The sequence below is a fragment of the Triticum urartu genome, chromosome 7A, assembly GCF_056163025.1.
Source record: "Triticum urartu cultivar PI428250 chromosome 7A, HENAU_Tu73, whole genome shotgun sequence".
Classification (NCBI taxonomy): domain Eukaryota; kingdom Viridiplantae; phylum Streptophyta; class Magnoliopsida; order Poales; family Poaceae; genus Triticum; species Triticum urartu.
The window spans coordinates 448431058-448503146 of record NC_141879.1 but is presented as its reverse complement, the minus strand read 5'-3'; positions in this window follow the sequence as shown (position 1 = coordinate 448503146).

Here is a 72089-nt window from a genome sequence, read left to right as displayed (position 1 = left end):
GCCCGAAATGAACCCCAACCCATGATTGTGCGAATCAAATCACGGGCTTTTAACAGGCCAAAATTGGCTCGGTCCTTGTTTGGCCCAATCAGATATTGGCTCCGAGCAGGCCAGATACAAACCGGGCCATAGTTAGGCCCAACTATATGATGGGATTTTAACAGGCCGAAATTAATATAGGGCCGAAATGTTAAACGGGCCCTTAACAGGCCAAAACTAATATCAGGCCAAATTACTAAGTGGGCCTTTAGCAAGTGGGCCCAAACGCATAGTGTCCAGTTGATGGGCCGAATCTGATACGGGCCATAATTGAGCCCAAAGCCTCTTAAAGGGCCGGACCTGATCTGGGCCGTAATTTGGCCCAAAACGTGGTAGGATTTTAATGGGCCGGATCTCATATGGGCCACTATTAGGCCCGGAGCGTGGCAGGCCATTAATGGACCGGATCAAATATGGGTCGGCATTTGGCCCAAAACATGGAAGCCAGTTAATGGGCCGGCCTACTAGGGTCCTCAAAATCTTGTGGGCCTACAGCTGGGCCGACCCATTAATGTCGACGAAATCTCGTGAGCCTTTAGCTGGGCCGGTCCATTATGATCCACAAGAATCTTGTGGGCCTTTACCTGGGCCGGCCCATTATGGCACACAAAAATCTTGTGGGCCATTACCTGGGCCGGCCCATTATGGCCCGCAAAATCTTGTGGGCCTTTAGCTGGGCCAGCCCATTATGGTCCGCAAAATCTCGTGGGCCTTTAGCTAGGCCGGCCCATTATGGTCCGCAAAATCTTGTGGGCCTTTAGTTGGGTCGTCCCATTTAAACTTGATGGGCCGGTCCACGTGTCAACATATCATAGGCGCGTCTCGCCCATTGGATGAGTGACACCTGTGCCAACGCAGACCTGACACGTGTCTCCTCCGGCCAATGACGATTTTACACGTGGAAAATCCCCATTGGTCGGGGCTGTTAAATGGTTATCGGATCCAAAACCCGACCCGATGGCTTAACGGCGTTCCGTTACGATGGATGCCACGTGTCATTCACCCTTGACGAAAGCACTTCTATGACGTGCGATTTATCATCATGGAAGTGGACACTTCCGTGATGATAATTTTGGTAATGTCATGGAACACTTCTACAATAGCATATGTATGACTATCTTGATTCTATCATAAATTTGTCATGGATGTACATGCATGACAAAAAACGTGACTTACTGTGACAAACACGTATCATCACGGAAGTGTATTTTTTGTAGTGGTGGGAGGGGGGCTCCTTAAACACACATCAAGTCTTCTCTTAGCCGTGTGCGGTGCCCCCCTCCACAGTTACACACCTCGGTCATATCATCGTAGTGCTTAGGCGAAGCCCTGTGCCGGTAACTTCATCATCACCGTTGCCACGCCGTCGTGCTAACAGAACTCTCCCTCGGCCTCAACTGGATCAAGAGTTCGAGGGATGTTATCGAGCTGAACGTGTGTTGATCGCGGAGGTGTTGTACGTTCGGTGCTTGGATCGGTTGGATCGCGAAGACGTTCGACTACATCAACCGCGTTACAAAATGCTTCCGCTTTTGGTCTACGAGGGTACGTGGACACACTCTTCCCGCTCATTGCTATGCATCTCCTAGATAGGTCTTGCATGATTGTAGGTAAATTTTTCGAAATACTGCATTCCCCAATAGGCGTTTGAAAGTGCGTTATATCGACTAGAGGGGGGGGGGTGAATAGGCGATTTTTATGAAAGTCTTCAAAACGTGAGAGTTATGAAGACAAACAGTGAAGATTATGCCTATTACTATGCAGCGGAAGTTAGATTACACTAGGCCAGCCATGGTCATGTATTCAATAGAGTGAAAGCGCAATGACAAACAGCTTCAGTGTAATAAGGACAAGGTAGGAAGAAGTTATGAAGCCGAACAGATCATACATTCATGTTGTGAAGACAGAAGATAAAGCAGGCATGCAATGGCTTCACAATGAATAACTGTAAGTGAAGGGAAGTGAAGATGAAACCAGTGACACGTTGAAGACAATGATTTGTTGGACCAGTTCCAGTTGCTGTGACAACTGTACGTCTGGTTGGAGCGGCTAGGTATTTAAACCAAAGGACACACAGTCCCGGACACCCAGTCAAGGACACTTAGTCCAAGACACCCAGTCCTCACTGTTTTCTCCTTGAGCTAAGGTCACACAGACCTCGCCCAATCACTCTGGTAAGTCTTCAAGGTAGACTCCCAAACCTTCACAGACTTCGTTCACTGGCAATCCACAATTTCTCTTGGATGCTCAGAACGCGACGCCTAACCGTCTGGAGGATGCACAGTCCTCAAGTGTAATAAGTCTTCAGATCACACGACGCCTAACCGTCTGGAGGATGCACAGTCCTCAAGTGTAATAAGTCTTCAGATCACACAGACACGAAGACTTAAGTGATGCCCAATTTACTCTGGCTCTGGGTGGTTAGGGCTTTTCTCCTCACTGGGAATTTTTCTTTCAAAGGCTTCGAGGTGGGTTGCTCTCAAACGACAAAGCCGTGCACTGAAATCTGAGCAACCAACCATTTAAGGTTGTGGGGGGTGGGCTATTTATAGCCACTAGGCAACCCGACCTGATTTGTCCGAAATGACCCTAGGTCACTAAGGAACTGACATGTGTTCCAACGGTCAGATTTCAAACTCACACGACAACTTTACTTGGGCTACAAGCAAAGCTGACTTGTCCGACTCTGGACAAGATTCACTCTCATAGTCTTCACTCGAAGACATAGGTTTTGGTTAGGCATCACTTCAGTCATTCTGACTAGTTCTCTTGGACCCCACTTAACAGTACGGTGGTTTCTATGACTCAACACAGAAGAAAAAGAACTACGAAAGATCTAAGTCTTCGAGCTCCATAGGCTTCATGCGATGTCCTCTATTGTCATAGTCTTCAATGTGAATATCTTCATATACCACCTTTGACATCAATGTCTTCATACATTTTTAGGGGTCATCTCTGGTAGGAAAACCGAATCAATGAGGGACTTCTACCTGTGTTATGCTGCAATTCTCACAAACACATTAGTCCCTCAACTAGGTTTGTCGTCAATACTCCAAAACCAACTAGGGGTGGCACTAGATGCACTTACAATCTCCCCCTTTTTGGTGATTGATGACAAACTAGTTGAAGTTTTCAACGGGAAACATAATTTGCGAAATTGTAAAAGAATTGTCTTCATAAGTTGCAAGGGCTCCCCCTGAAGATGTGCATATAAGTAATTTGCTTCTTGAATGCAAATGCACATGGCAGGTTGTACTTGTGGAGATCCACTTCAACTTATGACAATTCACTATGCATGTGAAAGTATATGAAGATAATGACATGCATAATGGAAAATGGACGTCTGCAGAATGAGATGAGTGCGGAATTTATCGTCGCACATGTGGAATTTATCTTCGCAACACGGAGTGACAAATAGGTAGCAGACGGCCATCAAGGCTAAGTGTTACAACTCAAAGAAGCAAATGTAGCAAAAACGGGAGTTGTAAGCACGAAGGAAAATGTAGCAAGATATGAAGGCACCCGCCCATAGTGACCCGCTTGAAGACTATTACCGTCATATGCTTCTCCCCCTTTTGTCAGTGATGACCAAAAAGGTTTGAAGACATAGAGGTTTCTACGCGTTCCCAGGCGCAGCAGGGTTGGTGGAGTTGTTTGGCGGCGGTGCAGACGAGCTTGGTGCAGATTCGACGCGCGTTGAAGCAGGTGGAGATGATGTCGCGTCGTCTTCTTCTTCAATAATCCGGGCAAACATGGTGGCAACAGAAGAAGAGAACTCTGACTCTTCAAGTGATGGTGTGCTGCGCATCACCGCTCTTCCTGGAGGCGTGGAGTCAAATTTGAAATGCTCTGTGAAGCCATCCTCATGCAGTTCAGCTTCAGGGCACATCATGGTGAGGCCCTTCCAAGTGCGGCGACAGGTCTCGTGTGTGACAAATGCATTCTTTGTTGCCATATTTCTGATGCGATTGACGTCTTGCATGATGCTTCTCATCTGCCGCTTGAGCCAGTCGTGATGCCTATCTTGCTTTTGGTGAAGAGCCACAAGAAGCTCTCTGTTAGTGAGTGCACGAGCGCGCTTCTTGGGTCTCTTTGCAGCTGTGTTGTTGGTGGCTTCAGTTGATGCAGGGGCATGTGTGGTGCCAGCCATTGGATACACTCGGGAGAGAGCTTCAACACCTTCAATATTTTGAGTGAAGCTCTGGTGTTCTGCATTCTGAAGACTTAGTGGTTGCTTGGCCGGCTCTGGATATATTGCTTCAGCAGATGTGTCCACATCTGGCAAAAATATCCTATGATTGCGGGCTGAGGGTTGATAGGAGATTGCAGAGTGAAGCTTGATCAGCCTCATAACCCAAGGAGCATAAAACTTTAATCCAAACAGTTCTGAAGCAGATGCTGCAAATTGACGGATGAAGAGATCCTGTGCATTGAAGCATTTGCCGTGAAGAATGCAGAAGATGAGAGTCTTCATTGCACCATCAATCGTTGCATATCGAGAGTGTCCCTTGACTGGCCAGAGAGTCCGCCTTATGATGTGATATATTGTTCTGGGCAGGTACTCTAAGTCTTCAACGAAGAACCTAGTTGGATAGGGTGCATTGGGAGGAAATGGCTTCATCATTGAGAGCATCTGACTCATATCTGGCTCAGGACGCTGAAATATGCTCTCAATTGCTTCAGCATGGAGTTGGCACCCTTCTTCAAAGAATTCGCCAGGAGTGGGAAGGCCAGTAAGCTCAATTAGGTCGAAAGCATTGGCTTCATGATGGATATTGCCTGTCATCCACTCCAGGATCCATGTCTTCGGATCTCTGTTATAGCCTTTGATATGCAAAGTGGCATAGAACTGGAGCAGAAGCTCTTCGTTCCAGTGCTCTTCGTCAGTGATAAATGGCAGCAAACCCGCTTGCTTGAAGCAATCCAGTGCTTCTTCCAGACCAGGCAGACCAGCAACAGCTTCAACCTCAAGGCGCTTGTGAGGAAAGATGCGGCCTTGGTTGTAAAGGATGCATGAGTAATAGCTGCGCTGTTGATGGCTCCAGAACCTATCTGATACAATCCGTTCCCTTGAATAAGGGTTCTTGGAGCGGTCGAAAAACGTGTTATCTGCCCCGAAGCCATTGATGTTGAAGGAACCAGGAGCTGATGCAGGACCTGGGAACCTTGGTAGTCGTGGGATCGGCTTCTGGACCTGGGGCCTGTGCGCAATATGATAGTTGAATTGTGGTCCGACAGCAGACTCAGGCACAGAGTGTTCAGGAGCAGTAGCTTCGGTGTCTTCTGAAGCTGTTGTTGGGGAGGGCTCCACATTTGCTTCGGCGTTGTTTGTGGCAGCCTCAACATTTTCAGCTTCAGGCACGTTCTCCTTGAGAACGGCTTCTTGTTGGTGCGGGGGAGTTGCAGCTTGTGGTATTTCTGCTTGCTCTTCGGCTGATGCAGCCGGAATGTCTTCAGCAGCTTGAGCCCTTGGCCCTTTGCGAAGCCTATGAAGTGTAGGCGCTGGTGGAGTTGCAGTGGGATGGGGCTCATCTTCCTCCTGTGGGCTATCTGCCCACGACGCATTTTGTGTGATTGGCGTCAATGGACGACCAATACTGATCTGTTCGCTTGTCTCAAGCTGAGGAAGGGCTGCATCACCTTGCACATTGTCTTGGGGATCAATGTCTTCAGCACCATTTTGGTTGGCTGCTGGAATGTCTTCAGCGTGCAGAGCCTCTATGTAAGCAGGCTCATGCACTGTCAACTGACGATCTGCGTCAGGATAGCGGACACAGAGTGGTTCAACTATCAGGGGCTCTGTGGGAGCAGCCCGAGATTTCTTTGTCTTGCGCTTCTTGATGATGGGTTCAGAAGGAGAGGCTTCAGAATGTTTTCTCTTCTTAGCTTTAGCCTCTGCAGTCCGTGTCTTCTTGTGCTGTGAGGCGGTTGATCGACTCTTTGGCTTCGAGCCAGTCGTTGCAGAGGGGAAGACAATCGGAGCATCAGGTTCTGACCTTGGCGCTTCAGGTTCGGTCACAGCCACCTTCTTTTTCTTCTTCGCGGCCATCCTGGGGTCAATGCCGGGACGCCCAAGCGCCTTGCGCTTTTCTGCCTCATTGTAGGCCTGCACGCAGTGATCAGCCAAAGTCTTCATGCGTTCTCGCGAGCCTTGAGCTTCAGCACGCGTCTTCAGGAAGCTCTCTTTCAGCTCATGCAACATGGTTTTGAAGTTTTTCACTTCTTGCACACTGAGCTTGGCCACGTGCTTCTTGAACTGAGCTTTTTCATAATCAATTTTCTGCTTCAGTTCTACAATGCGCTGGGCTATTGCAAGTTCTGAAGCAATTGCACCTTGAAAGGCAACGCTGAGGCTTATGGGTAGCTGCAGATCATTGAAGCTTATGTCTGGTGTGTCAAACCATTCATCGATGAAGTTGTGGATGATGGCGACATCAAACAGAGGCAGATTGTTGAAGATTTCAGCCTCCTCCTTGCTCTTGATGAGCTGCTCAAGAGCATCATCTCCAAGATCTTCATCGCTTGAGAGATCAATGGCTTCGCAGCGCAGAATGTCAGCAGCTGTGAGCTCTTTGCCTGTGTGTGGCTGAGGCTTCTTGGCTTCTTGGGGCTTGGACACTCGTGATAAGCCTTCTGACTGCACACTGGCTTCAGGAGGTGCAGTTGCTAAAGGCTTCACTCTTGCGATCTTGGGAGAAATGGCTGGCTTTGAAGCTTTTGGAGCTTTTGGCTTCTTCTGCTTTGGCTTCGGAGCAGCAGGGGCATCATCTGACTCAGTATCTGCTGGAGGGTCATTCACAGCAGTCCCTTGGACTAGGATGCGAGTGATGAGGCCTGCAAGATTGGCATACGGCCCGATGATATTGGGATCGGCGTTGCGTGTGCCATCTGCCCTTGGTGAGGAGGGACCAGGGTTGAAGTCAAGCCCAAATTTCTTCTTGTTTATCTTTGCTGACTGTTGTGCAAACTGAAAGTTGCGCTTGAAGAGATTATCATCGCGACACCAGAGAAGTGATGATGGATGTGCCTCAGCTGGCTGTGGTCCTCTCACATGCATGGATAGAAGCCTTGAGCAATGGCTTCGTCTCTGGACCTGGGTACGAGATTTTTGTATAATACATCTCCCCAAGGTCTCTTGATGGCGCACTTCTCCGCATATTCCTGAGTGACGAAGCGGTAGTGGAACCATTGCTCTGCCCAATATCTTCGAATCCATTGGATTCGTGTCTTGCGCTGACCATAGCTTTCTTCAGGATCAGTTTTGTACATCTCTGCCAATTCATTAGGCAGATCTTTGGACGTTTCACCACGTCGCTGTCTGCCTCCCTTCCATGCTACTGTTTCTGAAGCCATGAATAACTTGGAAGGCTTCAAGATGTTCAAAGGCTTCAAAGGGTTCCTTTTGCAAGAACTGGCTTCAGGCGAGTTGATGTGATGCTGCAAGTACTCTGCAAATGAATGCAGACTATGAGAACCAAAGGATTCTCCCACGGACATGTACCTGTGACAGCATTAAGGTGCGAGGGAAGGGGAAGAGGTCATATGCATTCTCAGAAGATTTTGAAGATAAATCGGTTTAGAAGACATTGACCTCATTATGCGAAGACATTCACTTATAGATAAGAAGTTGGTTCCAGATTTGTACGAACCCATAGATCAGTACAAGTGAGGAATCTAACTACTTTATGAAGCACAAGTGAATATACTAGGCATGTTATGAGATGCAACGAGAGATTTAACTGGTTTGAAGAGAAACTTCTTATGGTAGAAAGTGACTGAACTGTAGGATCAAAAGAAGCTGTAAAAAGAGGTTTTATTTACCACACTTGGAACTGCTAGACGAAGTGAGAGTTGAGGCCGAGCAGTTCGATCCTCCGTGCCCTAACTTGGCGACGGAAGACACCTACGGCGACGGCGGAGAAAGTGATGTCCGCTGTCGGCGTGAAAACGGCGTCGGAGAGGTTGCGGCAGTGAAGCGCTTCATCGCCGGTGTCGTCGAGTGCTAGCGGTGGCGCTAGGGTTCGTGCGAGGGTGGAAGAAGGAGATAATGACCGCAGTGAATCGTATATTTATAGGGATAGAGGCGGCGCTGCGCTATTACGCAGGTACCCCTGGCGGTTCGCATTTGAGGCACGCGTGGCCAGTTAGAGGACGATTGGGATTTGTTCCACGTCCCATGCACGCCTAAATTATCGGGCGGTCGTTCCTGCTTCTCCGGATCTTATGTGGAGGAATGAGCATTAAAACTGACTTTTATGGTTGTCTCAATGTCTTCGGCTGACAAGGACACAGTGAAGACATTCGACAGTTTCAACAGAATGCATATGACTTGGAGAGATAGAGTTTGAGATAGAAAGCATAGAGAGGTTAGGGTCCGATCACATTCACTTAGTTCAAAAGATTCAACCAAGAAGACATAGCTATAAGTGAATGCTGTAGAGGACAGAACATCAGTACATATATATCCATATAATCAACACAGTGAAGATAATCATGAAGACATACAGAGGATGAAGCCAAACCAATTGTGAAGACATTGAGAGGTGACGCCATGAGAGAAACACTTCAAAATGGAACGTTTGGTGGTGGCGTTACCCACCGTATAGGAAGTATTAGACCCAGACACGGCGCACAATTATCGTGGCGCTCCGAAGTCAAATTCCACATTAATGTATTCACACTTAGAATGTATGTCTTCATTGATTGAAGATATACGCTACTTCGTGTGTTGCACATCTAAGTCATCAATATGCATAAGTGTTAGGATGTGTGCCTGATCACAGGACATTTGAGGATTCCAAGATATTTAGCTCACACCGTAACTTGCAAAATCTCTTCTCATCCAAGGGCTTTGTGAAGATATCTGCCAATTGCTCTTCAGTGTTGACGTGTATGATATCAATGTCTTCCTTCACAACATGATCTCTGAGAAAGTGATGACGAATTTCAATGTGCTTTGTCTTCAAGTGCTGAACTGGGTTGTTGGCAATCTTGATGGCGCTTTCGTTGTCGCAGTAAAGTGGCACTTGCTTCAGATGAATGCCATAATCCTTGAGTGTTTGCTTCATCCACAGAAGCTGAGCGCAGCAAGATCCAGCAGCAATGTATTCAGATTCAGCAGTGGAGAGAGATACACAGTTCTGCTTCTTTGAAGACCAACATACAAGTGATCGTCCCAGAAAATGACACGTGCCTGATGTAGATTTGCGATCAACTTTGTCACCAGCATAATCAGCATCCGAAAATCCAACCAGATCAAACTCTGAGCCCTTTGGATACCATAATCCTAGAGTTGGGGTGTGAGCCAAATATCGAAGAATTCGCTTCACAGCTAAGTGATGCGACTCCTTTGGTGTTGCTTGAAATCGAGCACACATGCAAACACTAAGCATGATATCTGGCCTAGATGCACATAAATAAAGCAAAGACCCAATCATGGAGCGGTATACCTTTTGATCGAACTCTTTACCATTGTCGTCGGGACCCAGATGATGCTTGGTTGGCATTGGTGTTGTGAAGCCTTTGCAGTCTTGCATACCGAACTTCTTCAGGCACTCTTTAAGATATTTCTCTTGAGATATGAAGATGCCGTTGCGTTGTTGCCGTATTTGAAGGCCGAGGAAGAACTTCAGCTCCCCCATCATGGACATCTGATATTGCTCTTGCATCATATATCCAAACTCTTCACTATACTTCTGATTGGTGCAGCCGAAGATAATGTCATCCACATATATTTGGCACACAAACAGTTCACCATCACATGTCTTCGTGAAAAGAGTGGGATCCAGGGAACCAGGTATGAAGCCTTTGCTCTTCAGAAAGTACTTGAGTGTATCATACCAGGCCCTAGGGGCTTGTTTGAGGCCATACAGTGCCTTGTTGAGCTTGTATACCAAATCAGGATGTTTTGGATTTTCAAAGCCAGGTGGTTGTGCAACATACACTTCTTCTTCAATCTTGCCATTGAGAAAGGCACTTTTCACATCCATTTGATATAGAAGTATGTTATGATGATTTGCATAGGCCAGCAGTATGCGTATGGCTTCAAGCCTAGCCACAGGAGCAAATGTTTCATCGAAGTCAATGCCCTCCACTTGAGTATATCCTTGAGCAACTAGACGAGCTTTGTTTCTGACAACTTGACCATGCTCATCTTGCTTGTTGCGGTATATCCATTTGGTGCCTATTATGTTGTGCTTCTGTGGATCAGGACGCTTAACCAGCTCCCATACATTATTCAGCTCAAACTTTTGAAGCTCTTCTTGCATAGCTTGAATCCATTCAGGTTCCATGAAGGCTTCTTCAACTTTCTTGGGTTCTGATATTGAGACAAATGCGAAATGCCCACAGAAGTTTGTTAGCTGAGTTGCCCTTGAACGAGTGAGTGGACCAGGTGCATTGATGCTGTCCAGTATTTTGTCAATTTGTACTTCATTTGCAACACGAGGGTGTGTGGGGCGAGGACTTTGCTCTTGCTGATCATTGTCTTCATGTGGATCAGGTGCTGAGATGATAAGTTCTTCTTCAGGTTGAGCTTCAGAAGGTACAATTTCTCCAGTTCCCATAAGCTTGATTGATTCATTTGCTGGAACTTCATCTAGCACATTTGGCAATTGCTCTCTTTGTGATCCATTGGTTTCATCAAATCGCACATCCACTGTTTCAACCACTTTGTAGTGGAAGAGATTGAAGACTCTGTAGGAGTGCGAATCCTTTCCATATCCAAGCATGAAGCCTTCATGTGCTTTTGGTGCAAACTTTGAGGTGTGGTGCGGGTCCTTGATCCAGCATTTTGCGCCAAATACTCTGAAATAACTGACATTTGGCTTCTTGCTAGTTAGGAGTTCATAGGATGTCTTGTTCAGGAGCTTGTGAAGATAAACACGATTGATTGTATGGCATGCAGTATCAATGGCTTCAGTCCAGAATTTTCTTGGAGTCTTGTATTCATCTAGCATTGTTCTGGCCATCTCAATGAGTGTTCTGTTCTTGCGTTCGATGACGCCATTCTGCTGTGGCGTGTATGGAGCTGAGAATTCATGTGTGATGCCCAAGGTGTCTAGATATGTATCAAGACCAGTGTTTTTGAATTCAGTGCCATTGTCACTTCTGATGTGCTTTATCTTGGCACCAAAATTGTTCATAGCTCGATTTGCGAAGCGTCTGAAGACATCCTGTACTTCAGTCTTGTAAAGGATTATGTGCACCCAAGTATATCTAGAATAATCATCAACAATTACGAAGCCATAGAGGCATGCAGACGTAGTAAAAGTTGAGTAGTGAGTGGGACCGAAAAGATCCATGTGAAGCAGTTCGAAGGGTTGTGTAGTAGTCATGATTGTCTTCGAAGGATGTTTTGCCCTTGTCATCTTCCCTGCTTCACAAGCACCGCATAAGTGATCTTTCTTAAACTTGATGCCCTCGATGCCTATGACGTGCTTTTTCTTCGCAAGGGTGTGGAGGTTCCTCATGCCAGCATGCCCAAGCCTTCGATGCCAAAGCCAGCATTCTGAAGCTTTTGCAAGAAGACATACTGCAAGTTGTGGTCCTGCTGAGAAATCTACCACATACAAATCACCTTTCCTATACCCTTCAAACACTAGAGATTTGTCAGATTCCATTAGCACCAGGCAGCGATATTTGCCAAACATTACAATCATATTCAAATCGCAAAGCATTGAGACAGACATTAAGTTGAAGCCAACGGATTCAACAAGCATGACTTTATCCATGTGTTGATCCTTTGAGATTGCAACTCTACCTAGACCCAATACCTTACTTTTACCAGTGTTAGCGAATGTAATGTGGCTCTTGTTGGATGGACGTAAAGTTGAGTCCATAAGAAGGCTTCTTCTGCCAGTCATGTGATTTGTACACCCACTGTCAATAATCCATTCTGAAGACTTTGAAGTCGCTGGTATCGTACCCTACAGTGCAGTTAGGGGGATAGGCTTCACAAAGAGTGTTGTGAAGCATAAACATTTGACGAACCAGTGGGTTATGAAAACTTAGATCCAGATTAGGACTAATGGGGAGAGTAGCATGCGATTCAGGAACGAAGTACATAATGATGCCATTTGGGCATTTTATCTTGCGCCCCACAAGATTTTTATGGTCCCCAGCAATAGCATCAGAAGGTTTTGTTTTTGTGCTGGAGACCTTTCCCTGCAAAGGAGAGTTAAGCTTTCTTAACCACCCACATCAAGGGTGGCTTAGAAGCTATAAGTCTAAGTGCAGCATCTGAGAATTTTGGCTTTGAAACCTTAGCAAACAGTCTAGCAGGTGGACAATAATACTCATAGGAATAAGCAGAATAATTTTTGGTCATATGAACATGACGGTTCGATGAACCACTCTCATATTCATATGCCTGAGTATGGTTCCCCTGCAAAACATTTGCGTTAGTGCGACTCAGGTGAGTCCCCTGTTTGTATGAAGCATTTGGACCATATGAAGCCTTTGGTCTGAGGTTTGTCTTCTTCAAGTGAGGTGTCATGAAGACATTCACAGGAAGATTTTCCAGACATGTTTTCGGAACCCAGATCTTCTTCATAGGCGGTCCATTCCTGCAGTTAGTACCAATGTACCTGGCAAACACTTCATCATTCTGATTCTTAAACAGTTTATAGTTTGCATCAAAGGATTCATCAATGATAATTGGGTTAGCACAAGTGAAGCCAGACAGATTGGATGGATCTGCTGAGGATTCCTTTGCAGCAACACATGTGGTTTTGGGGTACTGCTCAGGTTTCCAGTAAGACCCATCTGCATTAATTTTCCTCACGAACCCAACACCCTCTTTCCTAGGGTTTCGGTTCAGAATCTGCTTCTTAAGGACATCACATAATGTCTGATGCCCTTTCAGACTTTTGTACATCCCTGTTTCAAGCAATGTCTTCAACCTAGCATTCTCATCAGCAATAGCAGTGGTATCCTCAGCAGAGGGGTTAGTTACCACGTCAACAGTTGAAGATATTGAAACAGTAGTAGCAGTGGAACATTCAGCAACAGAAGCAGCATTATCACGCTCAATGCATTTAAGACATGGTGGTTAAATCCTTCCTGAGCGGGACTGATCTGTTCAGCGCGAAGTGACTCGTTTTCCTTTTGAAGATCTTCATGAGCCACCCTCAATTTCTCAAGTTCTTGCTTCCTTTGAAGATAATCATAGGAAAGCTTTTCATGAGTTGTTGAGAGAGTATCATGACGATCTTCAAGTTCCTGATACTTAACGTGAAGGTTTTTTATGTCTTCAATTAAGGATTCAGAACGAGTCATTTCAGCACCCAACAGATCATCGCTTCTGTCTAACAATTTTTGAATATGTTCCATAGCTTTCTGTTGTTCAGTTGCAATTTTAGCAAGTGTTTTGTAGCTAGGTTTTGAATCACATTCAGAGTCATCGTCACTAGATGTTTCATAGCGAGTAGTGCGTGTGTTTACCTTGGCACCGCGTGCCATGAAGCAGTAGGTAGGAGTGGAGTCGTTCTTGTCATTTGCGTCGGTGTCGGTGATGCAGTCATTGTCTTCAGTATTGAAGATGGACTTGGCGACGTATGCTGTAGCCAGACTCGCAATGCCAGAATCAGACTCCTCCTCAGACTCCACCTCTGCCTCCTCAGATGCGGACTCCTCCTCTGAATCCATCTCCTTTCCAACAAACGCACGTGCCTTGCCAAATGAGCTCTTCTTGTGTGATGAAGACTTTGATGAAGTTTTGGAAGAAGACTTTGAGTATTTCTTCTTCTTCTTGTCGTCAGAATCATATTCCTTGCTCTTCTTCTTCCTTCTGTTCTCATTTTCCCACTGTGGACACTCAGAGATGAAGTGTCCAGTTTTCTTGCACTTGTGACATGTTTTCTTCTTGTAGTCATGAGCAGAAGCTTCATCATTCCTTGAGCTTGATCGTGAAGATTTCCTGAAGCCTTTCTTCTTAGTGAATTTTTGGAACTTCTTTACTAGCATTGCAAGTTCTCTTCCAATGTCTTCAGGATCATCAGAACTACAGTCAGATTCTTCTTCAGATGAGGAGACAACTTTTGCCTTCAAAGCACGAGTTCGCCCATAGTTTGGGCCGTAGATATCTCTTTTCTCAGAAAGTTGAATCTCATGTGTGTTGAGCCTCTCAAGTATGTCAGATGGATCGAGTGTCTTGAAATCAGGACGTTCTTGAATCATCAGGGCCAGGATGTCAAACGAACTATCAAGTAATCTCAGTGGCGCCGAGGGCTTGAAGCTCATTTGTGATGTCAGTGAGCCGGTCAAATGTGTGCTGGACATTCTCATTGTCATTTCGCTTGAAGCGGTTGAAGAGGTTGCGAAGAACACTGATTCTTTGATCTCTCTGGGTTGAGATGCCTTCGTTGACTTTTGAGAGCCAGTCCCAGACTAGCTTGGATGTCTTCAAAGCACTCACACGGCCATACTGTCCTTTGGTCAGATGACCACATATGATATTCTTGGCAGTGGAGTCCAGTTGAGTGAACTTCTTGACATCAGCAGCAGTGACACCTTCTCCAGATTTGGGAACGCCGTTCTCGACGACATACCATAGGTCGATGTCAATGGCTTCAAGATGCATGCGCATCTTATTCTTCCAGTAGGGATATTCAGTTCCATCGAAGACGGGGCAAGCAGCGGAGACTTTGATTATCCCTGCAGTCGACATAGCTAAAACTCCAGGTGGTTAAACCGAATCACACAGAACAAGGGAGCACCTTGCTCTGATACCAATTGAAAGTGCGTTATATCGACTAGAGGGGGGGTGAATAGGCGATTTTTATGAAAGTCTTCAAAACGTGAGAGTTATGAAGACAAACAGTGAAGATTATGCCTATTACTATGCAGCGGAAGTTAGATTACACTAGGCCAGCCATGGTCATGTATTCAATAGAGTGAAAGCGCAATGACAAACAGCTTTAGTGTAATAAGGATCAGGTAGGAAGAAGTTAAGAAGCCGAACAGATCATACATTCATGTTGTGAAGACAGAAGATAAAGCAGGCATGCAATGGCTTCACAATGAATAACTGTAAGTGAAGGGAAGTGAAGATGAAACCAGTGACACGTTGAAGACAATGATTTGTTGGACCAGTTCCAGTTGCTGTGACAACTGTACGTCTGGTTGGAGCGGCTAGGTATTTAAACCAAAGGACACACAGTCCCGGACACCCAGTCAAGGACACTTAGTCCAAGACACCCAGTCCTCACCGTTTTCTCCTTGAGCTAAGGTCACACAGACCTCGCCCAATCACTCTGGTAAGTCTTCAAGGTAGACTCCCAAACCTTCACAGACTTCGTTCATTGGCAATCCACAATTTCTCTTGGATGCTCAGAACGCGACGCCTAACCGTCTGGAGGATGCACAGTCCTCAAGTGTAATAAGTCTTCAGATCACACGACGCCTAACCGTCTGGAGGATGCACAGTCCTCAAGTGTAATAAGTCTTCAGATCACACAGACACGAAGACTTAAGTGATGCCCAATTTACTCTGGCTCTGGGTGGTTAGGGCTTTTCTCCTCACTGGGAATTTTTCTTTCAAAGGCTTCGAGGTGGGTTGCTCTCAAACGACAAAAGCCGTGCACTGAAATCTGAGCAGCCAACCATTTAAGGTTGTGGGGGGTGGACTATTTATAGCCACTTGGCAACCCGACCTGATCTGTCCGAAATGACCCTGGGTCACTAAGGAACTGACACGTGTACCAACGGTCGGATTTCGAACTCACACGGCAACTTTACTTGGGCTACAAGTAAAGCTGACTTGTCTGACTCTGGACAAGATTTTCTCTCATAGTCTTCGCTCGAAGACATAGGATTTGAATTTGGCATCACTTCAGTCATTCTGACTGGTTCTCTTCGACCCCACTTAACAGTACGGTGGTTCCTATGACACAACATGAATGAAATAAAACTACGAAGGATCTAGGTCTTCGAGTTCCAAAAGCTTCATAGGGAGTCTTCTCATGTCATTGTCTTCAATATGAATATCTTCATAAACCACCATTGTCTTCGTACATTTTTAGGGGTCATCTCTGATAGTGAAACCGAATCAATGAGGGACTTCTACCTGTGTTTTCCTGCAATTCTCACAAACACATTAGTCCCTCAACTAGGTTTGTCGTCAATACTCCAAAACCAACTAGGGGTGGCACTAGATGCACTTACAGCGTTGTTTCCTCTTTGGGAAGACATAGCACTGTTTGTGTGTGATGTACATGCATATGAGCAGATCTAGCTCTATTTTTGTGATTGTGTAATGTGTTAGTTGTTGTGTTTCGTTGATTTAGTCAACTTTGTTTGCATCAGTTTATTTTTTCATAACTTAGTATGCATCAGTTTAAGAGATATGTCTCCAAGTGTACAACAATTACCGCTTATTGCTTTTATGTGAAGCACTCAAGCTCTATTTTCTTTGCTACTCGTGCTATGCAGTATTCAATATTTCAACATGAAGGTATTGTCACTGCTAGTGTTTAATATACGTGCTAGTGTGGTTGTTTTGCTAGTATGGAAACTCGTTGAGGAAAGTGCGCGTAGTCCTTTTGTGTGGAGAGGGCCAAGACTTGGGCGTCATTCACGACTTTGTCTCGCTTCGCATGTAGCTGCTGCTGCTTCACATGTAATCTCTGTGCAGTAGATACTACTCTCAACATACAACTGATGGAAACAAATGAGAAGTCCAACTATTGAAAAGAACACATTTCAGATATAGTAAAATGAGTAAAATTGGTGTAAACTAAAAAAGGAGAAAATTGTGGTGAATCAAAAATAAAATTTAAGTTCATGGTCAAAGCTTTATTGTGTTGTTGAAGAAACCCAAGAGAGATCAACAACTAGGGAGTTTTTCTAGGTTAGAAAAGTAGAAAATAAAAGAGGTACTAATTTTTTTTAAGTTACAAAAACAAAATCACAAAAGTTACAAAAAAGAAGTTTAATTAAAAAACAGTATGATGTTTTTAAGAAAAACATATGTTCGCGTTTCTATAAAATCCAAGGGAGGTCAAAGTAAGAACAGTTGAAATTTTTAATAAAAAATTGGATTTCCCCATTTCTAAAAAAACTAGTACTTCAACTTAAAAAAGAGGAATTAAAAAATTATAAAAAATGGATTTGATCATTTCTAGAAAAAAATCTAGAGACCCAAATTTAAAAGATGAAGAAGTCCAATGTTTATTACAAACTCAAGAAAGGTCAAACTAAAAAAACAAAGCATCTCAACACAAATTTATTAAAAAGGGATTTTCTCCCTTAAAAAAACCCTTGAAGTTCAAATCTAAAAAACGGAGTGGATTGATGTTCATTAAAAAAGTAGGATTTTTTATACTAAAACAAATAAAAAAGATGTCCAAATAAAAAAAATGAGGAGTTCGATGTTTAGACAAAATTCAGATTTTCCCTCATTGTTAATGGATGAAAATAAGAAGTTCAGGAATAAAATCACAACAAGTTCAATTTTTAAAAATAGAGCAGTTTAAAATGAATAACACCAAGAAAGTCCAAATTGAAAAAACCAAGAAGCTCAACTTTTTAAAAAGAGTGGTTCAATGTATATGAAAAACTCAAATTTTTAGATAGAGTAGTTCAATGTATATGAAAAACATAGATATTTTCATGTAACCGAGACAAGTTCAGGTTGATAACTGCCAGAAGTTCACGTACTGCATGATGTGCATTTTTTATGAAAAAATAATGAAAAAGGAAAGGCTAAATGTTTTGTTGCTGGAAGTTCAAGTGCTCGTCCCGAGAAAGGTCAAAAATTCTTGTGAGAGAGGTTGAACAAAAAAACATGACAGAAGTTCAAGATGAATACAGCGGGAAGTTCAGCTACTACACGAAACACGTTTCAGATAAGAATAGAAAACTAAAATCTTAAAAGGTTTGTTGCAAGAAGTTCACATGGTCCTCCTAGCATAGTTCAAAATTTATCTGCGAGACGTCTGTCGTTCATTTACATGTTGAAAAAAAAGGTAAAAAACAACGTTGTTTTGCCATTTTAAAAACTGCTCTCAAACGACAACGAATTTGTAACACATGTCTACATGAAAAACTTGCTGCTATTCATAAGCTTTCCATCGGTATACTATGTGCCACATTTGATGAAAGGTTTAAAATTTTCATGTATACCATTTAAAACATGTTTTTATATATTCAAAAAATTCTTATTTGTTGAAAGCAGTTCAAGGTGAAAACAAAGAGAAGTTCATGTACTGCAAGAATGCATTTCAGGTGAGAATAAAAGTATAGAAAAATAAAAGCTTAAAAGGTTTGTTGAAAGAAGTTCAAGTGCTCTGTCCGGGAAAGATAAAAAATGCTTGCGAGAGAGGTTCACCTTGTATTTCCATGTTTGAAAACACAAAAAAATGTTTTTTTGCGTTTTAAAAAAATTCTCTCAATCCACCAAGAAGTTTGGTTAATATTTGGGAGCAATTTGATTTCAAAAAGGGGGAAAATTCAAATTATAAAAATGAAAAAAGTTCATGTACTACTTCATATGTATTTAATATGAGAAAAATGAATTAAAAGGCAAGGTCCAAATTTTTTGTTGTTATAAGTTCAATTCTTCGGTCGGAGAAAGTTAAAAAAAATATTGTGAGAGAGGTTTGTACAAAAGGAATATCATTTGTGTAACACTGACGAATGGATGAGAAAATTACAAACGAAAATATGTCATAGAAGTTCAACGTGTAATTAGCAGGAAGTTCAACTACTACAATGAATGAATTTCAGATGAAAAACTTTAAATCGGTCGCGAGTATGAAGAAATGATCAACATAGGAAAGTTGCGTGTATACAACAGTTTTCCATCGGTATATCACTTGCTCAATTTTGATGAGTTGATGGAGAGCTATGATCCAAAAAAGCACGTGAAAAATAGAGTGAAGTTCAAGTAGACATGCCGGGAAGTTCAAGTTCTTCACCCGGTGCATTTTCAAAGAATCTGTTTCGTGATGAAGGCAGAACGCATGATCTCGCTATTTTCAAAATCACTTGAAAACGGCTAGGAATCAGAGAGATCCATCAACATGAAAAGGTTTTGCATTTTCCATAGCTTTTCAATGATATATTATTTGCCCCATTCCGATAAAGTTTGTAGAAATTCTGGAAAAGAGATTTTTAGACATTTTCAAAATTTATTAAAACCGTAAGTAATTTGGAGAAAGAAGATATACAGAAAGTTTCGCATTTCCTCAAGCTTTCCAGTGCCATATCCTTTGCTGCATTCTGACACACGGTTAAAAAGTTAACTCGAAAATACGAACTCGGTGGAACTTGTACTGTTTTCTAAATTACTCTTAAACCGCTCAAAATTAGAAAATACTATCAACATGAAAAAATAGCGCATTTTCATAAGATTTCCAACGCCATATCATTTGCCTTAATTGGATTAGCCGTTTAGAAGTGGCATCAAAATACGAACTCGGCTGTTCGGTTTGCAAAATTTTACGATTTTCCAAATTACTCTTTAACCATAGGGAATTAGGGAAAACGTTCAACATGTGGAAGGAGCAGTTTTGCTGTAGGATTCCATATTATTTGCCTTATTCTGATAAATGGTTTAGAAATGCAATCAAAAATATGATTCACTTTTTTTGTGTGAAGAAAAAATGGTTTTCAAACCTGCTCTTAAACCGCTTACATTTTGCCAAAAAATTAACTCGGGTCATGATACTCGTGTCCGTAGATTTCCAACGGTATATCGCAAACCCCATTTGGGCAATGTTGGCAGAAATTCAACCCGTCACCAAGGGAAGTTTAGTTCGAACAACTCAGGCAGTAAAATTACAACAGAGGCATCTTTATCACGACCCGAGAGCAAATCCACCAATGAGCGAGATTCCTAATTAAAACGGGAATTCAGTTGCTAAAAACCATTCGCAGATTACATTTACATCACATAGAACACGACTAACCAGAAAAATTCGCGCGGGGAGACACGGTTGTGAAGATAGCCCGGAGGTCGGGTTCCTACAGAGGGAAATTCAGGTTGTGTAACTCAGGAAGTTCAGGTTGTGATCAGAATAATATTCTGATCCCATGATCAGAATAGTGTTTATGTATGTACACACACACACACACACACACACACACACACATATATATATATATTAGGCTTCAAGTGCGTACTTGTTGGTGAAAGTGTTGTCCAATGGGAATTATATTTTGTATTACTCATGTACACTACCAAATCTGTGGCACATCCTTGTAACTTCTCAATCCATTTCTAAATTTGTACTAGTCCTCTATATCGTATATTGCGCTACTTGTACTACTACCTCCCTCATGGTTTATTGGTCCCCTTCGTAATTTGTGCCAAATTTTTACCATAAATTTAACTAACTAAATGTTAATGCATGTCATAAAAAATTATATCGTTTGATTCGTATTTGAACATAGATTCCAATGGTATAATTTTCGGTGACATGCATTGACATTTTGTTAGTTAAACCGATGGTTAAAATGTGACACTAAATACGACTAGTAAGTAGTACAATAGTAGTACTAGTATACGTCGGTCAAATTATTCATCATGTTCTCACATTGAATTGACATGGCAACACGCTGCACGTGAGGTGACACAAGAGTCCCGGCGGCGTGTTCAGGTATTGTGGACTTTAGATTTGGAGTACCACTTATCTGTTGAAATCTTTCATCATTCACTTAAAACAGACGATTGATCATACATTGAGTACCATATAACTGGAATTAACCGATGCAAGTCCAAGAAGGATTGGCCGGTGCTCCCGGCTGGCATCAAGTTCGATCCCACGGATCAGTAGCTGATCGAGCACCTTGAGGCCAAAGTGAGTTCTGACAGCGCAAGATGTCATCCTCTCATCGATTTGTTCATACCAACCATCGACAGCGAGCACCGATCTGTCGTCTACTTGCACAAACATATTCCTTTGTTTATAGATCTATTTTTCTTTTTAGACGCAGACCTAGTGAAGCAATTACAATTTGATAGTTAATAAAAAGTGAAATAAGTGACTGCAACATGCCAAAGATGTTATAAAAATGCCAAGTACATACACTAAAACCTATATTCAACAATACTGCAGGTATCACAATGAGTGGCCTAAGCAAGCATTTCTTCCAGGGAAACTCCAGGGCATTCAAAAGGGGCACGTGGATGCATCGCAAGATACAGTCGGAGTGTGGCATGCACGCGATGTGGCACAAGACCGGCAATACCTTGCCGGTGATGGTCAACGGCCGGCAGACGGGCAGCAAAAAGGTTCTGGTGCTGCACACCAACAAGAACTTCGACCAGCAGACGACCAACTGGGTGATGCACCAGTACCACCTCGGGGACCTGGAGCAAGAGAAGGAGCGTGAGCTGGTCCTCTGCAAGATTTTCTACTAGGCGAACACTAGGGCCAGGACTAAAAAGATTATAAGTTAGTTTGGTATTGGTACTTGTACTACCTGGTCGTCTGCAAGTTGGTATTGTTGTTAACGATCTTTCGGTATGAACTTGGAATTTGCTTCCAACCATCATGTCGAGGGTCGACGTGGATATAAAGTTGAATCATTTGTTTCAAAACAAATTTCCAGGCACCTGATTTTTATTTGATGGGTAGCATAAGCACATGCCATTCAATTCCAAGATCTCCAATTTTTTTACATCTTCGAAGTACGCAGGGGATCCATCCGGTTTCATGGGTTGATAGTTGGATGCAGCACGTCGGAATTAGGCTGTGGCATGCCAAGCCCAGCTGCAAATTGTTAAAAGAGGGGAGCGATGGATTTGAGCCTTTCAGAACAGTTAAGTGTCACGACCTCGATCGTGAAGCGCCTCCCATGGACTAAAAAAGCCCTAGTCCATTATTATTAGTTGAAATATGTAAAATATTTGATAATGAAAATAAATATGTAAAATGTAATGAATTTAGTCTGCTTTCATTGAAAACCATCCGATTTGCATGAAATTCGTCTGTGGAACCACAAGATGACTGTCCATATAGAGCCTAACCATACGGAACGAGCAAGTCCATGGCCGTACACAAGCAAGTGCATGCATTTATTATCACGATGAGAAAATAATGTTGACGTCTGAGATGGTGAAACCCATGAAGTCTTCAGCGTACTCAATAAACAAGAGAATTCTGCAAGTACAGACTGATAACTGGGATCCAACATGTATATTGTTTTTTTCATGTCGAGCAGGTTTCAACTGGGCCGTAGACTGCCCAGGCTTGGTTTTGTTTTTAACAGGCCCAGCCCATGACGACAACGGGGCACAAAGATCCAGCAGGTATCTACTGGCCTCTGGTCCTCCAGCGTTAGTTATATTTTGTCTTAGAACATCCGCAGGAAGTTTTTTTTACTGATCAAACACACATCCTAGTTCTATTTTCCTCTTGAAACACCATGTCCTACTTCCGTTTTCTAATCTCTACCTATAGTTTTACTAGTTCATATACACGTATTATTATATTGAAAATACATAAAGTTCTCTTTTCATATTTACATCCTTATTTTTTTGTTTTCCCTCCCAGCGCTGATTTTTTTACCACTGGATTTCCCTTAAACACAACTCAATTGTCCCATGTCTTATTTGCTTACAAAAACAAAACTTTTTTTGGCAAATCAATAAGTTCTTAAAAAATAAATGTTTATCATTTTTGGATTAAAATAGTTCAGACTCCACCGAAATATGAAAAATAATGTTGAACTTTTTGACCGTGGTCCTCGGCAGAAAATGGGTTGTAATAAATTCCTTAAGAATTAGCAAATGGGTTGCAAATTATTAAAAAAATAGCAAATGGGCTCTATGCTGTCTACCGCAAATTTGGAGGCTGACTTGTGGGCATACTATGTTCATGCGTACATAAGGTTTCTCAAAAAAAAAGAAACTTAGTCAACAATCGACTCTACCAGTGTGAGACCATTAGATGTCAATCTAACGACAATCGTGCTTCTTCAGTCTCTGATCTTCCTGCTCCAGCCGCCCAAACCAGCGCTGGCCGAACCGCCTGCTCCAGCCTCCCGTGGCCGGCTGTGCTGCCGGGCAGGCCTCATGGCCCCACCATACTCGCATGCCTAGTCTGGCTATCCCTCTACTCACCCACACCTCCTGTTATGCTCCGGCGATGGTAGCCTCACACCGCGACCGAACAAGTAAACCCTCGTACCCACTCCGCGTGGGAAACAACTGCCGTGTCTTCCTCGGCTCCGGGTCGTTCCCTTACTTGGCCTCGCCGTCGTCCACCGCCTTGGTGCTCTCGACATGGCATGGTCAACGAACGACATCCATCGAAAGAGGACTGTACATGGAGAGGCTGACAGCTAGGTCCATGGTCGCACGCAACGAAGTGGCTCCTTTTTTGCGTGTAGGAAGTGCCTCCTTATTATGCGCAAAATAATGATTCCTCCTCCTGACAGCTGAGACCCATCGGAAGGGCCTCTGTATTTCACGGAAAAAACATTTCCCCCGCCAACAACTCGGATCCACCAGCTATTACGCACAAAAATAATGAATACACTGGTGCGCGTCGATGCTATACAAACGGGTTTTAACCCCTTTCCGCGATGGCATTTGGAACCATCGCCAAGTGAGTGCGGGCGATAGGGGGGTCCTTCCCACACGACCCAAAAATCGTCGGGGATAGGGCCCCTACAGTACTCCTACTCGTTTCTGCTTGCATTGCCATCACAGTCGGTATTCTGGGGTGCTACGTTTACGATGCTCGGCCCATCACAAACGGTTCACTACTATAGAACGTGTGTGATGTGCGGCCCATCACAAACGGTTCACTGTTAAGAAGATTAACTAATCATCGTACGAGTGTCAGACAAGACTACAAAACGTCGGACCATCATAACATTGTCGTACACGACAATTATCGCACACGCTATTCTGCAGTGCAATGTTTACAATGCATACTTCATCAGAAACAGTTCATGGTTGCGAATCGTGTATGATAAGGCAACTAATACAAACGTTTAGTTTGCCAGCACCGTTTGTGATATTGTTTGACATCGCACACGCTTTGCAAACGGCAACAGTGTGCATGCTTGCACACGTTTCCTCTCTGTGAACCGTCTTGGATTATGGTGTATATCGCAAATGTTTCTGTTTTACCAACCGTGTGTGCCGTAACAACCTGGAGAGCGTAATTTCATTGTAATTTAATTGCTGCTATTTCAAATTGTACCGGATTTGAATTTGAATTTGAATGTATCCTACAACTTTATTCATGTCCAATAGGTTCAAACAACCAATGCATTATTCGATTCATAGGTACATATGTTCAAGAATTACATAAGAACCAAATAAAGAATGATGAGCCACAGTTGTATACTTGTACTATTAAAGACGGCAAAGAAAGAGGCAAAATATATTCTGGTTGCTGAACAACGTGAAGAGGAATGCCCATATTGTGCCCTCCTCCATGCAGAAGGCACGCACGACTCTAGTCCAACCCCTTGTGATGGCCGGCCGCCCATCCTTCAAGGTCTTCATGAAAACATATAGATAATCATCATGTTCTGGTAGAAATACTTTAACCTTTGCACGCCCACCGATCATGTAGTTTCAGAGGTAATCTTGAGTAAACTTCTTTGGCAACCACTGCAAAGGAAAAAGGTTCCGACATTGTCATCTAACACAACTCATTATGGGCAGTAAAAAGAAGGCATGTGTTGTTGTTGTTGTTGGTGTTGTTGTTGGTGTTGTTGTTGTTGTTGCTGTTGTTTTTGCTGTTGTTGTTGGTGGTGGTGGTGGTGGTGGTTCTGTTGTTGGTGCTGCTGCTGTTGTTGTTGTTGGTGGTGGTGGTGCTGCTGCTGCTGCTGATGAAGCTATGTACCTAGGGTAGGGTCATGAACCTTTCCAAACTGACCTACCCAAGGACACCTCCAGAAGAAATCACATTTCAATCGACTTGGCGGTGTTTCACTCGACGGACTCGAAGACACTCGACCAAGAAGCAACCACTCGACCAAGATCCAACAACCCGACGGCCAGGAGACCTAAAGTCACTCCGCACGCTAACGGTCGGTCATTAAGTAGCTTTTATGGTCATCATAGCACTTTATTAGGGGCATTACCAGTAACGCCCGACCTTCATGTACTTAAAACCCTGCATAACTGAGGGCTGGAGGGGTCTGGCGGACTCTATATAAGCCACCCCCCTCCTCAGTGTAAAGGGTTCGCACCCCTGTAATTCATACTCTCATAATCCAGTCGACCGCCTCCGTGCTCCGAGACGTAGGGCTATTACTTCCTCCGAGAAGGGCCTGAACTCGTAAACCTTGCGTTCTTACAACTTCTCCATAGCTAAGATCTTGCCTCTCCATACTTACCCCCCTACACTACTGTCAGACTTGGAACCACGACAGCTGCTGCTGCTGCTCTTCTATGTATATCTAGACATCATTAGAACGTTAATGTAACACTATTCCTTGTTTCTATGTAGCCTAGGATTGCATATTTAGACATTAAGTATAGTGCATGTTGCTATGTAGCCTCGTATATATTACATATGGCCCTAGTTAACCTAACGATAATTGGGTTGCAGATATATTCAGTTAAAAGTCTAATTCACTGATTAGTCCCTTATCAGCCGCCGGCCTATATGGTACCAGCTACTGATATCCTGAACAGTGAGAAGATATAAGCCATGGGATGAAACTAACCTCGATGGAAAACATCAATCGTTCCCAAAATTGTCCTGCATAGGTACATCGAGAAGCATGTCAAGCACAACAAGCTAAACATCACCCAAAATTATCCTTGGCAGACAAAATAATCTCCAAAAGATAGCTTCAATGTGTGATGACCCACAAGTATAGGGTATCTATCGTAGTCCTTTCGATAAGTAAGAATGTCGATCCCAACGAGGAGCAGAAGGAAATGATAAGCAGTTTTTAGTAAGGTATTCTCTGCAAGCACTAAAATTATCGGTAATAGATAGTTTTGTGATAAGGTAATTTGTAACGAGTAGCAAGTAATAAAAGTAAATAAGGTGTAGCAAGATGGCACAATCCTTTTTCTAGCAAAGGACAAGCCATCAGTACGGTACTTATGGTCGAGCGGGAAGAAGAAGGGAAAACCTTCAAAGTTCAGTGCCTAGTGTATTATATTTCTGAAGTCTTGACCCCATCGAAGCAAAGATATCCTCATTATCAGAAGCTCGTATATGGGATTTATATGACCACAAAGAAAGTTGCCCACTATTTCTCTGATCATTTCATTACAGTCGTCAGCGACGCTCTGTTGTCAGAGATCTTGCATAACAGGGACGCAACTGGTCGAGTGGCAAAATGGGCGATTGAACTCCTTCCTCTAGATATCAAGTTTGAGGCAAAGAAAGCTATCAAGTCCCCGGCAATCGCGGATTTCGTCGCCGAGTGGATTGAACAGCAACTGCCGACTCTGGTTCACTCGGAGCATTGGACCATGTTCTTCGACGGTTCCAAGATGCTAAATGGTTCTGGCGCCGGAGTGGTGTTGGTCTCCCCTAGAGGAGATAAACTCAGATATGTTCTTCAAATCCACTTTGATTCCTCTAACAATGAGGCAGAATACGTAGCACTTTTATATGGGTTGCGCATGGCCATTTCACTCGGCATCAGTCGCCTCATGGTGTATGGCGACTCAGATTTGGTGGTTAATCAAGTGATGAAGGAATGGGACGTCAGAAGTCCATCCATGACTGTTTATTGCAATGCAGTGAGAAAGCTGGAGAAGAAATTCGAGGGGTTAGAGCTTCATCACATCCCCCGACTGAAAAATCAAGCAGCTAATGATTTGGCAAAAATAGGTTCCAAAAGAGAATCCATTCCCAGCAATGTGTTTTTGGAACACATCCACACACCATCAGTCCAGGAGGATCCCTTCTCTGAAGAGGCCCCGCAGCCAAAAAGCGCCACGGATCCGACTGAAGTTGAAGTTCCAGCTATGGTCGACCTGATCATGGAAGTCTTGGTTATCACTCCCATCTGGACAGAACCGTACATCGCGTACATCCGAAGGAAAGAACTCCCAGAAGACGAAGAAGAGGCTCGACAGATCGTCCGTTGATCCAAGGCCTTTACAGTCATAAAGGGACATTTATATACAGAAAGCGCGACTGGGGTCGGCCAGAAGTGTATTACACCAGAAGAAGGTCAGATGATCCTTAACGATATCCACTCGGGGACCTGTGGTCATAATGTGTCCTCTCGGACCATTGTGGCTAAAGCATACCGAGCGGGGTTCTACTGGCCAAGAGCCAATGAGATGGAAAAAGAGATAGTCGACAAATATGAAGGATGTCAGTATTACTCCAATATGCCGCACAAGCCCACGTCAGCCCTGAAAACCATTCCACTCGTCTGGCCCTTCGCTGTTTGAGGGCTGGACATGGTTGGACCACTGAGAACAGGCAGGAGCGGCTTCACTCATGTGCTGGTAGCAGTCGACAAGTTCACCAAATGGATTGAAGCCAAGCCTATCAAGAATCTTGATGCTTGCACCGCTATCAGTTTCATCAGAGAGTTGATATTCAGATATGGAGTTCCACACAGCATCATCACCGACAACGGGTCAAACTTCGATTCCGACAAATTCAGGGCCTTTTGCGCCTCTCAGGGCACTCGAGTCGACTATGCTTCGGTCGCTCACCCCCAGTCGAATGGGCAAGCAGAAAGGGCGAACGGCCTGATTCTCAAAGGACTGAAAGCCCAATTGATGCGCGATCTCAAGCACGTAGCAGGTGCATGGGTCGACGAGCTCCCATCAGTCCTTTGGGGATTAAGAACAACCCCGAATCGATCGACCAGAAGAACCCCATTCTTTCTGGTCTATGGAGCCAAGGCAGTCTTATCGAGTGACCTGCTTCACAACGCTCCCCGAGTCGAGCTCTACTCTGAAGATGAAGTAGAACAAGCCCGGCAGGACGCAGTCGACCTCCTAGAAGAAGAAAGAGAAATGGCCTTGATTCGATCGACCATCTATCAGCAAGACTTGCATCGATTCCATGCCAGAAACGTGAAGAGCCAAGCCTTCCAAGAAGGAGACTTAGTCCTCCGAGTGGATCAGGAGAAACCACACAAGCTCGCTCCTACTTGGGAAAGCCCCTTCATAGTCACCAGAGTCCTCCACAATGGAGCATACCACCTCTACAATGTCGATCGCCAGATTGATGTGCCACGAGCCTGGAATGCGGAGCTACTCCGCCCCTTTTATACTTGAGTTATCATTCAGATAAGATGTAATAAGAAAAAACTCCTGTAGTTTATTTATCAAAGACAAGAGCATTATAATTTTCCCAGTGATTATTATTGTTTTTGTTTACGTAAAAATCCCCAAGTGGGTGGCTTAGCTGCGAATCCGCTTCGCCTAAGTTTATAAAAACGATTTCCTACCGAGTGGCGAGCCAGCCTCCCACTCGGAGTCTTAGCTGCGAATCCGTTTCGCCTAAGTTTGAAAAAAATATCCTACCGAGTGGAGAGCAGCCCTCCCACTCGGGGGCTTAGCTGCAGTCCAGTACTCGCCTAAGTTCTCTCGCTTGAGGACTTAGCTGCAGTCAGGCACTCGCCTAAGTTTGAAAAAATCCTACCGAGTGGAGAGCAGCCCTCCCACTCGGGGGCTTAGCTGTAGTCCAGTACTCGCCTAAGTTCTCTCGCTTGAGTACTTAGCTGCAGTCAGGCACTCGCCTAAGTTTGAAAAAATCCTACCGAGTGGAGAGCAGCCCTCCCACTCGGGGGCTTAGCTGCAGTCCAGTACTCGCCTAAGTTCTCTCGCTTGAGGACTTAGCTACAGTCATGCACTCGCCTAAGTTTGAAAAAATCCTACCGAGTGGAGAGCAGCCCTCCCACTCGGGGGCTTAGCTGCAGTCCAGTACTCGCCTAAGTTCTCTCGCTTGAGGACTTAGCTGCAGTCAGGAACTCGCCTAAGTTTGAAAAAATCCTACCGAGTGGAGAGCAGCCCTCCCACTCGCGGGCTTAGCTGCAGTCCAATACTCGCCTAAGTTCTCTCTCTTGAGGACTTAGCTGAAGTCAGGCACTCGCCTAAGTTTGAAAAAATCCTACCGAGTGGAGAGCATCCCTCCCACTCGGGGGCTTAGCTGCAGTCCAGTACTCTCCTAAGTTCTCTCTCTTGAGGACTCAGCTGCAGTCAGGCACTCGCCTAAGTTTGAAAAACAAAAAATCCTACCGAGTGGAGAGTAGCCCTCCCACTCGGAGGCTTAGCTGCAGTCCAGTACTCGCCTAAGTTCTCTCGCTTGAGGACTTATCTGCAGTCAGGCACTCGCCTAAGTTTGAAAAATCCTACCGAGTGGAGAGTAGTCCTCCCACTCGGGGGCTTAGCTGCAGTCCGGTACTTGCCTAAGTTTTCTCGTTTGAAGACTTAGCTGCGGTCAGGTACTCGCCTAAGTACGAAACACATCCGCTCTGTAGTAACAAGCTGCAGATCGACGGCCACCTCCTCCTTGGAGAGCTTCATCACAAATACAACATGCACTCCATCCTGCTCTACAGTAATGAGGTGCAGGTCGACTGCTACCTTCCCCTTCGGAGCCGCGCCACAAGTACAAAAAAGTTGTCTCGAAAGAAGAACTATTTCCACTCAACGGGGGATTCATAAAGATATTCAACGATAAACCGAGTTCAGTTAAATCCTCAAGGGTCCGGACCACAGGTCAAAGTGCTTAGGCATTCAGCCCGAAAGAGTTTAGCGGTTACAAAAACCACTCGGCATTCTGAGGCAAATTTAAGGTGGGGCATAAAAGTTTGTTCACTCTGCAGGAGGAGAGCTGGCAGGCTCGACGAACTCGTCCAGGTCGACGCCATCGGCAATCCGAGTGGCGGCAGCAATGAAAGTCTCCATAAAAGTTCGGAAGTCGTGCTTCTGGGTGTTGGCGACCTTGATTACGACCAGCTGATCTTGTCGCACCTCCTTGCAGTGGACACGAACCAAAGACAGAGCCACATCAGCGCCACACCGAGCAGAAGACTTCTTCCACTCCTGCACTCGGTCAGGGATTCCGTTAAGTCAAGTCATCAGAGACTCAAGATCGTTTTGGAGTGTGGCCTCTGGCCAAAGTGCCGGGTCGATCCGTGACATGGCGACCTTCAGTCGAGCCAAGTAGTCCACAGCACCGTCGAGGCAAGATTCCAGTCGGAGCAGATTCATGGCAGTTTCATCTTTCACGGGAGAGTTGATTGGATCCAAACCTGGTTCGATCCGTCGAGTCTCCTCTTCAAATTTCTGGCAAAACTCTGCATTCACGATCAAAGGATAAGTCAATTTTCGTACACTGAGTCGACACAAAAAAAATCAGTCGGAACAGAATGTGCACCTTCAAGCTTGATGAACAACTTCTTGGCAAGACTTCTCAGATAGCTCTCCAGATCATCCCTCCCGCGAGCAATGCTTTCCATTTTCTCGCCCTGGACGAGATTCGCCTTCTTCCAGCACGAGCACTCCTTGTTGGAGTCATTCAAAGCAGACTTCAGCCTGGTATTCTCTTCTTCCAACTAGCCGACCGCAGCCAGCTTCTGTTCGGCCAGAGCGACTCTCTCGTCAGCTTCCTTTTGGGCAGCAGCCAGATCCTGGTCCATCTTTGCCAGAGCTTCTCTCAACTTTTCTGCAAAGAAATGGTGCTTGATTTAGAAAGAGCAGAAGGGTACTCAAGCCCAAGGCAAACCAGTCGACAAACTCGTCTTACCATTGACACCATCCTTAGCCTTTTGCAGCTCTGTCTTGGCCAGCTCCAAGTCAAGGTTCAGTTGGATCTGCTGTTTCTCCAAATCAGCAAAGCAAGCCCCCAGATCACAAGATTTCTGCAATCAAAGAGGAGAAGTTATTTTACAACAAAAAACAACAAAGGCAATATATACTAAGACTACGGTCGACTGCCCGCAGTCCACCATAGTCTCGGGGACTACACCCAGTGGGTGCACTTTGCGTGCCCCCACCGGTTCTGATCCCACTCGACCAGCCCGCCGAAGTCGAGTCCAGGAAGTAAAAAAAGGCAGAAAGAGAAAAAGTAGAACTCAGACTATAGTCGACTGCCAGCAGTCCACCGTAGTCTCGGGGACTACACCTAGTGGGTGCACTTTGCGTGCCCCCACTGGTTCTGATCCCACTCAACCAGACCGAGTGGAAGAGACAAACTACCAGTTTGGTTTATACATTCAAAAAAATACAACGACTACAGTCGACTGCCAGCAGTGCAACGTAGTCTCGGGGACTACACCCAGTGGGTGCACTTAGCGTGCCCCCACCGGTTCAAAAATTTCAATCGACGCACCCAGTGGGTGTACACATGCAAAGATTTTCGGAAAAGAGTCTTCAGATAACGTATCCTAACAAAACAAGCAGTGACCAATTAACCTGAACATTGCTTTGGAGGGCCGAGCTGGTGTCGTAGGCAGCCTGACTTGCGTCCCGCACCACCCTCATCTTCTCCATCATGATGCCCGCCTGACGTATGGCTTCCTTGGCAGCATTCGCTTCGTACTCCGGGACATGATGGGTCACAAAAACTGAAGGTGGGTCGACGGGAGCCTGAGCAGTCGACGAAGAGGGCAAGGAACTCGACAGTGGCACAACAAAGGTAACAGAACCCCGATTGGCGTCGCCGGTGTCCTGAACGACTGGTTCCGTCCTTGGCGTCGACTGTGGCGCCTCGCTTGTAGGAGCCTTCCTATTTTTCCTCGTCAAAGGCCTCTCAGGATCTTCATCATCATCAGGGAGGTCAATAACGTTGGGAGCTATGCAAAGTTCAATCGTCAAAATCACATCACCCAATGGTACACGTTGCAGTTGAATCGACCAAAATAAAGACAGTATGGCAGGAGTCATACCCAGTTTTGACGTGACCGCATCCTCCATCACCTTATCATCATCCCTGGAAGCTGAGGTCCTAGAAGTGGCAGCGCTGGAAGTTCCAAAGTTCGTCCGATTAAAACAAGAAAAACAAACGACGCTAAGCGTCGAGTGTATACAGAGGAAGACACTTACGCAGAAGCGACGGGGATGTCAATCTTAATCTTCGGCAACGCCTTCCGGATTTTCGGCTCCACAACTTTGGGGTGCTTGTGCGCTTTCTCGGTCGGGGTTGGTGAAGAGATCCGAGCACGCTTCGAAGATTGACCAGCTTGAGCAGTCGCCTTTTCACGGACGCTCGGTCGTTCTTGGGCAAGTTTGGATCGCCTCTCCCTGCGAGGAGGCGACTCGACTTCTTCTTCGTCGCTTGAGTCTTCGCTTTCTCCATCCTCTTCACCATCAGAAGTCCACTCGCCACTGTCGCCGCCGCTCGCCTCGCCTTCCAAGTCTTCCCTTGCTCTCCATTGGGCATCGAGTACATTTCAATGAGGGCCTGAAAAAATAACAATCAAAAGACATTCAGTCGACTGCAAACGGGACATCACATGGAGATTCAAAAAGTTACTTACAGAAACATACCTGCTTCGGCTGACGCGAGTTGTCGAATGGAGTCACCCTCCTGGATCCCCGAGGGTTGTCTTTGTTGCCAGTGATTCCTCTCAACCAGCTCTCCAAGGTATCCTCACTGACCTCCTCCGGGTGGATCCGAGTGGTATCTTCGAGCCCAGAATACATCCACATCGGATGATCGCGCGCCTGAAGGGGTTGGATGCGTCGACCGAGAAAGACCTCCAGCAGATCCATCCCGGTCACTCCGTCGCGGACGAGCTGGACGACCCGTTCGACCAGCTCCTTGACCTGCGCCTTCTCTTCTAGAACTATCTTCAGGGGAGCAGGCTTCTCCACTCGAGCCAAGGAGAAAGGAGGAAGCCCAGTCGACTGGCCAGGGGTCGGGTGATCCTTGCAGTAAAACCAAGTCGACTACCAGCCCCGGACCGAGTCAGGAAGGATCATCGCTAGGAAAGTACTTTTGCTCCTCATCTGGATCCCCAGACCACCGCACATCTGGATCACCTGATTCCTCTCGTCACTCGACTTGGTCTTTTTGACCGACTGGGAACGGCAAGTGAAGATATGTTTGAAGAGCCCCTAGTGTAGTCGACAGCCCAAGAAGTTTTCGCACATAGACATGAAAGCGGCCAGATAGACTATGGTATTCGGAGTAAAATGGTGGAGCTGAGCCCCAAAGAAGTTCAAAAAACCCCGGAAGAAAGGGTGGAGAGGTAGCGAGAACCCACGATCTATGTGAGTTGCTAAGAGGACGCACTCACCCTCTCTGGGCTGCGGCTTAGTTTCGTCTCCCGGGAGCCGAGCCGACTTGTGGGGGATAAATCCCCCTTCCACCAGGTCATCGAGGTCGTCCTGCGTGATTGCCGAGCGGATCCAGTCACCCTGGATACAGCCCGCCGGCAGGCCGGACCTCGACGAGGATCCGCCCCAGTTGGTTCGCTTACCCTTCGCCTTCGCGGTTGCCTTCTTCGCGCGTTCCAGCGCCGCCGTCTTGTCCTTCCCGATGGTGGCAGTTCGAGCTCAAACGGAGATCCGGTGACGAGACGGGAGCAAGGGTGGCGGAGAAATCGGGAGAAAACAAAGAGAGAATGGTGGCGTGCGGAATAGAGCCCCGGTCCAACGCCTTATATGAGGCCGCTTCCGAGTGGCTGACTGGTAGGCCCGGACGGCCCTGCCAAATCCCATGGCGATCGCGCGCGCGATAAGTTGCGAAAAAGGTGGCGCGGGGATCGAGGCGGCTCCGTGCTATCCCATCCGTTTACTGCGGCCTCTCCCGTCCCGCGCGCTTCCCAAAATTTGGATCCCACGAAATCCGCGGGCAGCAGAACAACTCGTCGGACCGAAGATCTCCTCCGCACCGTCACTCAGAACTCTTCAAGTATAAGAACTCACTCGACAAAACCTAAGAATGGATCAAGGCAACTGGAAAGAAAGTTGTTGTCATCACGCTGATCCATTAATCCGAAACAAGGTATGCTCACGACATGAAAAATGAGTCGGAGATGTGCTCAAACCCTTTCCCACTCAAACCTCGATCCATTCGGGGGCTAATGATGAAGCTATGTACCTAGGGTAGGGTCATGGACCTGTCCAAACTGACCTACCCAAGGACACCTCCAGAAGAAATCACATTTCAATCAACTTGGCGGTGTTTCACTCGACGGACTCGAAGACACTCGACCAAGAAGCAACCACTCGACCAAGATCCAACCACCCGACGGCCAGGAGACCTAAAGTCACTCCGCACGCTAACGGTCGGTCATTAACTAGCTTTTATGGTCATCATAGCACTTTATTAGGGGCGTTACCAGTAACGCCCGACCTTAATGTACTTAAAACCCTGCATAACTGAGGGCCGGAGGGGTCTGGCGGACTCTATATAAGCCACTCCCCTCCTCAGTGTAAAGGGTTCGCACCCCTGTAATTCATACTCTCATAATCCAGTCGACCGCCTCCGGGCTCCGAGACGTAGGGCTATTACTTCCTCCGAGAAGGGCCTGAACTCGTAAACCTTGCGTTCTTACAACTTCTCTTAAACCGCTCAAAATTAGAAAATACTATCAACATGAAAAAATAGCGCATTTTCATAAGATTTCCAACGCCATATCATTTGCCTTAATTGGATTAGCCGTTTAGAAGTGGCATCAAAAATACGAACTCGGCTGTTCGGTTTGCAAAATTTTACGATTTTCCAAATTACTCTTTAACCATAGGGAATTAGGGAAAACGTTCAACATGTGGAAGGAGCGGTTTTGCTGTAGGATTCCATATTATTTGCCTTATTCTGATAAATGGTTTAGAAATGCAATCAAAAATATGATTCATGTTTTTTGTGTGAAGAAAAAATGGTTTTCAAACCTGCTCTTAAACCTCTTACATTTTGCCAAAACATTAACTCGGGTCATGATACTCGTGTCCGTAGATTTCCAACGGTATATCGCAAACCCCATTTGGGCAATGTTGGCAGAAATTCAACCCGTCACCAAGGGAAGTTTAGTTCGAACAAATCGGGCAGTAAAATTACAACAGAGGCATCTTTATCACGACCCGAGAGCAAATCCACCAATGAGCGAGATTCCTAATTAAAATGGGAATTCAGTTGCTAAAAACCATTCGCAGATTACATTTACATCACATAGAACACGACTGACCATAAAAATTCGCACGGGGAGACATGGTTGCGAAGATAGCCCGGAGGTCGGGTTCCTATAGAGGAAAATTCAGGTTGTGTAACTCAGGAAGTTTAGGTTGTGATCAGAATAATATTCTGATCCCATGATCAGAATAGTGTTTATGTATAAATGTATACACACACACACATATATATATAGAATTATATTTTGTATTACTCATGTACACTACCAAATCTGTGGCACATCCTTGTAACTTCTCAATCCATTTCTAAATTTGTACTAGTCCTCTATATCATATATTGCGCTACTCGTACTACTACCTCCCTCATGGTTTATTGGTCCCCTTCGTAATTTGTGCCAAATTTTTACCATAAATTTAACTAACTAAATGTTAATGCATGTCATAAAAAATTATATCGTTTGATTCGTATTTGAACATAGTTTCCAATGGTATAATTTTCGGTGACATGAATTGACATTTTGTTAGTTAAACCTATGGTTAAAATGTGACACTAAATATGACTAGTAAGTAGTACAATAGTAGTACTAGTATACGTTGGTCAAATTATTCATCATGTTCTCACATTGAATTGACGTGGCAACACGCTGCACGTGAGGTGACACAAGAGTCTCGGCGGCGTGTTCAGGTATTGTGGACTTTAGATTTGGAGTACCACTTATCTGTTGAAATCTTTCATCATTCACTTAAAACAGTCGATTGATCATACATTGAGTACCATATAACTGGAATTAACCGATGCAAGTCCAAGAAGGATTGGCCGGTGCTCCCGGCTGGCGTCAAGTTCGATCCCACGGATCAGTAGCTGATCGAGCACCTTGAGGCCAAAGTGAGTGCTGACAGCGCAAGATGTCACCCTCTCATCGATTTGTTCATACCAACCATCGACAGCGAGCACCGATCTGTCGTCTACTTGCACAAACATATTCCTTTGTTTATAGATCTATTTTCTTTTTAGACGCAGACCTAGTGAAGCAATTACAATTTGATAGTTAATAAAAAGTGATATAAGTGACTGCAACATGCCAAAGATGTTATAAAAATGCCAAGTACGTACACTAAAACCTATATTCAACAATACTGCAGGTATCACAATGAGTGGCCTAAGCAAGGATTTCTTCCAGGGCAACTCCAGGGCATTCAAAAGGGGCACGTGGATGCATCGCAAGATACAGTCGGAGTGTGGCATGCACGCGATGTGGCACAAGACCGGCAATACCTTGCCGGTGATGGTCAACGGCCGGCAGACGGGCAGCAAAAAGGTTCTGGTGCTGCACACCAACAAGAACTTCGACCAGCAGACGACCAACTGGGTGATGCACCAGTACCACCTCGGGGACCTGGAGCAAGAGAAGGAGCGTGAGCTGGTCCTCTGCAAAATTTTCTACTAGGCGAACACTAGGGCCAGGACTAAAAAGATTATAAGTTAGTTTGGTATTGGTACTTGTACTACCTGGTCGTCTGCAAGTTGGTATTGTTGTTAACGATCTTTCGGTATGAACTTGGTATTTGCTTCCAACCATCATGTCGAGGGTCGACGTGGATATAAAGTTGAATCATTTGTTTCAAAACAAATTTCCAGGCACCTGATTTTTATTTGATGGATAGCATAAGCACATGCCGTTCAATTCCAAGATCTCCAATTTTTTTACATCTTCGAATTACGCAGGGGATCCATCCGGTTTCATGGGTTGATAGTTGGATGCAGCACGTCGGAACTAGGCTGTGGCATGCCAAGCCCAGCTACAAATTGTTAAAAGAGGGGAGCGATGGATTTGGGCCTTTCAGAACAGTTAAGTGTCACGACCTCGATCGTGAAGCGCCTCCCATGGACTAAAAAAGGCCTAGTCCAATATTATTAGTTGAAATATGTAAAATATTTGATAATGAAAATAAATATGTAAAATGTAATGAATTTAGTCCGCTTTCATTGAAAACCATCCGATTTGCATGAAATTCGTCCGTGGAACCACAAGATGACTGTCCATATAGAGCCTAACCATACGGAACGAGCAAGTCCATGGCCGTACACAAGCAAGTGCATGCATTTATTATCATGATGAGAAAATAATGTTGACGTCTGAGATGGTGAAACCCATGAAGTCTTCAGCGTACTCAATAAACAAGAGAATTCTGCAAGTACGGACTGATAACTGGGATCCAACATGTATATTGTTTTTTTCATGTCGAGCAGGTTTCAACTGGGCCGTAGACTGCCCAGGCTTGGTTTTGTTTTTAACAGGCCCAGCCCATGACGACAACGGGGCACAAAGATCTAGCAGGTATCTACTAGCCTCTGGCCCGCCAGCATTAGTTATATTTTGTCTTAGAACATCCGCAGGAAGTTTTTTTTACTGATCAAACACACATCCCAGTTCTATTTTCCTCTTGAAACACCATGTCCTACTTCCGTTTTCTAATCTCTACCTATAGTTTACTAGTTCATGTACACGTATTATTATATTGAAAATACATAAAGTTCTCTTTTCATATTTACATCCTTATTTTTTTGTTTTCCCTCCCAGCGCTTATTTTTTTACCACTGGATTCCCTTAAACACAACTCAATTGTCCCATGTCTTATTTGCTTACAAAAACAAAACTTTTTTTGGCAAATCAATAAGTTCTTAAAAAATAAATGTTTATCATTTTTGGATTAAAACAATTCAGACTCCACCGAAATATGAAAAATAATGTTGAACTTTTTGACCGTGGTCCTCGGCAGAAAATGGGTTGTAATAAATTCCTTAAGAATTAGCAAATGGGTTGCAAATTATTAAAAAAATAGCAAATGGGCTCTATGCTGTCTACCGCAAATTTGGAGGCTGACTTGTGGGCATACTATGTTCATGCGTACATAAGGTTTCTCAAAAAAAAAAGAAACTTAGTCAACAATCGACTCTACCAGTGTGAGACCATTAGATGTCAATCTAACGACAATCGTGCTTCTTCAGTCTCTGATCTTCCTGCTCCAGCCGCCCAAACCAGCGCTGGCCGAACCGCCTGCTCCAACCTCCCGTGGCCGGCTGTGCTGCCGGGCAGGCCTCATGGCCCCACCATACTCGCATGCCTGGTCTGGCTATCCCTCTACTCACCCATGCCTCCTGTTATGCTCCGGAGACGGTAGCCTCACACCGCGACCGAACAAGTAAACCCTCGTAACCACTCCGCGTGGGAAACAACAGCCGTGTCTTCCTCGGCTCCGGGTTGTTCCCTTACTTGGCCTCGCCGTCGTCCACCGCCTTGGTGCTCTCGACATGGCATGGTCAAGGAATGACATCCATCGAAAGAGGACTGTACATGGAGAGGCTGACAGCTGGGTCCATGGTCGCACGCAACGAAGTGGCTCCTTTTTTTGCGTGTAGGAAGTGCCTCCTTATTACGCGCAAAATAATGATTCCTCCTCCTGACAGCTGAGACCCATCGGAAGGGCCTCTGTTTTTCACGGAAAAAACATTCCCCCCGCCAACAACTCGGATCCACCAGCTATTACGCACAAAAATAATGAATACACTGGTGCGCGTCGATGCTATACAAACGGGTTTTAACCCCTTTCCGCGATGGCATTTGGAACCATCGCCAAGTGAGTGCGGGCGATAGGGGGGTCCTTCCCACACGACCCAAAAATCGTCGGGGATAGGGCCCCTACAGTACTCCTACTCGTTTCTGCTTGCATTGCCATCACAGTCGGTATTCTGGGGTGCTACGTTTACGATGCTCGGCCCATCACAAACGGTTCACTACTATAGAACGTGTGTGATGTGCGGCCCATCACAAACGGTTCACTGTTAAGAAGATTAACTAATCATCGTACGAGTGTCAGACAAGACTACAAAACGTCGGACCATCATAACATTGTCGTACACGACAATTATCGCACACGCTATTCTGCAGTGCAATGTTTACAATGCATACTTCATCAGAAACAGTTCATGGTTGCGAATCGTGTATGATAAGGCAACTAATACAAACTTTAGTTTGCCAGCACCATTTGTGATATTGTTTGACATCGCACACGCTTTGCAAACGGCAACAGTGTGCATGCTTGCCCACGTTTCCTCTCTGTGAACCGTCTCGGATTATGGTGTATATCACAAACGTTTCTGTTTTACCAACCGTGTGTGCCGTAACAACCTGGAGAGAGTAATTTCACTGTAATTTAATTGCTGCTATTTCAAATTGTACCGGATTTGAATTTGAATTTGAATGTATCCTACAACTTTATTCATGTCCAATAGGTTCAAACAACCAATGCATTATTCGATTCATAGGTACATATGTTCAAGAATTACATAAGAACCAAATAAAGAATGATGAGCCACAGTTGTATACTTGTACTATTAAAGACGGTAAAGAAAGAGGCAAAATATATTCTGGTTGCTGAACAAAGTGAAGAGGAATGCCCATATTGTGCCCTCCTCCATGCAGAAGGCATGCACGACTCTAGTCCAACCCCTTGTGATGGCCGACCGCCCATCCTTCACGGTCTTCATGTAAACATATAGATAATCATCATGTTCTGGTAGAAATACTTTAACCTTTGCACGCCCACCGATCATGTAGTTTGAGAGGTAATCTTGAGTAAACTTCTTTGGCAACCACTGCAAAGGAAAAAGGTTCCGACATTGTCATCTAACACAACTCATTATGGGCAGAAAAAGGAAGGCATGTGTTGTTGTTGTTGTTGTTGTTGTTGTTGGTGTTGTTGTTGGTGTTGCTGTTGTTGTTGTTGCTGTTGTTTTTGCTGTTGTTTTTGCTGTTGTTGTTGGTGGTGGTGGTGGTGGTGCTGTTGTTGTTGTTGGTGGTGGTGGTGCTGCTGCTGCTGATGAAGCTATGTACCTAGGGTAGGGTCATGGACCTTTCCAAACTGACCTACCCAAGGACACCTCCAGAAGAAATCACATTTCAATCGACTTGGCGGTGTTTCACTCGACGGACTCGAAGACACTCGAACAAGAAGCAACCACTCGACCAAGATCCAACAACCCGACGGCCAGGAGACCTAAAGTCACTCCGCACGCTAACGGTCGGTCATTAAGTAGCTTTTATGGTCATCATAGCACTTTATTAGGGGCGTTACTAGTAACGCCCGACCTTAATGTACTTAAAACCCTGCATAACTGAGGGCCGGAGGGGTCATGCGGACTCTATATAAGCCACCCCCCTCCTCAGTGTAAAGGGTTCGCACCCCTGTAATTCATACTCTCATAATCCAGTCGACCGCCTCCGGGCTCCGAGACGTAGGGCTATTACTTCCTCCGGGAAGGGCCTGAACTCGTAAACCTTGCGTTCTTACAACTTCTCCATAGCTAAGATCTTGCCTCTCCATACTTACCCCCCTACACTACTGTCAGACTTGGAACCACGACAGCTACTGCGGCTGCTGCTGCTGCTCTTCTATGTATATCTAGACATCATTAGAACGTTCATGTAACACTATTCCTTGTTTCTATGTAGCCTAGGATTGCATATTTAGACATTAAGTATAGTGCATGTTGCTATGTAGCCTCGTATATATACATATGGCCCTAGTTAACCTAACGATAATTGGGTTGCAGATATATTCAGTTAAAAGTCTAATTCACTGATTAGTCCCTTCTCAGCCGCCGACCTATATGGTACCAGCTACTGATATCCTGAACAGTGAGAAGATATAAGCCATGGGATGAAACTAACCTCGATGGAAAACATCAGTCATTCCCAAAATTGTCCTGCGTAGGTACATCGAGAAGCATGTTAAGCACAACAAGCTAAACATCACCCAAAATTATCCTTGGCAGACAAAATAATCTCCAAAAGATAGCTTCAATGTGTGATGACCCACAAGTATAGGGTATCTATCATAGTCCTTTCGATAAGTAAGAATGTCGAACCCAACGAGGAGCAGAAGGAAATGATAAGCAGTTTTTAGTAAGGTATTCTCTGCAAGCACTAAAATTATCGGTAATAGATAGTTTTGTGATAAGGTAATTTGTAACGAGTAGCAAGTAATAAAAGTAAATAAGGTGTAGCAAGATGGCCCAATCCTTTTTCTAGCAAAGGACAAGCCTAGACAAACTCTTATATAAAGGAAAGCACTCCCGAGGACACATGGGAATTATCATCAAGCTTGTTTTCATCACGTTTATATGATTCGCGTTCGGTACTTTGATAATTTGATATGTGGGTGAACCGGTGCTTGGGTACTACCCTTCCTTGGACAAGCACCCCACTTATGATTAACCCCTATTGCAAGCATCCGCAACTACAAAAGAAGTATTAAGGTAAACCTAACCATAGCATGAAACATATGGATCCTAATCAGCCCCTTACGAAGCAACTCATAAACTAGGGTTTAAGCTTCTGTCACTCTAGCAACCCATCATCTACTTATTACTGCCCAATGCCTTTCTCTAGGCCCAAACAATGGTGAAGTGCAATGTATTTGTCGTGCAGATGACACCACTAGAGGAAAGACAACATACATCTCATCAAAATATCAAACGAATACCAAATTCACATGACTATCTATAGCAAGATTCTCCCATGTCCTCAGGAACAAACGTAACTACTCACAAATCATATTAATGTTCATAATCAGAGGGGTATTAATATGCATAAAGGATCTGAACATGTGATCTTCCACCGAATAAACCAACTAGCATCAACTACAAGGAGTAATCAACACTACTAGCAACCCACAGGTACCAATCTGAGGTTCTGAGACAAAGATTGGATACAAGAGATGAACTAGGGTTTGAGATGAGATGGTGCTGGTGAAGATGTTGATGAAGATTGACCCCCTCCCGATGAGAGGATCGATGGTGATGACGATGGTGATGATTTCCCCCTCCCGGATGGAAGTTTCCCCGGTAGAACAGCTCCGCCGGAGCCCTAGATTGGTTCCGCCAAGGTTGCGCCTCGTGGCGGCAGAGTTTCGTCCCGTGAGCTAGCTTATGATTTTTTCCTGGAAGAAAGACCACATATAGCAGAAGATGGGCATCAGAGGGCTGCCAGGGGGCCCACGAGGCAGGGGGCGCGCCCCCACCCTCGTGGATGGTGGGTGGCCCCCCTCTGGTACTTCTTTTTCCCAATATTTTTTATATATTCTAAAACGTGCTCCCGTGAAATTTCAGGACTTTTGGAGATGTGTGGAATAGGTCTCTAATATTTGCTCCTCTTCCAGCCGAGAATTCCAGCTGTCGGCATTCTTCATCTTCATGTAAACCTTGTAAAATAAGAGAGAATAGGCATAAGTATAGAGACATAATGTGTAATAACAGCCCATAATGCAGTAAATATCAATATAAAAGCATGATGCAAAATGGACGTATCAACTCCCCCAAGCTTAGACCTCGCTTGTCCTCAAGCGAAAACCAATATCAAAAATATGTCCACATGTTTAGAGATAGAGGTGTCGATAAAATAAAATACAGACATGAGGGCATCATGATCATTCTTAGGAGAACAACATATATAAATATTGTCATATGAATTCTTATGCTAAAGGAACAATTCAATCACAATTTCAAGTATGAATCAGAAACTTCACTAAGAACCAACAAACTATAATCTCAGTCGTTGAAGCAATTGCAATTTTTCATAACATAGGAAAGAGTCAATATAAGAGCTTTTCAGCAACTCCACATACTCAACCGTCATTTAGTCTTTCACAATTGCTAACACTCACGCGATATTTATGGTTATGAAGTTTTAGTCGGACACAGAGAAAGATAGGGGCTTATAGTTTTGCCTCCCAACCTTTTACGTCAAGGGTAATGTCAATAATAATAGTTCATGAAAACTCACATCCAATTAGCCATATATATCAAGATCTTTCCAACACATTGTGCTTGCCAAAGGATGAAATGTAAAAAGGAAAGGTGAAGATCACCTTGACTCTTGTATGAAGTATAAGACAAGAATGAAAGATATGCCCTTCGCAGAGGGAAGCAGAGGTTGTCATGTGCTTTTATGGTTGGATGCACGAAATCTTAATGCAAAACAATGTCACTTTATATTGCCACTTGTGATATGGACCTTTATTATGCAGTCCGTCGCTTTTATTTCTTCCACATCACAAGATCGTATAAAGCTTATTTTCTCCGCACTAATAAATCATACATATTTAGAGAGCAATTTTCATTGCTTGCAACGATGAAAACTTACTTGAAGGATCTTACTCAATCCATAGGTAGATATGGTGGACTCTCATGGCAAAACTAAGTTTAAGGATATTTGGAAGCACAAGTAGTATCTCTACTTGGTGCAAAGAATTTGGCTAGCATGAGAGGGAAAGGCAAGCTCAACATGTTGGATGATCCATGACAATATAATTTATCTCAGATGTAAGAAAACATAACCCATTATGTTGTCTTCATTGTCCAACATCAACTCTTTAGCATGTCATATTTTAATGAGTGCTCACAATCATAAAAAACGTCCAAGATAGTGTATTTATATGTGAAAACCACTCTTTCTTTATTACTTCCTATTAATTGCAACGATGACCAAAACTATGTTTGTCAACTCTCAACAACTTTTATTCATCATACTCTTTATATGTGAAGTCATTACTCTCCATAAGACCCATATGATCTCTTTACTTCTTTTTATTCTTTCTCTTTATTTTATTCCCTCAAGATCATAGCAAGATAATCAAGCCCTTGAATTAACACTAATCTTTATTATATATAGCTCACGGACTCGATTACATAGAAGGATCATAAAGCAAAACTCCAAACTAAATCATACTAAAAATTTATTCTACTAGATCATGATATTACCAAAAGGATCGAACTAAGAAAACGGTAAAGATAAAAGTGTGATGGTGATACGATACCGGGGCACTCCCCCAAGCTTGGCAGTTGCCAAGGGGAGTGCCCATACCCGATACTCAGCTCTTCTTTGTTGGTGAAGAAGGTGTTGGTGATGATGGATAGTGGCAGATCGAGCATAAGAGATCCTCCAATTTGCGGATAATGCCCTTGAGTGCGATGATATGCTCCTTCAACAAAATATTTCCACTGGTGATATACTTGTTCTGAATGGGAGCTAACTCAATCATCTTGAAAGCTTCAATCTCCATTGGGGTAAAGAGATTGTTATGAGGTTGAAGGATGTCTTCGTCTGCTATTGCCGGAACTTGATCCCCCATGGCCTTCTTGATCCCATCATCCTTGTTGATCTCTTCGGGCTCTTCTCTCTTCAGCTCTATCTTCATTATCCAAGCATCGTTGCCCTCATTGTTGAAGGATGAGGGAGATGACATGATGCCTGGCCTTGACAACCCTGGCAAAAAACAGCTCGAAACAAAAACAGGAGATTTTTGTGTGGTACGGTGGTAAAAACCTTCGGGAGATTATATAATGAATTTTTACCGACCAAAAGAAGTATCGTGCAAGAAAATGGAGTCCGGAGAGCACACGAGGTGCCCACAAGGCAGGGGCGCGCCCAGGAGGGTAGGGCGTGCCCTCCACCCTCTTGGACGCCTCGTGTCCTTCCCGGACTGCTTATTATTTTCCTATTTTCTTAAATATTCCAAAACGGAGAACAATTGCTATTAGAACTATTTTGGAGTGGGTTTACTTACCGTACCTCATACCTCTTCCTTTTAGGAGTCTGAAACATTCTGGAAAGTGTCCCTTATGTATTCCTCTGGGGTTACGATTTCAATAACATTAGTTTCAACATTTATAGGATTACCTGAGATATAATGTTTGATTCTTTGACCGTTCACCACCCTCGGATTTGTGCCTTCGAAGTTGTTGATTTTTATGGCAATGGAACGATATACCTCCTCGATGATGTAAGGGCCTTCCCATTTAGAGAGGAGTTTTCCTGCAAAGAATCTTAAACGAGAGTTGTATAATAATACATAATCACCTACATTAAACTCACGTTTTGTATCCTTTTATCAAGCCATCTTTTAACCTTTTTCTTTAAATAGTTTGGCATTCTCATAGGCCTGGGTTCTCCATTCATCAAGTGAGCTAATGTCAAAAAGCCTCTTCTCACCGGCAAGTTTGAAATCATAATTGAGCTCTTTAATGGCCCAATATGCCTTATGTTCTAGCTCAAGAGGTAAGTGACAAGCTTTACCATAAACCATTTTATACGGAGACATACCCATAGGATTTTTGTATGCGGTTCTATAAGCCCATAATGCATCATCAAGTTTCTTGGACCAATTCTTTCTAGATCTATTAACAATCTTTTGCAAAATTAATTTAAGCTCTCTATTACTTAATTCTACTTGACCACTAGACTATGGATGATATGGAGATGCAATTCTATGATTAACATCATACTTAGCAAGCATTTTACGAAAGACACCATGAATAAAATGTGAACCAACATCAATCATTAAATATCTAGGGACTCCAAACCTTGGAAAAATAACTTCTTTAAGCATCTTAATAGAGGTGTTATGATCAGCACTACTAGTTGGAATAGCTTCTACCCACTTAGTAACGTAATCAACAACAACTAAAATATGTGTATAACCATTGGAGGAGGGAAACGGTCCCATATAGTCAAAGCCCCAAACATCAAATGGTTCAATAACAAGTGAATAATTCATAGGCATTTCTTGACGTCTACTGATATTACCAATTCTTTGACATTCATCACAAGACAAGATAAACTTACGGGCATCTTTGAAGAGAGTAGGCCAATAAAAACCGGATTGCAATACCTTATGTGTAGTTCTATCTCCAGCATGGTGTCCTCCATAAGCCTTAGAGTGACACTTGCGTATGATTTGTTCCTGTTCATGCTCAGGTACACAACATCTAATAACACCATCTACTCCTTCTTTATAAAGGTGTGGGTCATCCCAAAAGTATTGTCTTAAATCATAGAAGAACTTTTTCTTTTGCTGGTATGTGAAACTAGGTGGTATAAATTTAGCAACAATATAATTAGCATAATCAGCATACCATGGAGCAGTACGAGAAGCATTTATGACAGCTAGTTGTTCATCATGAAAGCTATCATCAATATGTAGTGGGTCATCAAGAACATTCTCTAACCTAGACAAGTTGTCTGCAACGGGGTTCTCAGCTCCCTTTCTATCAATAATATGCAAATCAAATTCTTCTAACAAGAGAACCCATCTAATAAGTCTAGGTTTAGCATCTTTCTTTTCCATAAGATATTTAATAGCAGCATGATCAGTGTGAAAACTTACTTTAGAATCAACTATATAAGGTTTGAACTTATCGCAAGCAAATACAACTGCTAAAAATTCTTTTTCAGTAGTAGCATAATTTATTTGAGCACTATCTAGAGTCTTACTAGCATATTGGATAACATTTAACTTCTTATTAACTCTTTGTCCTAAAACAGCCCCTACGACATAATCACTAGCATCGCACATAATTTCAAATGGTAAATTCCAATCAGGAGGCTGAACAATAGGTGCATAAATCAAAGCTTTCTTAAGTATTTCAAATGCTTCTACAAAATCATCATCAAAAACAAAAGGGACATCTTTTGTAAGACATTAGTCAGAGGCCGAGAAATTTTAGAGAAGTCCTTAATGAACCTCCTATAAAACCGACATGGCCAAGGAAGCTTCTTATACCTTTAATGTCCTTAGGACACGACATCTTTTCAATAGCATCAACTTTAGCTTTATGACAATACCTTCATTAACCATAAAGTGGCACTTCTCCCAATTCAAGACAAGATTAGTTTCTTCACATCTCTGCAAAACTCGATCAAGGTTGCTTAAGCAATCATAAAAAGAGTTCCATATACAGAAAAATCATCCATGAATACCTCAACAATCTTTTCACAAAAGTCAGAGAATATAGTAGTCATACATCTTTGAAAAGTAGCAGCTGCATTGCATAAACCAAAAGGCATACGTCTATAAGCAAAGGTACCGAAAGGGTAAGTAAAAGTTGTCTTTTCTTGATCCTCTTTTGACACAGGTATTTGACAGAAACCAGAATAACCATCTAGAAAGAAAAAATGTGTATGTTTGGATAATGTTTCTAGCATTTGATCAATAAAAGGTAAAGGGTAATGATCCTTTTTAGTAGCTTTATTTAATTTGCGGAAATCAATTACCATTCTATATCCTGTAACAATTCTTTGTGGGATCAATTCATCTTTATCATTAGGAACAACAGTAATACCTCCCTTATTAGGGACACAATGGACAGGGCTTACCCACTGACTATCAGCAACGAGATAAATTATACCTGCCTCCAGAAGCTTTAGTATTTCTTTTCTTACCACTTCTTTCATCTTAGGATTTAACCATCGTTGGTGATCAACAACCGGTTTCGCGTCTTTCTCCAATTTTATTTTGTGCTGGCATAAAGTGGGACTAATGCCCTTAAGATCATGAAGAGTATATCCAATAGCAGCATGGTGCTTCTTCAGAGTTTTCAATAATTTCTTTTCTTCATGCTTTGAAATGTTAGCACTAATAATAACATGATATATCTCTTTCTCATCAAGATAAGCATATTTAAGAGTATCAAGTAAAGGTTTAAGCTCAAACATGGGGTCACCCTTGGGTGGAGGAGGATCCCCTAGAATTTCAAAAGGCAAGTTGTGTTTCAAAATAGGTCCCATGTTTAAAGAATACTTCATCTATTTCCCTTCTTTCATTCATAAACATATCATTTTCATGGTCTAGCAAATATTGTTCTAAAGGATCATTAGGAGGCACGGCAATAGAAGCAAGAGCGATAATTTCATCTTTACTAGGCAATTCTTTATCATGGGGTTGTCTACGAAATTTACCAAAATTAAACTCATGAGACATATCCCCTAAACCAACAGAAACAATATCCTTATTGCAGTCTATCTTAGCATTAACAGTATTCAAGAAGGGTCTTCAAATATAATGGGACAAAATTTATCTTGTGGGTAACCAAGAACAAGAAAATCAGTAGGATATTTAACTTTCCCACACAAGACTTCAAAATCTCTAACAATCCCAATTGGGGAAATAGTGTCTCTATTGGCAAGCTTGATTGTAACATCAATTTCCTCTATCTCAGCAGGTGCAATATCATGCATAATTTCTTTATATAAGGAATGAGGTATTGCACTAGCACCCATATCACATAAGCCATGATAGCAATGATCTCCTATTTTAACAGAAATAATAGGCATACCTACAACAGGTCTATGTTTAATTTTAGTATCGGGTCTAGTAATTCTAGCAGCTTCATCACAGAAGTAAATAACATGCCCATCAATATCATCGGCCAAGAGATCGTTAACCATAGCAACACTAGGTTCAACTTTAATTTGCTCAGAGGGAGTAGGTGTTCTAGTATTACTCTTACGAACCATAGTTGAAGCTTTAGCATGATCCTTTATTCTAACAGGGAAAGGTGGTTTCTCAATATAAGAAGTAGGAACAACAGGATCATTATAAGTGATAGTCTTTTATTCAACTTTAATAGGTGCAACTACTTTTACTTCAGTGGGAGGATTATATTTAAACCACTTCTCCTTAGGGAGATCAACATGAGTAGCAAAGGATTCACAGAAAGAAGCTACTATCTCAGAGTCAAGTCCATATTTAGTGCTAAATTCACGGAAAGCATCGGTATCCATAAAAGATTTAACACAACCGAACTTAGGTGTTATACCTGACTCCTTACCTTCGTCGAGATCCCAATCTTCAGAGTTGTGTTTAATTCTTTCCAATAAATCCCATTCGAATTCAATAGTCTTCATCATAAAAGAGCCAGTACAAGAAGTATCGAGCATGGAGCGATTATCGAGAGAAAGTCGAGCATAAAATTTTGAATAATAATTTCTCTTGAGAGCTCATGATTGGGGCATGAATATAACATTGACTTAAGCCTCCCCCAAGCTTGAGAGATGCTTTCTCCTTCGCGAGGCCAAAATATATATATAATTACGATCACGATGAACAAGATGCATAGGATAAAACTTCTGATGAAATTCCAATTTCAATCGGTTGTAGTTCCATGATCCCATGTCATCACATAGCCTAAACCATGTCAATGCCTTTCCCTTTAAAGATAAAGGGAAAATCTTCTTCTTTATAACATCCTCGGGAATACCTGCAAGCTTAAATAATCCACAAACTTCATCCACATAGATTAGGTGCTAATCGTGATGCAATGTTCCATCACCTGTGAAAGGATTAGCTAGCAGTTTCTCTATCATAACCAAAGGAATTTCAAAGTAAACATTTTCAGTAGGTTCAGTAGGTTGAGGAGCAATGCTTTGCTCTACTGGTCGGGTGAAGATACCCCGAACAAGCCCCTCAAAGGATTATGTTCCATTGTAACAAGTGACAGTAAATTTCAGCACACTATATAAATTTTTCCTTACCAAATTCCACCAACCAAAGGCGCTTCACTCCCCGGCAACGGAGCCACAAAAGATTTTTGATGACCCACAAGTATAGGGGATCCATCTTAGTCCTTTCGATGAGTAAGAGTGTCGAACCCAACGTGGAGCAGAAGGAAATGATAAGCAGTTTTCAGTAGTATTCTCTGCAGTTTTCAACATGGCCCCCCTCTGGTACTTCTTTTGCCCAATATTTTTTATATATTCTGAAACGTGCTCCCGTGAAATTTCAGGACTTTTAGAGATGTGCCGAATAGGTCTCTAATATATGCTCCTCTTCCAGCCCAGAATTCCAGCTACCGGCATTCTCCCTCTTCATGTAAACCATGTAAAATAAGAGAGAATAGGCATAAGTATTGAGACATACTGTGTAATAACGGCCCATAATGCACTAAAAATCAATATAAAAGCATGATGCAAAATGGACGTATCAGTGTGTAGGTTTAAGCACGCTATTAAAGCAAAACAAGTGGAAAGGTGTGCTAAATGCAACATGCCTAACATTTAACAATAAGCAAACATAGTCATTCAAATTGGTATTGTGCTGGTCTAAGTACACTGGTTATTGTTAAATAAAAATAGAAAGGCGTGTTAACTACAAGATGAAGCATCCAAATGTAGTCATTCATAGTGGTATTGTTGAAACAAGTACTGATGAAATTGAGCTGCACAGTTCATACTTGCACATATAGAACATCATGTTGTGAATAACTGGAATAAACAAGGCATACGACGAACAACCAAATATAGCATTTGAAACTAGACATATGCTAACTATGAACAACCGAAAAATCAAAAAACTTCTAAAGAGGCATATGCTAGCTATAACATGCTTAACAACAAGCAAATATATGCATTCCTACCGGTATGTTTAAAACTGGATTGATGAAATGTACTGTACAATAAATAATTGCACATATAGAGCATCACATTGTGAACAACTGAAATAAACAAGGCATACTGCAAACAACCATATTAGCAATTAAAACTAGACTTGTTCTCACTACACTACAGAAGGGACTCGACAAAACAAATCATGGGTTTCCCCCTGTGAAGAGGCATGGCAAAACAAATCATGGGTTTCCTCACTTGTCACGGATGGGCTCGTTCCCGTGGGAAGAGCACGGGCCCTGGATGCGCTCCATGTTGTCGCAGATGGGCTCCTTCCCCTTGGAAGAGCACAGCTGTAGGGTTCCCTCCTAATGTCGCAGACGGGCGCTTTCCCCTTGGAAGAGCAGATGTGCCTTTCCCATTAGAAGAGCCAGAGAGGGTGCCCTCCTCGTGGTCGCCGTCGATGAGGTCTGACTTGGAAGATGTAGATCCTAAGCCAGTGTCGCAGAACATGTCCTTCAGAAATGACAAAAGGGGCTCGATGGCGATGTAGAATGGCAAATTGTTGACAGCGAGCCCGAGGAGATCAGCGGTGGGGCCATGGATGAGATCGACGGTGATTGAACCCGAGGGGTTGGGGTGGGCCACTTAAACTGTGACATAGCCTGCCTTAGGCCGTCGCTGTCGATGACCTTGATGTCAGAGCCGGCGGACGAGACAAGCCCGCATACTCTAGCCCGCTGCTTGAGTGCTTGCCGCCAGTAATGGTCGTCAGCTTCCTCGGCTACGTCAGGCGAAGAGACCGCTATACACCTCTTTTGGCCCAGTCACTCCTCGAGCTCCACAGGAAGCGTAGTCAGGCTTAGGCTGCGACGCTCTGGAGTGGGGGATGGGGATGGGGATCTATGGGAAAGGGGGCGTTTGGCAGGCGTCATCTAAGAAACTCAGGGCGGCCTGGGTGTGGAGATCGGTGGGTAAGTTGCACGAGCAAACCGGCAGACGTTGACAATGGAGGCCTTGCGGTGGCGGCGGCGGCGGGGACCTTGCTAGGTTTTCGAGCGAGGGAGGGGGTGTGTGTGTCTGCGCACACCCGAGGAGGTTTTGGTGTGTGTGTGTGTGTGTTGTGTGTGTGGAGGGGGGTGTTTGAGGAAATGACGCGGGTACTGAAATTTTACTACGTGGGAGGGAAATGCCAGGCTATTGAAAATTTTGATGATAGTGCATCACACACGGTCCGGAGATAACAACCGTGTGTTATGAAACAGAAAAACCACTAACGCGGGAAGATATTTTCTAGGGATGCAGGCGAGATTGGGAACAAGAAACATGGCACACGGTCCGGAGATAACAACCGTGTGTTATGAAACAAAAAAACCCTCAAGGCGGGTAGACATTTTCTAGGGATGCAGGCGGGATTGGGAACAAGAAACATCGCACACTGATACGCCTCCAACGTATCGATAATTTATGAAGTATTCATGCCAATATATTATCATTCTTGGATGTTTTACAATCCTTTTATAGCAACTTTATATCATTTTTTGGGACTAACCTATTGACCCAGTGCCTAGTGCCAGTTGCTCTTTTTTGCTTGTTTTTTATGTCGCAGAAAATCAATATCAAACGAAGTCCAAACACCGCGAAACTTTTTGTGGATTTTTTATGGGCCAGTAGACTCCCGATGGGCCAAAGCAGCACCTGGGGGGTGCCCCGAGGGGGGCACAACCCACCAGGGCACGCCAGGCCCCCCTGGCGCGCCCAAGTGGGTTGTGCCCACCTCGGTGGCCTCCCATACCCCTTCTTTGCACTATAAATTCCCAAATATTTCGAAACCCCTTTGGGATAACCTAGATCAGAAGTTCCGCCGCTGCAGGGCTCCGTAGCCATAGAAAACCAATCTAGACCCGTTCCGGCACCCTGCCGGAGGGGGGAATCATCTCCAGTGGTCGTCTTCCTCATCTTGGTAGCCACCACGATGGGGAGGGAGTAGTCCACCCTCAGGGATAAGGGTTTGTACCAGTAACTATGTGTTTTATCTCTCTCTCTCATGATCTATATCATGGGCTTTATTAATATAGTCGGATCATATGATGTTTCTCCCCTCTATACTCTTGTTGTGGTGAATTTAATCTTTACCCTTTGAAGTTTTATCATGTTGGATTGAATATTCAGATTTGATAACATATGATATATGTCTTGCGGTATGAATACTTGAGGTGACAATTGGGGTATCTTATTGATTCACTTGATATATGTTATGGCATTCAACTCACCGATTCCCGCGGTGATATTGGGGTAATCTATGCATAGGGGTTGATGCGCGTTTTTATTATCTTTCTCCAACGGAAACTTTGGGGTCTCTTTATAGTTCTTTGTGTGGATTGGGTATTATGAATATGAATATGCTTTGGTGTTATTCTATTACGAACTCTAGGATAGATCAAACGGAAAAAATAGCTTTGCGTTATTTTAGTACGAACTCTTGAATAGATCGAATGGAAAGAATAGCTTTGAGGTAGTTTCGTACCCTACAAACAATTCCTATCTTTTGTTCTCTGCTAATAGGAACTTGGGAGTGATTCTTCGTTACACTTTGAGGGATAATCATATGATCCAACTATGTTAGCATTGTTGGGAGATTGCACTAGTGAAAGTACGGATCCTAGGCCTTGTTTTTAAGCATTGAAACACCATTTTTGTGCCCGTTTACTATTTGCTACCTTCCTGTTTTTATTTATTCACATTATCAAAATATATTTCTACCATCAATATTACACTTTTATCACCAACTCTTCGCTGAACTAGTGCACCTATACAATTTTCCATTGTATTGGGTGTGTTGGGGACACAAGAGATTTCTTGTATTAGGTTGCAGGGTCGTTTGAGGGAGACCATCTTCATCCTACACCTCTCACAGATTGATAAACCTTAGGTCATCCACTTGAGGGAAAATTTCTACTATCCTACAAAACTCTGTGCTTGGAGGCCCAACACGTGTCTACAAGAATAAAGTTGCGTAGTAGACATCAAGCTATTTTCTGACGCCGTTGCCGGGGAAGTGAGTGCATGAAGGTATATCTTTATATCTTGCAATTGAATCTTTTAGTTTCTTGTTTTATCACTAGTTTGGTTTATAAAAAGAAATCTACAAAAATATGGAATTGAGGTTGCATCATATTATTGATCATCTTTATAATATCTTTCTTGAAAATGATGGAAAGGAAAATTGTGCTCAATTGTTAGAAGAAGAATGCTATAAAATGTTTGGCACACAATATTTGAATGATGAGCATCATTGCAATGTTTTTAGTTTGAATTCTTTGAATATCCATGATGCTAATGATATGCAAAGCCATAAGCTTGGGGATGCTATGTTTGATGAATATGATATTTTTAGTCCCCCAAGATTTGGTGTGCAAATTTTTTATAATGATCGCATGCCTCCTGTTTATGATGATTATATTGATGAAAGTAGATTTGGAGAGGTCATGAATTTATTTAGTGATGAATCCACTATTTTGGAAGAGGTTTCAATTGATTGTGACAACAAAGTTGCTATCTATGATGATTATGGTGATGACATATTTGTTATAGAGAATAATTATAAGCATGAAACTTGTCATCATGATTCTTATTTTCAATCCCATGATAGTTATTTTGTTGAGTTTGCTCCCACTACTATACACGAGAATAATTTTGCTTATGTGGAGAGTAATAAAATTTCTATGCTTATTCATCATAAAAAGAATACTCTATGTGATAGCTATTTTGTTGAATTCATTCATGATGCTACTGAAAATTATTATGAGAGAGGAACACATGCTTCTACGTATCTCAATAATATCAAGTTTCCTCTCTATGTGTTGAAAGTTTTGAAGTTGCACTTGTTTTGCCTTCCTATGCTAGTTGATTCTTGCTTCCATGAATTGTCTGCTCACAAAATCCCTATGCATAGGAAGTGGTCTAGGCTTAAATGTACTAGTCATATGTTTCATGATGCTTTTTTTTCATGTTTCAATCCTTATCTTTTATGCGAGCATCATTGAATTCATCATGCCTAGCTAAAAGGCATTAAAGAAAAGCACTTGCTGGGAGACAACCCAACACTTTTACCTACTTTTTTTGTGTGTTCACATGATTAAGCTACTGTAGTAATCATGTTTTATTGCTTTTGTTTCAATAAAGTTCCTAGTAAAGCCTTTAGGATCTTGTTGGGTGATAGTTACTTTGATCTTGCTGAAAACAGTAAATTTTGCGCTCACGAAAATAATTCTAGTTTTTAACATAAGAGTGCATTTGAGTTGATTCTTTTTTCAGAAGATTAATATACAAATTTCCCAGGTTGTGCTTATTTTTTAGAATTTTTGGAGTAGCCTAAGTATGGTTTGAGTATAGATTACTACAGAATGTTCTTTTTTTGATAAATTCTGTTTTCAATGCATAGTTTGCTTGTTTTCTAGTTTCTATGTCTTATATTGCTCAATATAAATTGTGGAAATGATATGTTACAGTAGGAATTGTGTGATAACTATTATGAATCTTGTATTTGACAGTACCAAAAGTGGAATGGTTTGCTCTTTATCATACTAACCTATCTCACAAAGTTCCGTTAAGTTTTGTGTGATTGAAGTTTTCAAGTATTGGGTGAGATATCGATATGAGGAGAATAAGGAGTGACAAGAACCTAAGCTTAGGGATTCCCAAGGCACCCACAAGGAAATATTCAAGGAAGATCCAAGCAACTAAGCTTGGGGATGCCCCGGAAGGCATCCCCTCTTTCGTCTCCAACATTATCGGTAACCTCACTTGGAGCTATGTTTTCATTCGTCACATGATATGTGTTTTTCTTGGATAATCATTTTATTTTATTAGGATTTGCTTTCTGTTATTTATAATAATGTTTTGCATCTGTTATTTCAATAAAAGTGGCAATGATAGCCTTTGCCACGCTTATTTTGCAAGTCTACATGTTGCTGATTGAAAACAGAAATTTTACAGCTGTTGCAAAAATTCCCTAGAAGAGTCAGAATGTGATAAAATGTTTAATATTTTTGCATAATGAGCTCTGATAAATTTTCTACAGTGTGTTAAATTTTCAAAACTTTTGGAGTTACGTAAGTATTGATACTCTTGCGTTCTTTATAGACTATACTGTTTTGGCAGATTGCTATTATGTTTGCATTGTTTGCATATGCTTGCTTGTTCAATGAATCTATTTGAGGATAGGAGTATTAAATATGTAGAGGCACATTTAGTATGCAATTTTGAATAATAATTTTAGTGATTTGCTACAGTATAGAATGATAAGGTTTTTGCATTGGTTTATACTAACTTATCTCACGAGTTCTTGTTGAGTTTTGTGTGGATGAAGCTTTTAAGATTTAGGAAAACCGTGACATGAGAAGAATTAAGGAGACAAAAAAGCTCAAGCATGGGGATGTCCAAGGCAACCCAAGATAATATTCAAGAAGTCTCAAGCATCTAAGCTTGGGGATGCCCCGGTAGGCATCCCACCTTTCTTCTACAATAATTATCGGTTAGTATCGGTTGAACCTAAGTTTTTGCTTCTTCACATGAGTTGTGCTATCCTTGGAATATCATTTTATTTTGTTGATGTTTGAATAAAATACTTAGATCTGAAAGTTTTTAAATAAAAGAGAGTCTTCACTTAGCCACCTAATTACTTAACTACTCGCTTGATCTTCACTTACATCTTTTTGGAGTATCTTGTCATTTACTCTTGTGCTTCACTTATATCCTATGAGTAAATTGTTGAATAAATTGAATGTCATGAAGTTGAAATCATATCATGCCTAGTGGTAGATTCACATTGGGTTTAGAAAATGAAATCTTTTGACGCTTGACAATCACAATATTGGTCATACAAGCAATTCACAAATAATTAGTTTAAGAAAGAGAACTTTCACATATAAATACACTGTAATGGAAATCTTCTATGATTGTGAGCCCCCATCAAAATATTATATGCCAAAAAAATTTGACGTTGGATAAGGAAGACAAGTAATGGTTTATGTTTGTTCATATTCACATAGAAGTTATATTGTCATAGATCCTTCAAAATGTGGTGCTTTCCCCCATCTTTGCTAGCAAAAAAATTCCGCACCAAGTAGAGATACTACTTGTGCATCCAAAAACCCTTAAACCCAAATCTTATTTTCAAGAGTCCACTATATCTACCTATATGCGGTATTATTTTACCGTTCTAAGAAAATTTATATGTGCCATATCTAATATTCAAAATAAATTTCTCTTTTGTGTGCTCGTATCGCTCCCAAGGCGGTGAGGGGTGGATAATATTTTCCATGCTAGATGTGTTATTCTCAATATGAGTGTTTATTCACTTGTCATTGCACGAGAGTAAGGCAAAGGTATTAGGGATGCCCAGTCCTGAAGTGAAAAATGAATTTACTTTATGTTGTCAAATAATAAATTCCTTGGAAAGTGTTGGTATGGAGGGCACCCGTGGATACGGTTAGCCACGGACAGTGAAAGTATGGTGGAAAAAGGAATAAACTTTATTTTCTGTTTGGGAACCACCAATGATATATCTAGCATGGAAAGTGTTAGGAGCTCTAAGTCATTTTCGTTGGTGGGAAAAGTATGCCTCTCAAAATATTTTTTATCTCTCAATTTTCGCTTTGAGCTCTGGCACCTCTACAAATCCCTAATTTCCTTTGCGAAGGGCCTATCTTTTACTTTTCAATATTTACTTTTATGCAAAGAGTCAAAGTATTCCTCTCTATTCCTTTTTATTTTATCTTTTGGTAAGCATCATGTGGTGAGGAAAGATCTAGGCACATATATCCACTTGAATATGGGTAGCATGAGTTATTATTGTTGACATCACCCTTTGAAAGTGCAACTATCCCTGGGTGGTTTTGGTAATTACTAACAACATATAGCTCATTGAACTAATACCATTTCAAGATGACCATTTCAGAAAGTTCAATGATTGGCATGGCATGGATTCGAAATGTGGACCCCTCAAAATGCTAAGGACACACATTGGCTCAAGCTCATGACCCTTCATCTCATTTTAGTGATCCAAGATCACATTGAATCCAGAGGAAAAGCCAATACTATTAAAAGGGGATGAGGTTTTGCTTAATGACCAACTTGCTCAAAATGCTTAGTGATATGCTCCAAAAACCATCAACCACTTTCTCATATCCACTTATGTCCCAAACCAAAAGTCAAACTCGGGCCCATCGAAATGTTCTATCCGGTGCCCCCGAGTTAACTTGACATAGCTACTGCCAGAAACCCTAGTCATTTTAGTCTCACCGATAGGGATCTCAGTCTCACCAAGATGGGATTGCAAACTCTCTGTTTCCCTTCGTAACGTTTGGGTCCAACCGAGATGAGTGATCAGTCCCACTGAGTTCGCAATGCAAACTCTTTGTTTCCCTTTTGTAATGTTTCGGTCTCACCGAAATGAGCGAATCGGTCCCACCGAGTTTGCTTGACCAACTCTCTGGTTAGCTTATTACCAAAATCGGTCCCACCGAGTTTCTATAATCGGTCTCACCGAGATTATGTTATTCCCTAACCCTAATGAAATCGGTCCCACCGAGTTGACATGTCAGTCCCACTGAAAAGCCTAACGTTCACATTTTGAACTGAATCGGTCTGACCGAGTTTTCTGTTTTGGTCCCACCGAGTCTGGTAAATTGTGTGTAATAGTTAGATTTTGTGTGGAGGCTATATATACCCCTTCACACTTCCGTCATTAGCAAGGAGAGCCATCAGAACGTGCCTACACTTCTAGCATTCATTTTCTGAGAGAGAACCACCTACTCATGTGTTGAGACCAAGATATTCCATTCCAACCACATGAATCTTGATCTCTAGCCTTACCCCAAGTTGCTTTCCACTCAAATCATCTTTCCACCAAATCCAAGTTTGTGTGAGAGAGTTGAGTGTTGGGGAGACTATCATTTGAAGCACGAGAGCAAGGAGTTCATCATCAACACACCATCTATTACCTTTTGGAGAGTGGTGTCTCCTAGATTGGTTAGGTGTCACTTGGGAGCCTCCGACAAGATTGTGGAGTTGAACCAAGGAGATTGTATGGGCAAGGAGATCGCCTACTTCGTGAAGATCTACCCTAGTGAGGCAAGTCCTTCGTGGGCGTTGGCCATGGTGGGATAGACAAGGTTGCTTCTTCGTGGACCCTTCGTGGGTGGAGCCCTCCGTGGACTCACGCAACCGTTACCCTTCGTGGGTTGAAGTCTCCTCAAAGTGGATGTACGATAGCACCACCTATCGGAACCATGCCGAAAATCTCCGTGTCTACATTGTGTTTGCTCCCTCCAAACTCCTCCCTTTACATTCATATGCAAATGTTTTATATTCCACTGCTATACTCTTAGACTTGCATGTGTAGGTTGATTGCTTAACTTGTGCTAAGTTGCTAAAATCTGCCATGACTTAAAATTGGGAAAAGGCTAGATTTTTATTTGGTCAAGTATTCTAATCACCCCCTCTAGACATACTTTTGATCCTACAAGTGGTATGAGAGCTTTGGTCTCCATTTTCCTTGATTTCCATAGTTTTGGTGATCATAGCCTTGGTTTCACAACCTAAGAGAGTATGGCGTCTAGCGAGGGAAATTACCACCATAGAGGTACTTAGTTTGATGGTACTAATTTGGCTAGTTGGAAGCATAAGATGAAAATGCATATTCTTGGACATAACCCCTCCATTTGGGCTATTGTGTGTATTGCCTTGCAAGGTGAATTGTTTGATGGGAGAGAACCGAACTGTGAAGCTAGCGTGGAAGAGTTGAAGATGCTGCAATACAGAGCTCAAGCTTGCGATATCCTCTCCAACGGATTGTGCCCCAAAGAATTCAACAAAATCAGCCGTCTTGAGAATGCAAAGGAATTTTTGGACACTTTGATTGATATGCATGAGGGTACTGACTCGGTCAAGGAGCTTCTAAGTCAACTTGACAAGTTCAAAATGAAGGATGGTGAAGGTGACGCCGAAATGTACTCTAGGCTTGCTCTCATCACAAATGGGATTGCCGGCTTAGGAAGTGAAGAGATGACCGATAGATTCATCATCAAGAAGATCCTAAGAGCCTTGGATGGAAAATATGATACCGTGTGCACATTGATCCAAATGATGCCCAACTACAAAGATCTCAAGCCAACGGAAGTCATTGGAAGAATTGTTGCTCATGAGATGTCACTCAAGGATAAGGAAGAGCTTCACAACAAGTCAAGTGGTGCTTACAAAGCCTCATGTGATGCTCCTACATCATCAAGTGAGAAACAAGCATTCAATGAAGAATTGAGCCTAATGGTGAAGAACTTCAACAAGTTCTACAAGAGTAGAAGCAAGGAAAGAAGTTCCAAGTCAAGGTCCTACAATGACAAAAGATCTTTGAGTCGTGAATGACATTGCTACAATTGTGGAAGACCCGGACACTACTCAAATAAGTGTACGCCCCCCTACAAAAGAAGAGAAGATTCACCCAAAAGGAGAAGTTGGAGAGAGGAATCACCAACAAGAGAGAGGAGTAGAGATGATTTTTATGAATGAAGAACATCACGGAGAAGCAAGGATTCGGAAAGGAAGGATAAGTCATCAAGGAGCTACACAAAACGAAGACATCAAGATCATGTTGGTGAATGGGTATCCGACTCCGACTCCGACAATCACTCCGAGAGAAGTTATCACTCCGACTCCGAATATACTCAAGATGAAGGTGTTGCTGGTCTAGCACTTGTGTCAACCAACTCCTATGACATATTTGACTCACCAAATGAAGGAATTGGAAGATGCTTCATGGCCAAAGGCCCAAAGGTATCACACACCGAGTATGTTGATTCAAATAGTGATGAAGATGATTTGCTAGGTGATGATGATTTACTTGTTGACAACTCTAGTGATGAAAACTATGATGAACTTGCTATTAGTCATGCTAATCAAGATAAAATGAATGACGATGATAAGAAGGAGATTGAGCGTCTAACTAAAGAACTAAACACTCTTAAGTTAGCTCATGAAACTACCTTGGAAAATCATCGAGAGATTTTCAAAACTCATGAGAAGTTACGCTTTGAAAAGCTCAACCTTGAGCAAGAGTGAGGGAGTCCTGGATTAGGGGGTGTCCGGATAGCCGGACTATAACCTTTGGTCGGACTGTTGGACTATGAAGATACAAGATTGAAGACTTCGTCCCGTGTCTGGATGGGACTCTACTTGGCATGGAAGGCAAGCTAGGAAATACGGATATGGATATCTCCTCCTTTGTAACCGACCTTGTGTAACCCTAGCCCTCTCCGGTGTTTATATAAACCGGAGGGTTTTAGTCCGTAGGACAACAACTACAACATACAATCATACCATAGGCTAGCTTCTAGGGTTTAGCCTCTCTAATCTCGTGGTAGATCTACTCTTGTACTACCCATATCATCAATATTAATCAAGCAGGACGTAGGGTTTTACCTCCATCAAGAGGGACCGAACCTGGGTAAAACATCGTGTTCCCTGCCTCCTGTTACCATCCGGCCTAGACGCACAGTTCGGGACCCCCTACCCGAGATCTGCCGGTTTTGACACCGATATTGGTGCTTTCATTGAGAGTTCCTCTGTGTCGTCACTTTTAGGCCCGATGGCTCCTCCGATCATCAACAACGATGCAGTCCAGGGTGAGACCTTTCTCCCCGGATAGATCTTCGTGTTTGGCGGCTTTGCACTGCAGGCTAATTCGCTTGGCCATCTGGAGCAGATTGAAAGCTACGCCCCTGGCCATCGGGTCAGATTTGGAAGTTTGAACTACACGGCTGACATCTGCGGAGACTTGATCTTCGACGGATTCGAGCCACAACCGAGTGCGCCGCACTGTCACGATGGGTATGACCTAGCTCTGCCACCAAACAGTGCCCTGGAGGCCGCGCCCGCATCAGCTCTGACCTTTAGCTTGGAGCCATCTGCGTCGATCGAGGACAGGTGGCTAGACACCGCCTCGGGGGCTGCGGTCTCAGCGGCGATCGAGCCGAACACCAGCCTCATCCTTTGCGAAGCCCGCGACTCCAAGGTGCCAGACTCTTTTTCGGACTCCGAACCTTCCGCGCCCCTGCCAATCGAATCCGATTGGGTGCCGATCATGGAATTCACCGACGCAGATATCTTTCAGCCCTCGCCCTTCGGCGACATCCTGAATTCACTAAGGTCTCTCTCTTTGTCAAGAGAGCCCTGGATGGACTATGGCCAACAGGATTGGGATGCGGACAACGAAGAAATTCGACGCCCACCCACCACCCACTTCGTAGCCACTGTCGATGATTTAACCGACAGGCTCGACTTCGACTCCGAAGACATCGACGGTATGGACGATGATGTAGGAGACGAACATGAACCAGCGCCTATAGGGCACTGGAAAGCCACCTCATCATACGATATATACATGGTGGATACACCCAAAGAAGGCAATGGCGACGAGATAACAGAGGATGACCCCTCCAAGAAGCAACCCAAGCGCCGATGTTAGCGGCGCCGCTCTAAGTCCCGCCAAGCAAAAGTGGTGATACCGGCACAGGAGATAATAACACTCCGGATAGTGCCGAAGACAACAATAATCCCCTCCAACAAGATTTAGAGCAGGAGGATGGAGGAGCTAGCCCTCCTGAGAGAGCGGTAGACGGAGAGGAGGAGGATGATAATTACATGCCCCCCTCCGAAGACGAGGCAAGCCTCGGCGGCGACGAATTCGCTGTGCCAGAGGATCCCGTCGAACAAGAGCGCTTCAAGCGCCGGCTTATGGCCACGGCAAATAGCCTGAAGAAAAAGCAGCAGCAGCTTCAAGCTGATCAAGATCTGCTAGCTGACAGATGGACCGAAGTCCTCGCTGCCGAGGAATATAAACTCGGGCACCCCTCCAAGAGTTACCCAAAGTGCAGGTTGCTACCCCAACTGGAGGAAGAAGCGTATGATGCGGCTGATCAGCCACCTCATGGCCGTGATAGAGAGGCATTCCAGCCAAAAGCTCAGCCCGCACCCCAACGCCATTCAAATAAAAAAGCATGGGGAAACACGCCAGACCTGCGAGACGTATTTGAGGATAAAGCAAAACATGCAAGATCGATCTACGGATCATGAGGGCGCGCCACTATGCGAGACGATAAACGTCACGCTGGATACAGTAAAAGTAAATCCGGCCGGGCCGAACACAGCGGGCAAGACCCATTTGAGCTGCGTCGCGATATAGCCCAATACAGAGGCGCCGCACACCCTTTATGCTTCACAGACGAAGTAATGGATCATCAAATCCCAGAAGGTTTCAAACCTGTAGATATTGAATCATACGACGGCACTACAGATCCTACGTTATGGATCGAGGATTTCCTCCTCCACATCCACATGGCCCGCGGTGATGACTTACACGCCATCAAATACCTCCCACTAAAGCTCAAAGGACCAGCGTGGCATTGGCTTAACAGCTTGCCAACAGATTCCATTAGCTGTTGGGAAGATCTGGAAGCCGCATTCCTCGACAACTTTCAGGGCACTTATGTGCGACCGCCAGATGCCGATGACTTGAGCCACATAATTCAGCAGCCAGAAGAGTCGACCAGACAATTCTGGACTCGGTTCCTTACAAAGAAAAATCAAATCGTCGACTGTCCGGACGCAGAGGCCTTAGCGGCTTTCAAACACAACATCCGGGACGAGTCGCTAGCCCGGCACCTTGGTCAGGAAAGCCGAAATCTATGGAAGCCCTCACGACGCTCAAGACTCGCTTTTGCGCGGGACAAGACAGCTGGCTGGCTGGCAGTAATAACATATCAAAGAACCATGGTACCTCGGATACCAAGGATGGCAATAGCAGGTCACATCGCAACAAACATAAGCGCCGCATCAATAGCGATAATACTGAGGATACGGCAGTCAACGCCGGATTCAAAGGCTCTAAACCCGGTCAGCGGAAAAAGCCATTTAAACAAAGTACGCCGGGCCCGTCCAGTTTGGACCGCATACTCGATCGCTCGTGTCAAATACATGGCACCCCCGACAAGCCAGCCAACCACACCAATAGGGATTGTTGGGTATTCAAGCAGGCCGGCAAGTTAATTGCCGAAAACAAAGATAAAGGGCCACATAGAGATGACGAGGAGGAGACCCAGCAGCCGAACACCGGAGGACAGAAGAGGTTCCCCCCACAAGTGCGGACGGTGAACATGATATATGCAACGCACATCCCCAAACGGGAACGGAAGCGTGCGCTCAGGGACGTATATGCGCTGGAGCCAGTCGCCCCAAAGTTCAACCCATGGTCCTCCTATCCAATCACATTCGATCATAGGGACCACCCACCTAGTATCCGTCATGGCGGATTTGCCGCACTGGTCCTAGACCCAATCATTGACGGATTTCACCTCAGTCGAGTCCTCATGGATGGCGGCAGCAGCCTGAACCTACTTTATGAGGACACAGCGCACAAAATGGGCATAGACCCCTCAAGGATAAAACCCACAAAAACGACCTTTAAAGGCATCATTCCAGGTGTAGAGGCCCATTGCATAGGCTCAATTACACTGGAAGTGGTCTTCGGATCCCCGGATAACTTCCGAAGCGAAGAGTTAATCTTCGATATAGTCCCGTTCCGCAGTGGTTATCATGCACTGCTCGGGCGAACCGCATTTTCTAGATTCAATGCAGTACCGCATTACGCATACCTCAAGCTCAAGATGCCAGGACCTCGCGGAGTTATTACCGTCAATGGAAACATAGAGCGCTCTCTCCGAACAGTGGAGCACACCGCGGCTCTCGCAGCAGAAGCACAAAGCAGCCTCTCAAGGCAATCAACCAGTTCGGTGTTTCAAAACCCGGACACCGTCAAGCGTGCTCGGAGCAATCGGCAAACAGACCGTCTGGCACGATCTGAGCTCGCGTAACAATGCGGCCCCCACCCCAGTCCCAGCCAAACGGCGAAATCCGTGCCACGCGTACATAATTACGAATTGAAAATACCATGGGTGCAGGTGGGGAAGGGGGGCACAACTGCGGCACGCCCCAGGACGCGGCTTAAACCGCACTAGGGGCTCCCCGCTTTGTTATTTTTTTCTTTTTCAGGACTTTAATCTCTGGAAACCCTGTCCGGCAGCACTATTGCCGAGCACATGATGCAGCGACCAAGGAGGCAGAAAGCTACGTCACACCACGGAATTCCCAGGTGGATTACAGTAATGAGTGAAATATTTGATTTAGTACTATTCCTCAGCCTGCCCTTGGAAGGGACACAGTCCAACTCTTCGCTTATCGCACTATCTGTATCATTCCGCTTTAACGCACCTTTTTGAATAAACAGTGCATAGCACTACGCCTATTATTGCATTCTTGTTTTACATATATGTGTTCATTAATGACGCCTTGCAACCGTACACTTTGGTACGGCCAATACACCAAGGGCTTACGTACCCCACAATATGGTGTGAAAAGTCCGAACACTTTCACAAATGCGGCACCCCGAACTTATAGCATTATATGCATCAGCTCCGAATCATGTCTTTGTTCAAATGTTGGGTTTTCCCGGCTCCTATGTTTTGGTACCTTACGTTCCGCTCTATCGGCTAAGGTAGCGCTAGGAGAACTACTGCGATTGTGCCCCAGTTCTGCCGGGCTTAGCACCTCAGTAGAGAAAGCTAAAACTGACTGTCATGATAAGGCGAGAGACTAGTCGCTGTTCGGCGAGGTTTTCGAGTCCCTAAAGACTTATGCCGCTTAGAGTGAGGGGCTGGCCCTGTCCGGCTTAAAGGCGTGTATCGTGCCACGAATTCGGCCTTCCGAATACCAGGGGCTTCGCTGAAATTTAAAATTATAGAATTCTATGGCTAAGTGAGAGTGATAAAGCATTATTAGTCCGGTTGCCTTGTTCATTGTGCTGAGCGCCTCCCTCGAAGGACCCAAACATGGGAACAATAGTGCTCAGGTTTATCCCGAACACCCCAGCACTAGTGGCATGGGGGCAGAAGCCGAGGACTAGCCATCTCTCAGATTAGATAAATGGCCAAACAGAAGGTAATATTTTAAATTCAAACAAGCGTTGCATAGCGCATATGAAACAAGTTTTCATAAATACAGGATCACACGAGCGAGTTTTACTCAAATATTACATATTTTGTACACTCATCCGCTATGAGACGGGCACCCAGCAGAACACCCTCGTAGTACATCTCGGGGTGGCGGTGCTCCTTGCCCTCCGGCGGCCCTTCCTTGATCAGCTTCACGGAGTCTAGCTTGACCCACTGCAATTTCACATGGGCGAAAGCCTGGCGTGCACCTTCAATGCAGACGGATCGCTTGACGACCTCCAGCCGCGGGCAGGCATCCACAAGCCGCCTCACCAGGCCGAATAAGCTATTCGGAAGGGTGTCGCCAGGCCACAGCCGGACTATAAAGCCCTTCATGGCATGTTTGTCCGCCTTATGTAGCTCGACCATCTGCTTCAGCTGGTCTCTCATTGGCATCGGGTGTTCTGGTCTCAGTATACTGAGACCAGAACAGCTTCTCCGTTGAGTTTCCATCCTCGGCCTGGTAAAATTGTGTGGCATCGGACACACTGCGGGGCAAATCTGCGAATGCTCCTGGAGAGCTTCGGATCTGGGTAAGTAATCGGTAATTTACTCTTACATGCTTGCTTTGCATATAGAAAGCCTTACCTGCCGCTATCTTCTTCATTGCGTCGACCTCCTGGAGGGCCTTTTGGGCTTCGGCCTTGGCACTTTTTGCGCTCTCGAGGGCCGCGGCAAGCTCAGACTCTTGCGTCTTTGAGTCAAGCTCCAACGCCTCGTGCTTCGCCACGAGAGCCTGGAGCTCTTGCTACACCTCGCCCACCCGAGCCTCGTGCTTCTCTCGCTCGGTGCGCTCCTTGGCCGCTTTATCTTCGGCCTTGGAAAGCACTTGCTTTAGGGTCGCCACTTCGGTCGTGGCCCCTGGCAAATTCATGATAATCCAGTCATTTTGCAATCGCATTCTTTTTATACATATACATAGACTAGGTGCTACTTACCTTTATTCTCCTCGAGCTGCCTCTTGGTAAGGCCAAGCTCGTCCTGGGACCCTTTAAGGTCCTGCTTCAGTACAGCGACCTCCACAGTTAGTGCGGCGGACAACAGCAGCGAAGCCTGCATATGCATATTGACATACTTCTATTAGACTCCTGCGATATTGTTTGATCCTCTATTTGGCTTTTCTTTGTGAACACCGAACAGAGCATCAGGGGCTACTGTCTATGCGGTAATATTTTTCCTATACTTTAAACACTTACCTCAAAGCCTGTTAGAATGCTGGCACAGGCTTCAGTCAATCCGCTCTTAGCGGACTGAACCTTCTGGATCACCGCACTCATAATAGTGCGGTGCTCATCGTCGATGGAAGCGGTGCGAAGCGCTTCCAGCAGATTGTCCGGCGCCTCTGGATGGACAGAGGTCGCTGGTGTAGGCGCCTCGCCCCTCTTAGAAGGGGGCGCCTACCCGAGCCCGGAACCACTGGAGGTTCCGGCGCGGTGTTCGGCTGAGGGCCAAACTCGGAGCTCTCAGGGCCCTGTCCCCTCGGCTCCCGGAGTCCGGAAGGTCGCCTTGAGGTGCCTCCGGGGCTGTCTCCCCTCGACTCGGTGCCTCTTGAGATAGCACCTCGGCGTCGTCAGCAGGATGAGGGGAGGTGGCGGTCGGGACTGGATCGCTATCCATGTCCGACGAGCCCAGGGAGCCGTCTGATGATACATCGATACTGGTTCGTGGCGGCCTGCATAATCATATTTTGGCGTTAGGGAAAGTAGTGCGGCAAAGGAATACTATGACTTACTCTGGTATCCGAATACTTACAACTTCCCCAGGGGCTTGGCCCTGGGCATCCACTCGTCTTCGCTGTCGGCGGAGGTGGTGGAGTAGTCCGTAGGGAGGGTCCGCCCTTTCTTGGACCCTCCGGCCTCCCTAGTTGGGGCGGCCTTCCTTTTCTTGTCTCCCCCACCTGGAGGGGGAGCGTCCTCCTCGTCTTTGGGGGAGGATTGCGCCGTAGAGTCCTCGGACGGTAAGTCCGGTGATGCCTGGCATCGGGAACTCTTTCGGGTTCGCTTGGCCTTCTTGGTCTTCTCCGGCACCGTATAAGGAGCCGGAGTCAGCATCTTCGTCAGAAGAGCGTTTGCTGGGCCTTCGGGCAAAGGAGCCAGACAGTCGATCTGTCCGGCCGTCTCCTGCCAATCCTTTCAAAGGTATGGGAGTTTAGATCCCACATGGAGCCAAGCTGTGAAAAACATCTATCCTGTAAGAGGTAAAGGCAGCTTACCGCGCTGGCTTGGCGCTTCGTGCTGAATCCGCGATCCTCAGTAGTAGGAGGGGGGACCTCGGCGCTCTTGAACAGCACCCTCCAGGCATCTTTGTGAGTGGTGTCGAAGAGCCTGTTCAGAGTTCGGTGCTGCGCCGGGTCAAACTCCCACAAGTTGAAGGCCCGTTGTTGGCACGGGAGGATTCGGTGGATGAGCATAACTTGGACTACGTTGACAAGTTTGAGCTTCTTGTTCACCATGCTTTGAATGCATGTTTGGAGTCCGATCAGCTCTCCTGGATTACCCCAGGACAGGCCCTTCTCTTGCCAGGAGGTGAGCCATGTGGGGAAGCCAGATCGGAACTCGGGGGCTGCTGCCCATGTAGGGTCACACGGCTCGGTGATATAGAACCACCCCGATTGCCACCCCTTTATTGTCTCCACAAAGGAGCCCTCGAGCCATGTGACGTTGGGCATCTTGCCCACCATGGCGCCTCCGCACTCCGCCTGGCAGTCGCCCACTACCTTCGGCTTGACATTGGAAGTCTTCAGCCATAAGCCGAAGTGGGGCTTGATGCGGAGGAAGACCTCGCACATGATGATAAACGCCGAGATGTTAAGGATGAAGTTTGGGGCCAGATCATGGAAATCCAGGCCATAGTAGAAAATGAGCCCCCGGATAAATGGGTGGAGAGGAAATCCCAGTCCGCGGAGGAAATGTGCGAGGAACACCACCCTCTCATGGGGCCCGGGGGTGGGGATGAGCTGCCCCTCATCTGGGAGCCGGTGTGCGATGTCGTCGGGCAGGTATCCGGCTCTCCTCAGCTTCTTGATGTCTCCCTCCGTGACAGAGGAGACCATCCACTTGCCTCCCGCTCCGGACATGGCTAGAGAAGGTTGAGGTGGGGAATGCGGACTTGGGCGCTGGAGCTCGAGTGCACGAAAACGGATAAGCAAAGGAGGAAGAAGGCATGGATGAAAAGGTGAATCCTTATCCCTTTATATGGACGGCCGAAACTAAGCGTCCCCACTAGCCTGGTAAAACTCGCTTGTCCCCCAAGCGCCGTAATTGATGGCGCGGTTGGGTTACCCACACCCGTATTGATGAGAATCCCGTAATCAAGGGACATGATCTCTGTTTTGACAAGACGTGTCAAAAAACTGCCTCGTGTTATGTGCGGGGTTAGTTAAAGGAAACGGTTCGAATAATCACCGGGCCGTGACGTAATGTCATGTTGCCAAAACGTGTCAGCAGATTAAAGATTTGTGGAAATATTATTCTCTCTACGATGGTATGTGGAACTTGTTTTGTAGGGTCGGACACTATCCTTATACTTGAAATTCTTCCGTGGTGTATTCGGAGGAGGAACCCACCTTGCAATGCCGAAGACAACACTGCGCGCCGGACTCATCGTCATTGAAAGCCTGGTTCAGGGGCTACTGAGGGAGTCCTGGATTAGGGGGTGTCCGGATAGCCGGACTATAACCTTTGGCCGGACTGTTGGACTATGAAGATATAAGATTGAAGACTTCGTCCCGTGTCCGGATGGGACTCTACTTGGCGTGGAAGGCAAGCTAGGCAATACGGATATGGATATATCCTCCTTTGTAACCGACCTTGTGTAATCCTAGCCCTCTCCGGTGTTCATATAAACCGGAGGGTTTTAGTCCATAGGACAACAACTAGAACATACAATCATACCATAGGCTAGCTTCTAGGGTTTAGCCTCTCTGATCTCGTGGTAGATCTACTCTTGTACTACCCATATCATCAATATTAATCAAGCAGGATGTAGGGTTTTACCTCCACCAAGAGGGCCCGAACCTGGGTAAAACATCGTGTTCCCTGCCTCGTATTACCATCCGGCCTAGATGCACAGTTCGGGACCCCCTACCCGAGATCCGCCGGTTTTGACACCGACAAAGAGCATGGGTTCTTAAAATCAATCAGTGACGATCTTTGCAAGAAAAGTTCTTCTTACATTGCCAAGCGTTCACTCTTGTCTACTTACATGCCACAAGTTAAATCTAGCAACAAGAGTAAGAAAGATTCTTCTTCTAGTAGTAACAATAATCATGCAAAATCCAATGTTGTTGCTTCTAGTAGTTCTCTTGATTCCACTAATGATTCTCTTAGCCAAGTTACACTTGAGCAAGAAAATAGCTTATCAAAGAGAATTATAGAGAAAAGTGTTTACAAGAGCCTTGCCTAGAGTAAGCAATTTGAGGAAATCGTACGCAAGCAAGGAAGGCACCAGAAGAATCAAGGTATTGGTTTTGAACGAAAGTTCAATGCCAATGGAGTTGTGTGGGAAGAAGATCAATACCCCAAGATGAAGTTTGTTCCTCAACAAGAGAAGTATGATCCTACTTCTTTCCAAGGGACACAAGCTCAAGATGATCTTCCACCACAAGACCACAAACAAAAAGGCAAGGACAAGCTTCAAGAGGAATTTGATGCATTTGAAGAAGCTCCTAAGGACTTGGTCAAGTGGGTTCCAAAGACTACATCAAGTTCTACTTCATCAAGTACGACTACAACTCCAAGGATTCCCACCAAGATGATGTGGATCCCAAAGAAGAAGAACTAGAGAGTTCTTGAGGGTGACTCCGCCAACATACTTCACTCATATCATTTTGGCGAGGACAAGTGCGAACAACTTCCACATCTTGAACTAGTTCAAGGAGTCACAAACCCTCTTGTTGGTAAGACAAGGGACAATGTAACCTACTGCCTTCATGGACATCATCTTGTGTGAACATCACTCTATGTCTATGGATATCCTTGTTTGTTCCTTGTGGGACTAACCCGTGTAGGTATTGAAAGTGCAACTCACTCCAATGGATTGCGCCAAATGATCTACATCAACATTGAGCATCCACATCTTCAACATCTACATGAAGTCATCATCGACAAAACCCAGGGTTAGTTCATCCCTCTTAGGGGGGATATCACATCTAGGGGGAGCTTTACTCTAATCAATTGAGCTAAAGCAACTCTAATGGTGTGAACACAACAATGCTTTATGTAAAAGTGGTAACCCCACTTGTGCTTAAACAATGAGTATGACCTACGATCAAATGTTCTCATTTGACTCCTAAGTCAATATACTCATATATAGATGATCTAGTCATCGCCAATTGCTTGATAGATGCTAGAGTGTTTGTGCATGCTTTGCCACATATTTCATTTTCCATTTTATTGTGTGAGCATGTTGATTGCATATTTTACTCATTCGAGGACATCCACTTGTTGTTTTGATTGTTTGGCGTTTTCTCTTTTGCCAAGTGGATGGACAAGAATGCCTAAGAACCTCCTCTAGCTATCTATGCTTTTCTTGTCTCGAACTCTATTCCTGCTACATCACAAAGTTTGATCAAGTCAGATTCGAACCACTCTGTGTGAGGAGCACTCGGAGTCCCCGATTCGTCATAGACTTAAACTTCCAAAACCTCTCTATGCATTTAGGTTTGACCGATCCATCCATTTCGGTCACACCGGGTTCACTGTGTTGATCTAGGTTTTCAATCTCGGTGCAACCGATTTGAACTTTTCGGTCACACCGAGTTGCAATAACCGCTTGCGATTCTGCATCTCGGTGCCACAGAGTTGTTCCACTCGGTCACACCGACAGGGTCAGGATATATATACCCATGGGTGAGATTTTGGAAATTTCTTCAAACCTCCTCAGCCCGCGTGTGTCCCGCTCTGCCGCCTCGGGTCTCCGAATCATCTCCTCGTCGCCAACAACCTCCCGCCGCTAGTTTCCATCGCCATCAACGGGATTCTTCCCCGCCGTTGTCGCCGTAGCGAACTCCCGTTGAACTAGAGTATGCGTTCGATTTTGTGTGCTAATTCCTTATTTCGATTCCTAGCACATTGCTTTGCCATGATCGTTACCAAGTATGAAATCAATCTATCTAGAGGAAACTCCCTTTAGGTTAGGTTTGATTCAAAAATTTAGGGTTAGGTCTCTGCCGAGCTCATCACGGACCGACCGAGTTGTAGAAATCTGTGCCACCAATTTGGCTTAGGCCATTGCACATGCGCTTTCCGGTCTGACCAAAAATTGCAAATCGGTGCGACCGAATTCAATTCTCTGTGAAACCCTAGCAATCTCGGAGCCACAGAACTGTGACTCGGTCTAACAGAGTTCACTAGTTTAGACTCCAATAGTTGCTTCGGTATCACCGAGTTTAACAAATTGGTAGCTTCGAAATGATTTCTGTGGAGAAATAAAACCAAGTTTTTGACTCATTTGTTTTGTGAAAACACTGCACTTTGTGATGCTCATCCATTCTAGCTAATCTATATCTATTCACAGGGTTTGCTGTCAGTTTGATTGCCAGGATGTCTGACCAAAGTGATAGTCAGAACAAGTCAGCAGAGCAAGTGCAATTGAGTGAGGGAACTAGTCCCTCAAGTAGCTATGATGAGGGTAGCAGGAGCACTCCCAGTAACTTGCCCAAGGCAGCCACCAGAACAAGGAAGAAGAAAACCTCAGATTCTGAAGATGAGGACTATGTGGCTGTTGAGGAAGAAGTGAGCTCCA